Source organism: Pan paniscus, chromosome X (genome assembly GCF_029289425.2).
Source record: "Pan paniscus chromosome X, NHGRI_mPanPan1-v2.0_pri, whole genome shotgun sequence".
NCBI classification, from domain to species: Eukaryota; Metazoa; Chordata; class Mammalia; order Primates; family Hominidae; genus Pan; species Pan paniscus.
In genome coordinates, this window is record NC_073272.2 from 44,296,093 (window position 1) to 44,368,181 (window position 72,089).

Here is a 72,089-nt window from a genome sequence, read left to right on the forward strand (position 1 = left end):
GTGCAAGAAAGAGTTGTAGTGGTGATGTCATAAAAATGGTGGAGTAGGAAACTCCAAAAATTGGTTTGTTCATTGAAGCAAGCATTAAGCAAAACTAAAAGAATCATTTTTTTTTTTGGAACTCTGGAGTCTAATCAAAATCTTACAGCAACCAGGAAAGTGTTTAATGAAAACAGACACTGCTAAATTTTGGTAAGAAAATATTGTGGCATTTTCGCTTGCTCGCCTAACATCTCCCACTTTCCAGCTCGATAGTGGCTGTGGGAACAGCAGCTTGTATACCTGGCATGGTTTGCTGGTGCTGAGATGGGGGACAATATGGATCTCATTCTCAATACATTTTGGTTTTAATCAATCTAGTGTTTCCCTGAGGGACTGGCACAGAGACTGACCTTTGTTTGCCACTACCTCCCTGCCCTGGGGCTAGAGCGACGACTTTTTAGGTGACATCTATCAAAAGTGTTTCAAAACATACTCTACGTGTCTGCCTGGGACAAGGGACAGAAGATGGGGCAAGCAGCAGACAGACCCAAAAGTCTGGGAAGGAAAAGACTAAGGAGGAAATTTCTTCAGGGAATAAGGGCTCTGAAATGTTACCACGTGTACTGGGAAATCCAGGGTGCAACATGCATAGCCAGGGCCAGATGCATCCTCACAAAAAACTTGAGAGGATTTTAGGCTTGCACTTCTGGTTAATCTTTGGGCTTTGCACAAGTATGAGGTAAAAGCTGAAGCAGAGTTTTAGGTGGCCTGGCTTAGTGTTGAAGGAGTGCTCCAGCACAGAGCCAATCTTCAAAAACTGGGAGAGTAGTTTTTTTCTTTTCCTTTTTGGCTCCAAGTATTTAAAGAAATTTCTGGCAAGTCGATGACTGAATGCTGAGATAACAACACAGAGACTTCAGAGACCACATACAACAAGAACCTATTGCAAAAAATAGTTTAGAAAAGTCATTAAACCAGTGGACAATTGCAGCCCTCAGTAATCAATAGCAACAAACCCAGAGGATGGGGAGAATATGATTTACATAGTTACCATTTTATAATATTTGCATTTTCTGGTTTTCAAAAACAATTCAATGCATACAAAGAAATAGGAAAGTATGGCCCATTCAAAGTGATAAAAAAAAAAAAAGAAATAGACAGAAAGTATTCCTGGGAAAGCCCATACCTTGGACTTAATAAAGACTTTAAATTGATTGTCTTAAATATGCTAAAAGAGTTACAGGAAACCATAGACAAAGAACTAAAGGAAACAAGGAGCAAGATGTATGGACGAATAGAGAATATCAACAGAGACAAATTATAAAAAGGAACAAAATAGAAATTCTAGAGGTGAAAGGTACAATTACTGAAATTGAAATTTCACTAAACTAAATAAAAAATTTACTCTCAGAACTTCCAGAAGGAATAAGTCCTGCTGACACCTTAACTTCAGCCTAGTGAAACTGATTATGGACTTCTGACCCCCACAACTGTGAAACAATAAATTTATGTTGTTTCAAGCTACTAAATTTGTGGTAACTTGTTATAGCAGCAATAAGCAGTTAGTACAACACTTTTAAATCAATTCCAACCATTAAATTCCTCTGTCATTAAAATACCTAGAGTGGTGTCTGTTTTCCTGTCTGAGTATTGATAAGTAGGTGTTCTATCAATATTTGTGGAATAAACTAATGTATAAAATCTGTAATGTCCAAAGCTAAGGTCCAAAGTCCTCTACTCTCTTAGTTTGGGTTCCTTTAGAAGCTGACCCTGAGCTAAGAAGTTGGTTGCAATGTTTCCTGGGAAATATTGGTAAGGGAGTGGAGACATGAGACAGGGAAGGGAACACAATCCAGGTCAATGCAGGGAATGACATCAAGCAAGTTATCACGAGGGAAAATTGAAACCTAATCTTATGGGAGAACTCTGGGAGCCAGTGTTGAACACGCACCTCAGAGTTACTCTACCTGGGGGGCAAGGGAGTTGGAGAATTTCTTACCAGCTGCCATCAGTCCTTCCTTGAGGGCTACACCAACTCACCGGCACCTCTGATCTGCCACCTGTAGGGGCAGAGCAGGTTCTGGTGGTCAGAGAAAGTTCTCAGACCACGAGATGCCAATTCTGGCAGTTGGAAGGTAGGTGGGCATGCACTGAAGTGGTAAGGGCTTGGAGTTGGGGATAGAACATCCACAACTTCATCTATACTCAGAAAATCTACTTTAGCCAATCCAGTCCAGGTTTACCTCCTTCCTATTAACCAATAGACACATACTACATGCACCACTCCCTAGCAAAACAGTGCCTTGGAGGCAATAATGTGCGCATTTTGTCCCTTAGTAGGCCTGCAGGATTTCTGACAGCACGGGCCATGACTTGTTTTTCTTTTATGTTTCTCACAATGCTGGGTGCCATAGTAACATATATATTTTGGGCACTTAATATATATTGTTGAATTGAATTGATTATCATAATTGTGTGATATCTATTTCTTATATTTGAAGATGGCTCTCTGTTGAGTTTTCTATGTTTCTTCTTTTTAACCTTTTCCTTCATTGCAATATTTTAAGTACACATTAGCAAGTGATAACGAGGGAAACAACCTAAAGATTTTATTTTTAATGTAAGTATCTCCCTACCTACCAATGTGTTCAGCCTTTGATGAAATCAATGTTAATACTTACCATTAGCCTTTCACAGCCTTTTCCATTTTCTTGCAAATACACGTGAATGTGCACATGCTATGTTTTTGTTTTTACAAAACATATGATTATATTATGTACCTTCCTTTGCCAATTGTCAATTTACTTGATAATAGGTCATACACACCACCAGGTCGAAATAGATTTAGTTTATTTATTTTAACAGTTGCAGAATATTATCTTTTGTATGTACTGTAATTTATTCAACCATTATTTTATTGATGAACATGTAATTTGCTTCCAGTTTCTTTTTGCCTCCTTAAACAATGCTGCAGTAAACATCCTACTACAAATATTCATTTATATTCTTCAAAGTGCTATTACTATGTCAAAGAGTATGTGCATTTGGAATTTTCATAGATATTGCCAGATTATCTGCCTCTTCTTATCCATATTGAAAATTCTCATCTCTCTTAAACATTTCATATTTTATTTATATGTAATGGGATTTGTCTAACCAGCATTAATATATACACGGTTATGAATGATAAACTGGCATGGTACTGCCAGGAATCATTTGCATGTATCAATTGTCATGAGAATTTTCTGCTGAAGGGGAATTGTGGGGGTTTCTTTGTGTCTTGGAGTAGAGAAATGTGGCAGAATCTGAAGCAGAGGCTGTGCTTCTTTTGTCTAAGCAATAAAGTATGATGCAGCTTTGGGGAAGCAGACTTGTCCCCACTTCTAAATGGAACACAGTGTAGTTGTGGCAGCAAAGAATCTGGCACACAAAAATGCCTACTTAGCTTGGAACATCCTAGGGGATTAGCAGAGATAACTGGGTTGTACTTAGTTCAGCAGTGGGTAGCAAAAGCCAATGAGACAAGTGTTGTTGCAATTAAAGTAGCTAGCCACTTTCCTCCCCCTAGATTTGTACCCATTGGCTAGCAAGGTGTGGGAAACTTACTTTACATATAAATGGACTTGAATTCTCAAATTGGTCTAAAATCTTATACCACTTTGAATAGACTCACTTCCTGAAATAGCAAATTATTTTTCTCTGTTGATCCTTTTATTACTGTAAAAACATTTCAGAGTAGAGAAATATAGTGATGAGATGATGAAACACTTTATTAATATAGCACTGTGAACCTTTTAATTGAAGTTTGTGCTTTATATTGTGTGCAAATGAGTTTCAAAAATCATAAGGAAAACTTTCCTCCTTTCTGGAAAATTCCCACTTCAAAGCTAAAATGAAAGCATTTAAAAAAATTAATTTTCAACAACAAAACAGCATTAATGGATATACCTAAGGGCAATTCAGTGGCGAGAGAAGGCATATATGTTTCATGTACTAACCCAGCTTTGCCAAGTTTCCCACTTTGCTGCAAAGTTCGTTTTCAAAACATTGGTAATCTATCATTTGACAGCTTGTTGCTTCTGAAATTCTAAATTTCTGGTATGCAGCTAATGTATGTACATTTAAAAAACACTAGATCTGAATTCATATGTATGCAACTCTTAAATTACATGCTGCTGTCAGGTATTGACTTTTATGGTTGATAGCTTTAATATTACTATTTGTGTCTCTATAAATTATTTTATCTGAAGCCAAAAAAGATGAAAATCTGGGTTTTATTAATAGATGTACTAAGCATAACACTCAAGACATAATTGATATGAATATCAATAACATGATTTTAATAACATCAAACATTTTGGTGTCATAGGGAAATGTCTTCTAAATGCAGAGTGTGAAAGGTGCAGTGAATCAGGGGCAGGCTCGTAGGAGGAAATACCTGACTTGAATCTATGAAAAGAATGGAAGAGTCTGAAAACCATTAGAGACAGCATTTGAAATAGTCCAGAAGATTCACATTTATCATAACCTTGATTTTTACAACCATAAAAATTACAAATTTTATGAACCAAAAACAAAAAATTGGCTGCAATGAGGCCATCAAGATTTCTAGAACTATGCAAACAATAGGGATTTGTTATTCTCCTTAAATGTTGTATGGAAAATATTTGTGTGTGCGTGTGTGTGTGTGTGTTGAGAAGGGAAAATGAGGTGTTTAATTACAGAGAGAGACTCCTTTAGAGTATTTCCTAATGACAGGAATTTATAACTTTAGGGATATTTGATTTCTTTCCAAGTTTGGACCTTAGCTTTGTAGAGTGGCAGATGTATGAGGAAGGAGCTTTAACAGGGTTTCTTTGAGAGAGGACAGAGTAATGCAGATGTAACAGAGGGCAGAGAATCCCTTAATGAAACTCCTTGCTGATCAAGTTTGACAGAAGAAGACACAGAGGAAGTCCTGACACCAGAGCCCCACAAAGTGTTGAAGCCCTGACAGTTGACTCATGGAAAAAGGGCCATTGATTGACCCAAAGTGAGGTAGAGCAAAGTGGTCTTTAACACTTCCCATTCAGTCCCTTCTCTCCCTTTCTAACTTCAAGCTCTATGGCCTCAGCTTACTCTCCAGTTACTCAGAACTTGATGTGGTTTGGCTATGTCCCACTCAAATCTCATCTTGAATTCTGGTTCCCATAATCCCCATGTGTCATGGGAGGGACATGGTCGGGGGGTGGGTGAGATAATTGAATCATAGGGGAAGTGCCCCAGGCTGCTGTTCTCGTGATAGTGAGTGAATTCTCATGAGATCTAATGGTTTTATAAGGGGCTCCCCACATTTTCTCTGCACTTCTCTCCTCCCACCATGTGATGGATGTGTTTGCTTCCACTTCTGCCATGGTTTTAAGTTTCCTGAGGCCTCCCCAGCCATGCCGAACTGTGACTCAATTAAACATCTTCCCTTTATAAATTACCCAGTCTCCAGTATGTCTTTATTAGCAGGGTGAGAATGGACTAATACAGTAAATTGGTACCAGGAGTGAGATGCTGCTGTAAAGATACCCAAAAATGTGAAAGTGGGTAACAGGACTTTGGAAGTGGGTAACAGGCAGAGGTTGGAACCGTTTGGAGGGCTCAGAAGATGATATGAAAATGTGGGAAAGTTTGGAACTTCCTAGAGACTTGGAGCGCTCAGAAGACAGGAAGATGTGGGAAAGTTTGGAATTTCCTAGAGACCCGTTAAATGGCTTTGACCAAAATGTTGATAGTGATATGGACAATAAAGTCTATGCTGAGGTGGTCTCATATGGAGATAAGAAACTTTTTGGAAATGGGAGGAAAGGTCACTCTTGCTATGCAGAGACTGGTGGCATTTTGCACCTGCCCTAGAGGTCTGTAAACTTTGAAGTTGAGAGAGATGATTTAGGGTATCTGGCAGAATAAATTTCTAAGGGGCAAAGCATTCAAGAGGAAAAAGAGAGAGTTACATCATCATGGCAGACAGGAAGCTGGACTAGATTGCAGCTCTGGAAAGAGCAGTGTGTGGAGGCTCACATAGTGAATTTGAGCTCCAGATCCACTGCAAGACAAACTGACAATCCTGAGAGGACCTACACACCCTCCGAAGGAAACAGACTGCTCCTGCAGGACCCGGGAGACCCCCCATATACTCTGATTGCCCCAACTGCAGAAGTAGGAACGGGAAGCCCTCCTCTCCCAAACACACACCCCACTGGAGAAACCGAAGGTCTGTTTGCAGGAAAAGTTTCCAACCTTACCTGGAGCTGAGTTAACTTGGAGAGCCGAGTGAAATACAGGAAGCAGCAGAAAGGCCCTCGGAGCTCGCTGGGTCTCCAAGTAGCCCATTCCTGCCTGGTACCACAGAGATCCATCAGGAGGGTAGCCAGAGGAGCAGGGGGTAAAACTCCACAGGGAGAAGGAAATCTGTAGCTGAACTTTGTAACAATTTGAATGGGGCGAGAAGCCTCCTGGCCAGAACTCAGGGGAGTGCACAAATTTGGCATGCAGACTCCTCCTCAAGCAAGGGAAGAACCAAGCCCTTTTCTTTTGTAGCTGGAAGGCAGGTAGCCTGGGAAAAGTTTTCAAGCCTATCTCACCCACCACCTGCAAACAGACTCTGGGCTTTTGGAGTGGGGAACAGTGGGAGTGAGACTGGCCCTTCAGTTTGCATGGGAGCTGGGTGAGGCCTGTGACTGCTGGCTTCGCCCCACTTTCCTGACAACCTGCAAGATTCAGCAGGGGCAGCCATAATTCTCCTAGGCACACAACTCCAGTGACCTGGGAATCTCACCCCGATTCCCCACAGCAGCTGCAGCAAGACCTGCCCAAGGAGAGTCTGAGCTCAGACACACCTGGCCCTTCCCCCACCTGATGGTCCTTCCCTACCCACCCTGGTAGCAGAAGACAAAGGGCATATAATCTTGGGAGTTCTAGGGCCCTGCCCACCGCAAGTTCCTCTCCATACTACCACAGCTGATGCTCTCTGGAAAGCACCACCAACTGTCAGGAGGCCAACCAGCACAAAAAGAGAGCATTAAACCAAGAAAGTTAAGAACCATCACAGAGTCCATTGCACCCCTCTATCATCTCCACTGGAACAGGTACTCATATCCACGGCTGAGAGACCTATAGACGGTTCACATCACAGGACTCTGTGCAGGCAACCCCCAGTACCAGCCTGGAGCCAGGTAGACTTGCAGGGTGGATAGACCTAGAAGAGAGACAACAATCACAGCAGTTCAGCTCACAGGAAGCCACATCCATAGGAAAAGGGGGAGGGTACTACATCAAGGGAACAAGAGAAAGGTGAAGCCCAGTGCAAGGAAATCCAAAAAAAAAAAAAAAAAAAAAAAAAAAGATACAAGAAATGAAGCAAGAGATAGTCAAGGAAATAGACAGCTTAAAGAAAAATCAATCATCAAAAATTCAGGAAACTTTGGACACACTTTTAGAAATGTGAAGTGCTCTGGAAAGTCTCAGAAATAAAATTGAACAAGTAGAAGAAAGAAATTCCGAGCTCAAAGACAAGGTCTTTGAATTAATCCAATCCAACAAAGAAAAAGAAAAAAAAATAATAAAACATGAACAAAGCCTCCAAGAAGTCTGGGATTACATTAAATGACCAAACCTAAGAATAATCGGTGTTCCTGAGGAAGAAGGGAATTCTAAAAGCTTGGAAAACATATTTGGGGAATAAGTGAGGAAAACTTCCCTGGCTTTGCTAGAGATCTAGACATCCAAATACAAGAAACACAGAGAACACCTGGGAAATTCATTGCAAAAAGATCATCGCTTAGGCACATCATCATCAAGTTATCCAAAGTAAAGACAAAGGAAAGAATCTTGAGAGTTGTGACACAAAAGCGATGGATAACCTATAAAGGAAAACCTATCAGATTAACAGATTTCTCAGCAGAAACCCTACAAGTTATAAGGGATTGGGGCCCTATCTTCAGTCTCCTCAAACGAAACAATTATCAGCCAAGAATTTTGTATCCACCAAAACTAAGCATCATATATGAAGGAAAGATACAGTCTTTTGCAGACAAACAAATGCTTAGAGAATTCACTACTACCAAGCCACCACTACAAGAACTGCTAAAAGGAGCTCTAAATCTTGAAACAAATCCTGGAAACACATCAAAACAGAATATCTTTAAAGGATAAATTACACAGGACCTATAAAACAAAAATGCAAATTTAAAAGCAAAAACAAACAAAAAAAAAACAACAGTACACAGGCACCCAAGAGCATGGTGAACACCATGGTACCTCACATTTCAATACTAACATTAAATGTAAATGGCCTAAATGCTCCACTTAAAAGATACAGAACCACAGAATGGCAGACAACTATCTGCTGCCTTCAGGAGACTCACCTAACACATAAGGGGACTCATATAAACTTAAAGTAAAGGGGTGGGGAAAGGCATTTTATGCAAATTGACACCAAAAGCAAACAGGGGTAGCTATTCTTATATCAGACAAAACAAACATTAAAGCAGCAGCAGTTAAAAGAGACAAAGAGGGACATTATATAATGGTAAGAGGCCTTGTCCAACAGGAAAATATCATAATCCTAAACATATATGAACCTAACACTGGAGCTCCCAAATTTATAAAACAAATACGAATAGACTGAAGAAATGAGTTAGACAGCAACACAATAATAGTGGGGGACTTCAGTACTCCACTGACAGCACTAGACAGGTCAACAACACAGAAAGTCAACAAAGAAACAACTGAGGGTGGAGCCAAGGTGGCTGAATAGGAACAGCTCCATTCTACAGCTCCCAGCATGAGCGACGCAGAAGACAGGTGATTTCTGCATTTCGAATTGAGGTACTGGGTTCATCTCACTGGGGAATGTTGGACAGTGGGTGCAGTGCACTGTGTGAGCTGAAGAAGGGCGAGGCATCACTTCACCTGGGAAGCGCAAGGGGTCAGGGAGTTCCCTTTCCTAGTCAAAGAAAGGGGTGACAGATGGCACCTGGAAAATCGGGTCACTCCCACCCTAATACTGCACTTTTCCAATGGTCTTAGCAAACGGCACACCAGGAGATTATATCCCACGCTTGGCTCAGAGGGTCCTAGCCCACAGAGCCTCACTCATTGCTAGCACAGCAGTCTGAGATCAAACTGCAAGGCAGTAGCGAGGCTTGGGGAGGGGCGCCCACCATTGCTGGGGCTTGAGTAGGTAAACAAAGCGGCCAGGAAGCTCGAACTGGGTGGAGCCCACCGCAGCTCAAGGAAGCCTGCCTGCCTCTGTAGACTCCACCTCAGGGGGCAGGGCATAGACAAACAAAAGGCAGCAGAAACCTCTGCAGACTTAAATGTCCCTGTCTGACAGCTTTGAAGAGAGTAGTGGTTCTCCCAGCACGCAGCTGGAGATCTGAGAATGGACAGACTGCCTCCTCAAGTGGGTTCCTGACCCACGAGTAGCCTAACTGGGAGGCACCCCCCAGGAGGGGCAGACTGACACCTCACACGGCTGGGTACTCCTCTGAGACAAAACTTCCAGTGGAACGATCAGGCAGCAACATTTGCTGTTCACCAAAATCTGCTGTTCTGCAGCCTCTGCTGCTGATACCCAGGCAAACAGGATCTGGAGTGGACCTCCAGCAAACTCCAACAGACCTGCAGCTGAGGGTCCTGACTGTTAGAAGGAAAACTAACAAACAGAAAGGACATCCACACCAAAACCCCATCTGTATGTCACCATCATCAAAGATCAAAGGTAGACAAAACGACAAAGATGCAGAAAAAACAGAGCAGAAAACCTGGAAACTCTAAAAATCAGAGCACCTCTCCTCCTCCAAAGGAATGCAGCTGCTCACCAGCAACAGAACAAAGCTGGATGGAGAATGACTTTGACGAGTTGAGAGAAGAAGGCTTCAGATGATCAAACTACTCTGATCTAAAGGAGGAAGTAAGAACCCATGGCAAAGAGGTTACAAACCTTGAAAAAAAATTAAACGAATGGCTAACTAGAATAACCAATGCAGAGAAGTCCTTAAAGGACCTGATGGAGCTGAAAACCATGGCACGAGAACTATGAGATGAATGCACAAGCCTCAGTAGCCGATGCGATCAACTGGAAGAAAGGGTATCAGCGATGGAAGATCAAATGAATGAAATGAAGCAAGAAGAGAAGTTTAGAGAAAAAAGAATAAAAAGAAATGAACAAAGCCTCCAAGAAATATGGGACTATGTGAAAAGACCAAATCTAAGTGACGGGGAGAAGGGAACCAAGTTGGAAAACATCTGCAGGATACTATCCAGGAGAACTTCCCCAATCTAGCAAGGCAGGCCAATATTCAAATTCAGGAAATACAGAGAATGCCACAAAGATACTCCTCGAGAAGAGCAACTGCAAGACACATAATTGTCCAATTCACCAAAGTTGAAATGAAGGAAAAAATGTTAAGGGCAGCCAGAGAGAAAGGTCATGTTACCCACAAAGGGAAGCCCTTCAGAATAACAGCTGATCTCTTGGCAGAAACTCTACGAGCCAGAAGATAGTGGGGGCCAATATTCAACATTCTTAAAGAAAAGAATTTTCAACCCAGAATTTCATGTCCAGCCAAACTAAGCTTCATAAGTGAAGGAGAAATAAAATCCCTTACAGACAAGCAAATGCTGAGAGATTTTGTCACCACCAGACCTGCCTAAAAGAGCTCCTGAAGGAAGCACTAAACATGGCAAGGAAAAACCGGTACCAGCCACTGCAAAAACATGCCAAATTATAAAGACCATCAAGGCTAGGAAGAAACTGCATCAACTAACGAGTAGAATAACCAGCTAACATCATAATGACAGGATCAAATTCACACATAACAATATTAACCTTAAATGTAAATGGGCTAAATGCTCCAATTCAAAGACACAGACTGGCAAATTGGATAAAGAGTCAAGACCATCAGGGTGCTGTATTCAGGAAACCCATCTCATGTGCAGAGACACACATAGGCTCAAAACAAAGGGATGGAGGAAGATCTACCAAGCAAATGGAAAATAAAAGGCAGGGGTTGCAATCCTAGTCTCTGATAAAACAGACTTAAAACCAACGAAGATCAAAAGAGACAAAGAAGGCCATTACATAATAGTAAAGGGATCAATTCAACAAGAAGAGCTAACTATCCTGAATATATATGCACCCAATACAGGAGTGCCCAGATTCATAAAGCAAGTCCTTAGAGACCTACAAAGAGACTTAGACCCCCACACAATCATAATGGGAGACTTTAACACCCCACTGTCAACATTAGACAGATCAATGAGACAGAAAGTTAACAAGGATATCCAGGAATGGAACTCAGTTCTGCACCAAGCAGAACTAATAAACATCTACAGAACTCTCCACCCCAAATCAACAGAATATACATTCTTCTCAGCACCACATCACACCTATTCCAAAATTGACCACATAGTTGGAAGGAAAGCACTCCTCAGCAAATGTAAAAGAACAGAAATTATAACAAACTGTCTCTCAGACCACAGTGCAATCAAACTAGAACTCAAGATTAAGAAACTCACTCAAAACTGCTCAACTACATGGAAACTGAACATCCTGCTCCTGAATGAATACTGGGTACATAACGAAATGAAGGCAGGAATAAAGATATTCTTTGAAACCAATGAGAACAAAGACACAACATACCAGAATCTCTGGGACACATTCAATGCAGTGTGTAGAGGGAAATTTATAGCACTAAATGCCCATAAGAGAAAGCAGGAAAGATCCAAAATTGACACCCTAACATCACAATTAAAAGAACTAGAGAAGCAAGAGCAAACACATTCAAAAGCTAGTAGAAGGCAAGAAATAACTAAGATCAGAGCAGAACTGAAGGAGATACAGACACAAAAAGCCCTTCAAAAAATCAATGAATCCAGGAGCTGGTTTTTTGAAAAGATCAATAAAATTGATAGACCGCTAGCAAGACTAATAAAGAAGAAAAGAAAGAAGAATCAAATAGACGCAATAAAAAATGATAAAGGGGATATCACCACTGATCCCACAGAAATACAAACTACCATCAGAGAATACTATAAACACCTCTATGCAAATAAACTAGAAAATCTAGAAGAAATGGATAAATTCCTCGACACATACACCCTCCCAAGACTAAACCAGGAAGAAGTTGACTCTCTGAATAGACCAGTAACAGGCTCTGAAATTGAGGCAATAATTCATAGCTTACCAACCAAAAAAAGTCCAGGGCCAGATGGATTCACAGCCGAATTCTACCAGAGGTACAAGGAGGAACTGGTACCATTCCTTCTGAAACTATTCCAATCAATAGAAAAAGAGGGAATCCTCCCTAACTCATTTTATGAGGCCAGCATTATCCTGATACCAAAGCCTGGAAGAGACACAATAAAAAAAGAGAATTTTAGACCAATATCCCCGATGAACACCCATGCAAAAATCCTCAATAAAATACTGGGAAACCGAATCCAGCAGCACATCAAAAAGCTTATCCACCATGATCAAGTGGGGTTCATCCCTGGGATGCAAGGCTGGTTCAACATACGTAAATCAATAAACGTAATCCAGCATATAAACAGAACCAAAGACAAAAACCACATGATTATCTCAATAGATGCAGAAAAGGCCTTTGACAAAATTCAACAACACTTCATGCTAAAAACTCTCAATAAATTAGGTATTGATGGGACGTATCTCGAAATAATAAGAGCTATTTATGACAAACCCACAGCCAATATCATACTGAATGGACAAAAACTGGAAGCATTCCCTTTGAAAACTGGCACAAGACAGGGATGCCCTCTCTCACCACTCCTATTCAACACAGTGTTGGAAGTTCTGGCAGAGGCAATCAGGCAGGAGAAGGAAATAAAGGGTATTCAATCAGGAAAAGAGGAAGTCAAATTGTCCCTGTTTCCAGATGACATGATTGTATATCTAGAAAACCCCATTGTCTCAGCCCAAAATCTCCTTAAGCTGATAGGCAACTTCGGCGAAGTCTCAGGATACAAAATCAGTGTGCAAAAATCACAAGCATTCTTATACACCAATAATAGACAAACAGAGAACCAAATCATGAGTGAACTCCCATTCACAATTGCTTCAAAGAGAATAAAATACCTAGGAATCCAACTCGCAAGGGATGTGAAGGACCTCTTCAAGGAGAACTACAAACCACTGCTCAATGAAATAAAAGAGGATACAAAGAAATGGAAGAACATTCCATGCTCATAGGTAGGAAGAATCAATATCGTGAAAATGGCCATACTGCCCAAGGTAATTTATAGATTCAATGCCATCCCCATCAAGCTACCAATGACTTTCTTCACAGAATTGGAAAAAACTACTTTAAAGTTCATATGGAACCAGAAAAGAGCCCGCATCGCCAAGTCAATCCTAAGCCAAAAGAACAAAGCTGGAGGCATCATGCTACCTGACTGCAAACTGTACTACAAGGCTACAGTAACCAAAACAGCATGGTACTGGTACCAAAACAGAGATATAGACCAATGGAACAGAAAAGAGCCCTCAGAAATAATGCCACATATCTACAACTATCTGATCTTTGACAAACCTGAGAAAAACAAGAAATGGGGAAAGGATTCCCTATTTAATAAATGGCGCTGGGAAAACTGGCCAGCCATACTTAGAAAGCTGAAACTGGATCCCTTCCTTACACCTTATACAAAAATAAATTCAAGATGGATGAAAGACTTTAATGTCAGACCTAAAACCATAAAAACCCTAGAAGAAAACCTAGGCAATACCATTCAGGACATAGGCATGGGCAAGGACTTCATGTCTAAAACACCAAAAGCTATGGCAACAAAAGCCAAAATTGACAAATGCGATCTAATTAAACTGAAGAGCTTCTGCACAGCAAAAGAAACTACCATCAGAGTGAACAGGCAACCTACAGAATGGGAGAAAATTTTTGCAATCTACTTATCTGACAAAGGGCTAATATCCAGAATCTACAATGAACTCAAACAAATTTACAAGAAAAAAACAAACAACCCCATCAAAAAGTGGGCGAAGGATATGAACAGACACTTCTCAAAAGAAGGCATTTATGCAGCCAAAAGACACATGAAAAATGCTCATCATCACTGGCCATCAGAGAAATGCAAATCAAAACCACAATGAGATACCATCTCACACCAGTTAGAATGGCAATCATTAAAAAGTCAGGAAACAACAGGTGCTGGAGAGGATGTGGAGAAATAGGAACACTTTTACAGTGTTGGTGGGACTTTAAACTAGTTCAACCATTGTGGAAGTCAGTGTGGTGATTCCTCAAGGATCTAGAACTAGAAATACCATTTGACCCAGCCATCCCATTACTGGGTATATACCCAAAGGATTATAAATCATGTTACTATAAAGACACATGCACACGTATGTTTATTGCGGCATTATTCACAATAGTAAAGACTTGGAACCAACCCAAATGTCCAACAATGATAGACTGGATTAAGAAAATGTGGCACATATACACCATGGAATACTATACAGTCATAAAAAAGGATGAGTTCCTGTCCTTTGTAGGGACATGGATGAATCTGGAAACCATCATTCTCAGCAAACTATCGCAAGGACAAAAAACCAAACACCACATGTTCTCACTCATAGGTGAGAACTGAACAATGAGAACACATGGACACAGGAAGGGGAACATCACACACCGGGGCCTGTTGTGGGGTCGGGGGAGGGGGGAGGGATAGCATTAAGAGATATACCTAATGTTAAATGAAGAGCTAATGGGTGCAGCACACCAACATGGCACATGCATACATATGTAACAAACCTGCACGTTGTGCACATGTACCCTAAAACTTAAAGTATAATAAAAAAAGAAACAATGGATTTAAACTATACCTTGGAACAAATAAACTTAACAGTTATATAGAGAACATTTCATCCAACAATTGCAAAATACACATTCTATTCAACAGTGCATGTAACTTTCCTCAAGATAGACCATATGATAGGCCATAAAACAACCGTCAATAAATGTAAGAAAACTAAAATTATATCAAGCAGTCTCTCAGACCACCATGGAATAAACCTGGAAATTGACTCCAAAAGAAACCTTTGAAACCATACAAATACATGGAAATTAGATGACGTGCTCCTACATGAGCATTGGGTCAAAAACAAAATCAAGATAGAAATTAAAGAATTATTTGAACTAAATGACAATAGTGACACAACCTACTAAAACCTCTGGTGTACAACAAGGGCACTGCTAAGAGGAAAGTTCATAGCCCCGAACACCTACATCAAAAAGACTGAAAGAGCACAAATCAACATTCTAAGGTCACACCTCAAGGAACTAGAGAAACAAGAAGAAACCAAACCCAAACCCAGCAGAAGAAAGGAAATGACCAAGATCAGAGCAGAACTAAAGGAAATTGAAACAGAAAAAAAAATACAAAAGATAAATGAAACAAAAAGCTGGTTCTTTGAAAACATAAATAAAATCGATAGACAATTAGCAAGATTAACCAAGAAAAGAAGAGAGAAAATCCAAATAACCTCACTAAGAAATGAAACAGGAAATATTACAACTGACACCACTGAAATACAAAAGATCATTCAAGGCTACTATGAACACCTTTACGCACATAAACCAGAAAACCTAGAAGAGATGAATAAATTCCTGGAAAAATACAACCCTCCTGGCTTAAATCAGGAATAATTAGATTCCCCAAACAGACCAATAACAAGCAGCAAGATTGAAATGGTAATGAAAAAATTACCAACAAAAAAACGGTCCAGAACCAGATGGATTCACAGCAGAATTCTACCAGACATTCGAAGAAGAATTGGTACCAATCCTTTTGACACTATTCCACAAGATAGAGAAAGAAGAAACTCTCCCAAATTTATTTTGTGAAGCCAGCATCACCCTAATACCAAAACCAGGGAAGGACTTAACCAAAAAAGGAAACAACAGACCAATATCCTTGATGAACATAGATGCTAAAATCCTTAACAAAATACTAGCTAACTGAATCCAACAACATATCAAAAAGATAATCCACCATGATCAAGTGGGTTTCATACCAAGGATGCAGGGATGGTTTAACATATGCAGTCAATAAATGTGATACACCACATAAACAGAATTAAAAACAAAAATTACATGATCATCTTAAAAGATGCAGAAAAAGCATTAGACAAAATCCAGCATCTCTTTATGATTAAAACTCTCAGTAAAATTGACATACAAGGGATGTACCTTAATGTAATAAAAGCCATCTATGACAAACCCACAGCCAGCATAATACTGAATGGGGAAAAGTTGAAAGCATTCCCTCTGAGAACTGAATCAAGATAAGGATAGCCACTCTCACCACTCCTCTTCAACATAGCACTGGAAATTCTAGCCAAAGCAATCAGACAAGAGAAAGAAATAAAGGGCATCCAAATAGGTAAAGAGAAAGTCAAACTGTCACTGTTTGCTGACAGTATGAACATTTACCTTGAAAACCCTAAAGACTCCTCCAGAAAACTGCTATAAATGATGAAAGATTCAGCAAAGTGTCCGAATACAAGATTAATGTACACAAATCAGTAGCTCTTTTATACATCAAAAGTGACAAAGTGGAGAATCAAATCAAGAACTCAACTCCTTTTACAATAGCTGCAAAAAAAATAAAATACCTAGGCATATACCTAACCAAGAAGTCAAAAGACTTCTACAAGGAAAACTACAAAACACTGCTGAAAGAAATCACAGACGACACAAAAATTTGAAACACATCCCATGCTCATGGATGGGTAGAATCAATATTGTGAAAATGACCAGACTGTCAAAAGAAATCTACAAATTCAATGCAATCCGCATCAAAATATCACCATCATTCTTCACCGAATTAGATACAACAGATCCCGCATAGCCAAAGTAAGACTAAGCAAAAAGAATAAATCTGGAGGCATCACACTACCTGATTTCAAACTGTATTGTAAGGCCATAGTCACCAAAACAGCAAGGTACTGGTATAAAAACAGGCACATAGACCAATGGAACAAAACAGAGAACTCAGAAATAAACCCAAATACTTACAGCTAACTGATCTTCGACAAAGTAAACAAAAACATAAAGTAGGGAAAGGACACCCTATTCAACAAATGGTGCTGAGATAATTGGCTAGCCACATGTAGGAGAATGAAACTGGATCCTCATCTCTCACCTTATATAAAAATCAACTCAAGATGGATTAAGGACTTAAACCTAAGACCTGACACTATAAAAATTCTAGAAGGTAACCTTGGAAAACCCCCTCTAGACAATGGCTTAGGCAAGGATTTCATGACCAAGAACCCAAAAGCAAATGCAATTAAAAAAAAGCTAAATAGCTGGGACCTAATTAAATTAAAGAGCTTTTGCATGGCAAAAGGAATAGTCAGCAGAGTAAACAGATGACCCACAGAGTGGGATAAAATCTTCATAATCTATACAACTGACATAGGACTAATATCCAGAATCTACAATAAACTCAAACAAATCAGTAAGAAAAAAATCAAACAAACCCATCAAAAAGTAGGCTAAGGACATGAACAGACAATTCTCAAAAGAAGATATATAAATAGCCAACAAACATACAAAAAAAACTGAGCATCACTAACGATCAGGGAAATGCAAATCAAAACCACAACGCGATATCACCTTACTCCTGCAAGAATGGCCATAATAAAAAAATCAGAAAACAGTAGATGTTGGCCTGGATACGGTGATCAGGAAACACTTCTACACTGATGATGGGAACGTAAACTAGTACAGCCACTATGGAAACAGTGTGTAGACTCCTTGAAGACCTAAAAGTGGAACTAGTATTTGATCCAGCAATCTCACTCCTGTGTATCTACCCAGAGGAAAAGAAGTCATTATTTGAAAAAGACACTTGCACACGCATGTTTATAACAGCACAATTTGCAATTGCAAAAATATGGAACCAATCCAAATGCCCATCAATCAACTACTGGATATATCAATGCTGGGGCATTGCCTAGTGGAGCTGTGAGAAGGTCATCGTCCTCCAGAACCCAGAATGGAAGATCCTGTGACAGCTTGCACTGTGCGCCTGGAAAAGCTGCAGACACTCAACACCAGCACACAAAAGTAGCCAGGAGGGGAGCTGTACCCTGCAAAGCCACAGGGGCAGAGCTGCCCAAGGCCATGGGAGCCCACCTCTTGCATTAGCATGACTTGGAAGTGAGACATGAAATCAAAGGAGATCATTTTGGAACTTTAAGGTTTAGTGACTGCCCTATTAGTTTTCGGACTTGCATGGGGCCTGTAGCCCCTTTGTTTTGGCCAATTTCTTTCATTTGGAATGGGTGTATTTATGCAATGCCTGTACCTTCATTTTATGTAGGAAGTAACTAACTTGCTTTTGATTTTACAGGCTCACAGGCAGAAGGGACTTGCCTTGTCTCAGATGAGACTTTGGACTTGGACTGTTGGTTTAATGCTGGAATGAGTTAAGACTTTGGGGCACTGTTGGGAAAGCATGATTGTGTTTTGAAATGTGAGGACATGAGATTTGGGAGGGGCCAGGGGTGAGATGATATGATTTGGCTGTGTCCCTACCCAAATCTCATCACGAATTGTAGTTCCCATAATCCTCACATATCGTGGGAGGGACCTGGTGGGAGGTAATGGAATCATTATTTCCACACTGTTCTCCTGATAGTGAGTGAGTTCTCATGAAATCTGATGGTTTTATAAGGGGCTTTTCCCCCTTTTGTTCAGTACTTCTCTTTGCTGTTGCCATGTGTAAAAGGACATGTTTCCTTCCCCTTCCACCATGATTGTAAGTTTCCTGAGGCCTCTCCAGCCATACTGAACTGTGAGTCAATTACATCTCTTTCCTTTATAAATTAACCAGTCTCAGGTATGTCTTTATTAGCAGCATGAGAACAGACTTACACAGAACTCCTCTGTTAGTTGTTTTGTACCAGTATATTTCCTTCCTGGGCAGTATCAAATTTGGCTGGACATTTCACCACTAGCCTTCATTTCTTTTTACCCTAATAAAATCTTAGCCTTCCTGAAGTTTATTCCCTGAGTTTTACAATTAAAGCAATTTGGATCATCAGTCAATATGATGTTTCTTATCTAATATACTGACGTCCTAACAGAATCTCTCGGAGTTGTTCAAAGGACAGGTTTTGTTCAAATGGATAGGATAGGTTCAAATGGTGGTCTTTTAATTTGAACAGGTGGGTGGGGGAGCTTCTTTAGGGGTGGAAGATTTCTTGCCTTTCCTCAAACCACATCATGTACAGAGCTGCCTATTCTGCCTAAGCATAAGCCCATTTCTGATGCCTTGTCCACGTGTGGTGTGTAGCTCATTGTCACATACTCAAGGTGATGCCCAGCATACTGTGCTCAGCTTATGTTACTGCCCATCTACTAGGTATCCCCTGTCCCCATGGGCCTTGGCTACTTGCCTTGCTTCCCAGTAAGAGTGGTCCTAAGGAGGACTTGGGCTTTTCCTGTGCTCTTTAAAGCTCTGGCTGCCCTCCTTCCATGATCAAAGAGGCCCTCATGCTCAGTTCTGACTGATAAGGAAGTCTGTCATGCCTGCAAACTGGCTGGAGTGGGCCCACAGAGGGCCTGCTTTCTCAGTGATTTTCCAGAAGGCCACAGAAACTCAACCCAGAAGTGCACGTAAGCTAGTGTCCTGTTGACCAATCAGATACTTTTTTGTATTTACTCTCCTTCCTCCCCTTCCTCGCTTTTATTTTTTCCCTCCTTCTTGCTTCCCTGGGAGAATACTCCCCAGTAAAGGGTTATAATATAAGCTTCTACCACTGGCTCTGTTTTCTAGAGAATCAGGGCTAAAAAAAGAAGTAAAAATAGATGATTGACAATGTCAAAGAAACATCCAAGTGTATCTCTATTTTCCTAACTATAAGCCAAACTTAGTCCTGTCACAGTTGCCCAAGGATTATGGGATACAGGAAGTGGTCAAGTGTCACATGATGTAGCATGGAGTGATGGGGGTGAACATGGCAGGAATGTCTGGAGCCTGGACTCCAAAGGGCAATGACCCAAAGGCATAAGAAAGTTCATATTAATGCAAGGTGCTCGGATGTGTTTGGCTACAACAGTAAGTGTCACTTGTGCCTCAGACAGTGTAGAAAAGAAATTGAGATAAAGGAAATGGTGAGCAAACCCTGAGGGTGATTTTTTTCTTTCCAGGCACAGGCTTTGTGGACATCTTGCCTTGTTGGCCTGGCCGAGGGTCTAAGAGCTGGGTCCAGCTGGGGGTTTCTAGGGAGTCCTGAGGAGCAGCACGCTGCTCAAATTTTCCTCTGGGTCCACACGTTCTCAAGGTCAAGTAAAGCTTATGTGTGTATAGACTTGATCATTGACCTGCAAAACAAAGAGTCCACCTTTACATGTGGTTCTTAAAATACTTTCCACTTTACAACCAATTTCTACTTACCATTCTTAACAAGCAGAAGATTTGAAATGACCGTATGCATAACAGGATAAGCGTCTCCACAGGTTCATGCGTGAAGCTAGAGGCTGAGAGTGGACAGTGTCCTCTAAATGAAATGAAGGGGAAACGTAATAATGGCTTTTAACAAGGTCACATTGAAAGGGAATGACAGGATAAATTGGACCATTTGAGAACTTTGCCAAGTGTAGAAATTAAGGTTACATTACTAAAAAATCTATCTAGATAATCTTGGGCTCTGAAAAAAAGTTAATGGGAAGTGGACCTAATTATTTGAACTGAGATGCAGAAAATGTAGTTCATGTACCTATTAAGGATACATCAGATGCCCAAGGTATCTGAACAAAAATGCTGACAAAGATCAATTTAATATTGAATGATTTATTTCAGGAGACCTAGAATTTTTTTTAAATAAGAGACTTAGGGGGAAAGTCTGCTAAAATAAACAAATCCTGAGATAATATTTAATTTAGATTTGGGTCAGTAGATAAGTTTGATTTTTAAAATATGTCTAAAGTTGAGAGTTTAAAAAAGACTTGACAAAAATAGACCAAGTGCTTTTTAACTGAAACCAAAGAAGAATTTTAAAAATATAGAAATAATCAGGTGTAGCAATATGTTTGGTTTACTCCCTTAAAAGAAAAAAAATCAACATATTTTAGGAATTTAAAGCTTTCAGGTGATTTTAGATGAATTTATATTGTTTGGACAATCTTCTTAAAATATAAAAATGGTAAAAAAAAAAAAAAAGAATCTTATGAAAACTCAGTCATTTAATTTTGAGGAATTAAGAAAAACCATTCCAAGCACTTGGTTAAGTCTTTTCTGTATATGATCTTGTTGATTTTTCAGAATAACTTTTTAAGGAAATAATTTCTGTAACCTCATTATAGATAAAACAGGTTTAGGGAAGTTAGCTAATTTGCCCAAAGTCTTACCTCTTGTAAGCCAGGACTTGAACTCAAGCCTCTCAGATTAAACGGTATGGTTAGACAGTGGGACTTAGACCCTGTGCTGTCACCAATCTGCTAAGTGCACAGAGCATTTTCATGTGTGTAGTTCAGCCATGCAGACTAGCTTTTTAGCTTGTCATTCTTGGATAATTAACTGTCTTTGACAAAGTCTGACTGCTCTTGCTTCTCTAGCATTCATTTTTGGTATGACCACTTTTTCTAGCATGTGGAAGAAATGTTTGCATGTTTGGATGTGTCTTTTTGTTAATCAAGATACAAACTAATATGGCAAAGAGATGAAAAGCTTGTCTCCATTTGAGCAACTCCATAGATTTCTGACAAAGCAACAGAATTTGGCGATGCTGATGCTCTAAGAATGATTGAATGGATAAAGTTCCTAATGACAACACCCAGGGAGGTATGATTGGTTTTCTTTTGCTGCTTTCAAGGAAGCGTGTACTCTAGCCAAATTTAGGATGCCCCATAGGACACCAGGAAATGTTACAAAATTTTGTGCAGTAAAAAATCCTTTAAAATGTATAAGATTCCTTCATACTTAGCAGCCTTGGATTCCATTTTTAACAAATTTTATAATATACCAAATTTAATGAACTATTGTCTGAATATAGAGTTTGTCTATTTTAAAAAAGAAAGTAGTAAGACTGAATTTGTTGTGACCTATGGGATCATAAAATTTATAGTCATGGGCTTTGAAATTAAACTGAGTTTGAATTTTAGCTCTGCTACTTCTAGGCTGTGAGGCTGGGAGAAGTTATTTAGCCTCTGTTCCTTGTTTTTCTCATCTCATTGTAAGGATTAAATGAGATCATGTATTACAAATGCATCCATTGTGTTCATTTATTATTTTTTATAAACCATACTTGTACAGTCAGTGTAGCAAACTTGATTTTATAAGCAAATCAAGTTTCTTCAATGTATATATTTTGGATTCTTAAGTCAGTGTATTGATTTTAAGGGGTAAAGAACTTTAAAAAATAATATACAAACGTATGTTTTTCCATTTTCTCTTTTCCCCTACTTTCTTATCATCCACCCTCCACCTGTCATGAAAAGGAAAGAGAAAGAGAGAGGAATAAGAAACAGGAAGGAAGGAAGGAGGGAAGGAAGGAAGGAAGGAGGGAAGGAAGGAAGGAAGGCAGGCAGACAGGCTAGCAAAGAATGAAATAAAACAAAAATTAATTTTTTAAATTTCTTCATAATTTTTGGAAATTTAACTTCTTTAGATGCTGCTATTTAAAATACATACATAGGTCAATAAATTCAGGAAGGACACTAGGCTGAAAAATTTTCCCTTCGGTAAATCTGACACCAGCAACTCATACAGCTTGTCGGATCTAAGGTCTCACTGGGAAGCACAAAGGAAACAGGCAGCAGAAGGAGACATCAAATGGTGCAGCCTGCAGTTCCCAGCAGTGACTCTCAATGGGACTGCATGCATTAGCATGGTTCCTGCAGGAACTACTGCCCAGCTGGTTGTCAGTGGAAGTGCGGACACAGGCTACCCTCGTTTCTCCTACCCTTATCTGGTTTCCCAGCAGCAGATGGTGATGGTAGTCACATTTTTCCAGCTGTCCACACTACAGAGGAGGACCCAAGTTTGTCTCTACACTCCCTTCTCTCGTTTTGAGGAGTCTGAGGGCTGAAATGTTATGTAAGAGAAAGATCTGGTTTGATACTTTGGATCCCTCTAAAATTCTGTAATTTTTATCTTTAATGAAAATTGCTAAATAGTACAAGCTTGGATAGTGGCAAATTAATAAATTCAAGCACTCTATAAATAACTAAAGTATTAATAAGCATCTCTCTAAGAGTTTGGGCAGAAAATTATCTTAATCTTACATTATTATGGAGAGGGCATGAAAAATTACTTAATCATGAGATACATAATACTTATCAGTAAAATCAATCCAGGGGTAATGTAATAGCAAAATGTTCTATTATGATTTTAAAGCCATTATCCAAATTAGTTGCTGAAGAAAGAAACTAAATATAATAAGAACTGTAGAACCATTAGTAGTATTTTGGTCTCACTAAAAGTAAGCTGTAAGAATGCTCATCTAAAATTACAAGCATAATTAAAAAATCACAGAGGCCTTGAAACAAAACACAAAATGACAATCATGAAATCCATCAACTGCTCTAATAGCAACTTATGTTTATATGGTGACTTACACTTTGAAATGAGATTTCACAGATGTTATTGTAATACAATATCCTTTGAAGTAGATGGACATGCACCATTATTCCTGTTTACTAGATGAATATACTGAGACTCAAAGAGATTAGGTAACATGACAACATCAGACCTATAATCCAGTTTTCTTGTCTTCAGAGTAGGTCTTTTTTTTTCCATCTCTGCAGGTCATAGATGTTAATTTTTATTGTGTAGCAGCCACTGGAAACATCTCAATTTGCTCGAAGAACTCAAATACTCATCTATATTTTGTGTATATGTGTGTGGGGGGGATACTGGTGCTAATGTTGTGCTTCTCTGTTGCATTGGTGGCCCCAAATGAAACATATCTCTTGATATTCTTTTCTTTGCATGTTCTGCCCTTTGTATCTGAGCGTGACCTGTGTTTGCTTAAACCAAAAGAACACAACTGAATTGCTATTATTCCAGTTCTGGGCCTAACCCTTAAGAAGGCCTGGCATATTTTGCTTTGTACTCTTGAAAGCCCAAGATATTCGTGAAAGAAGCCTGACTAGTCTGCTGGAGAGGCCACTTGCATAGGGGGATAAAATGGAGAGGCTACTTGGAAAAACAGAGCCTCTAAGGCAACAAGGAAAGAGAGAAGCTCAGACATACCAGAACCCTGGCTGAGCCCCGTCCCCAGACAATCTGCCTGCTGAATTTAATCACACTAGTGACCCCAGGGGATGACTAACAGAAGAATCCCCAGCTGAGCACAGCCTAGGCTGCAGGACTGGGAGAAAATAAAACGAATGTTGTTTTCAGCTACTAGGTTTTATGGTGGTTTGCTACAGATAGATAACTGAAATAAATGTCAAAGCAATGGGCTTCAGGCTTCATTACTCTTTCCAAGTACACACTTACTGAATGAGCAAGCATTCCACAATCCTTCATCTCAAAATCCAGATGACAGTTCTATGAATTCTGCATTGGATGTGTTTCATCATCAGGGAAAAAGAAAGGCCTGCTGTGAAAGACCAAAACATTCACGAAACTGACTTATTTTGTATCAGAGCAATAATGCTGCTAATTGTTTAAACCAAAAACCCAGGCATGATGTGGCTGCCAAGATATGAAATGACACTCCGTAAACTTGCAATTTCATTTCACATCCATGAATGCATTTTCATCCTATGAGGACTGCTGTGTATGCGGGTGCTTTCAATTCTGGGAATGTCATCTGGGAAAAGAGAGCAGCAGCTTGGCCATGAAACTGCAGGTTTGCAAATTAGCAAATTTTCAGCACTCTGTTCATTAGTGAAATCAATGAGACTTTTAAAGGACTGAGAAAAATTGTCAAAATATGAGCATATGAAAATGATGACATGAATGGGACTTTAGAAACTCAGGGGTGAATTTGGGGGAGACACAGCACAGGAAGAATCCTTTGATAAACTCCCAAACAGGCTACAGTTGGTTACATCAACTGAAGTGACTGCTCTGCCTCTAGGTCATTTGCAACTTTGGAATTCTTGCTTGGAACTGGCTTTTTTGGGTCATCACTTGGTTTAAATTATGTTCTCTTCAGATTAAGAGCACACCAGATGTTAAGTGATTCTCTTCAACTGTGTAATTTTAAAGGAAGTTACTTTAAGATAGTTATTAACTTAACTGTATATTTAACACTTAATGCAAAAAACAATCATGGTTTTCATAATGGAAGCACATGATTCAGAGGGGGAGGGAAAGGCCTAAACTGGTATATGGTAAGATCTAGCTTTTCCAACTGTTTTATCTTGCCTGCCACTGGCTTGTGGGAATTCTTCCAGAGGCAGCTGATGCTTCTGGAAGTAAGTTAAAGATGGCCAAGAAAAGCCTAACATACAGCCCCTGCCTTCAAGGGGCTTAGAGTTTAGTTCAAAAAACAGTGATTTGGGAGGTTCTTAACCATTCTCACAGTCAGAGAGCCTCAGAGATGCTAGTGATGAAATCGGTCTTTCCATTATTTAGAAAAAATGGGTGCAAGTTAGATATACACATTGCTTTCCTCTCACTTTTTGTGTCAATAGGCAGCAGCACGATTCCCTAGTCCCCACCTCTTATTAGTCACCCCAAATACCTACAATCTTGAAATATATCAACTGCCCTATAGCGACTTACATTAAATGATGCCTTACAATTTAAAATCCAACTTCGTAGTTTTTTAAAAAACAAAATAATCCTAAAACGTAGGTGAAGCGTAAACTACTATTCTTATTTTTTTAAATAAATAAACTGATTGAGAGAGATCCACACAATATGTGTAAAAGTCAGGAGGTTATACACTCATAGATAATAAGTTGTTGACTTTTAGCAAAAATTCTCCAGAAACACAATTCTTATTCTGTCCAGTTACCCCAGTTGGAAATCAGAGGGGGTGGCTGTGAAGGGGTAGAAGACTTATATGGAAAGAAAGATGAGTATCCTATGGTGTGCTGAGGATAACTTTTCTTGTGGAAAAAGAAAAGTCATAAGCTCAGAGGCCATGGGATTGCTGGGATGCCATTAGGAAGGAGTCAGCCCCTCACCCGACTTCCCACTTTTAAGTGGGTGTCAAACTGTATGTTAATTGCAGCACTATTCATAATATCTAGGATGTGGAATCAACCTAGGTGCTCATCAAGGGTAGATTAGATAGAGAATATAAGGTACATGTACACCATGGAATACTACACAGCCATAAAAAAGAATGAAATCATGTCCTTTGCAGCAATATAGATGCAGCTGGATGCAATTATCCTAAGCAAACGAATGCAGAAACAAACAAACAAAAAAAAACAAGTACTGCATGTTCTCACTTATAAGTGAGAGCTAAACATTGGGTACACATGGACATAAAGATGGGAACAATAGACACTGGGGACTAAAATAAGGAGGACGGAGGGAGAGGGATAAGGGTTGAAAAACTTCCCTGTTGTGTACTGTGCTCACTACCTGGGTGACGGATTCAATTATACCCCAAGCCTCAGCATCATGCAATATAACTTTGTAGTAAACCTGTATGTGTACCCTCTGAATCAAAAATAAAAGTTAAATAAATACATGAATATGTAAATCATTTCCAAAAAGTACACAGAAACTACCAACTTAAAGCAGAAAAGAAATGACAGGACCAACATGGCAGAAGCCTCCTTTTTTAAAAAAAATCCAGTGCTGAAATAATGCATGTTTTCTGGTGTGTAGGAGAGTTCCAAGGCTTACCCTGTCTGAGCTGTTTTCACTATGGTGTATGCATGCACACATACATGCATACTCACATGCATATGTGTATGCACATATGTACATGCACACACATATGTTATTGCTTTAATCTGCTGTATTTAGTGGACACATAACCTGGAGAAAACACTGTGCCTTTTCTATTTTCATCTGTACGATACCTGCTGAGAAGCTTTCAGTATCATTTTGAATAGAACTAGAACGAACGGCACGATTTTGTGCAATCTCAACTGTCCTCAAGCTTGAGCTATAGAGCAGAGAACACTTTCAGTCTTCCCACACCAAACAGCATCCTTCCGAAGTGTTTGAACAGGACATATTTTCTAGAACAAAACTAAGACATGAACTGGACTGATGGAACATTTAGTTTGAATTTCTGGTCTCTAGTAAATGATTCAAACTCTCTGTGTCTCAGTTGTCTTTTTAGTAAATTGAAGAGGATTAGGATTCTTTCCTGATAGGAAATTTTAACCATGTGAGAAATTTTTTTATATTACTTCGACATGAAAGAAACAGGTTTACTGTAAATATAGGATTGTTATTTTTTCCCAATGGTTCTGTGAACTCAATTAAGAGATAATCTAGTATATACCCTGTGTGCACTGACATTTATTTTATCCTTTCTCATGAGAGCCAAAGGACAGACACAGTTAATCCAATCATGGCAAATGAATAAACTTCCTCCACAGCCCAGGCCAGACATTTCTCATGCTTTGTCTAGCTGTCTCTAATTTTCTGTTTGATTTTCTACCACTCATAAGCAAGATAGAGGGTTGCTTTGGCAGAAATTAAATGTGCAAAAATGTTTTACCATCTGCTGGAATATTCTTGGATGTTATCCTTCCAGTAGCACTCATTATTAAAAATATTGGACATGAACAATATATCAAATTCTGTTCAAAATATGGCTGCCTCACAGTTACTGCTCAAACAAGAATGAAAAAAAATCACATGATTTTAAAATAATGATTGCATTAGTTCTGTCCCTGAATTTTGCTGCTCTTGACACTATTTTTCTCGTCTGAGGAAGAGTGGTACTATTTTTCCCCTCCGAGGAAGAGGAAGTTATTTAAGGCAAGAATTGCGTTTCTCTTATTTAAAATATGAACAGCCCTTAACACAGTGCATGTTAGTAGAGGCTAAAAATGTTGATTCACTGATAAATTTGTAAAGCCTGTTTTACCACCTAAATTGCAAGTTTCTCAAGGGGCAATGACAGGATTTACTATCTCTTAGGTATGTGAACATCTGTTAGTTTTTGGTTTTGTATTTTATTTTCAATGCCCAGAATCTGACGCTCTAGTCTAGGTTTAGAAAAACACCCACTATAAAAGCTGAAACACCAGATACTTGTTTTTCCCAGCCTCCCTTGCAGCTAGGGTACTGGCAGACAACCTAGTTAGATCAATTAGGAGCTAATAATGTTAAGAATAAAGTACTGTGTAGAATTTATTTGCAGCAGAAACATTTGACATTATAGGAGTGGCAGTGGTAGCAGAGTTAATAATGAAGGCTGTAGTGGCCAGTGTTCATAGAAGTGGCAGAAATCCTTTTTCCAAATCCTTCATAGTTCTCATTGTTTTCCAAGCCTTATTTTATGACTTTGTAGGTAATTATCTAGCCCTGAGATACAGTCAGTGAATTATCTTCTGCTGAAATTAGGCAGGACAATTTCTGTGGCTTCCATGTTAAGAAACCTAGCTGACGTATTGGGCTTATTCTGAAGCCTCTTCAACATAGAGTTTTAGTCAACATCCTATAGTCCATTTACCCAACATCATTTTGTGTTCCACCCATGGAAAATTCTACATTCTGTTGTATTTTTAACTGTTTTTATGCATTAGTCTTTCCTGTCCCATGATATTATAAAGAACTTGCAAGCAGAAATCACATTATCCTTCTTTTTAACCTCAGAGTCATACAGGATTCTTTAAAAAGAGTACATGTTGAATACATACTTTACTGATTGATATCAGGTAAATAACATCAGAACAATAGTCATTAGCACTGTGGGTATATGACTCAATAAAAAGATAGATGCCATTTTTTTCTAGACCAAGATAGAGAATACATGAGTTGCTTAAAATTAAAATTCAGTGCCATATAAGAGGAACAAAAGATTTTTACTGAGTTCAAACTGCTTTGAATTTAATTTAGTCAAATCAATTTTTGTAACTAGACAGTCTTAAAATGGAGACTAATTGTAGGTGTAGCCTTCAGGCTAAAATTAGACAAAATAAGAATAAAAGGATGGATTTTCAATGTCGTTGGTCTAATGTCAGCGGTAGATTAATGATAATAGTGCATGTTCTACCCCTTTCTTTATTTCTTCTTTTCCTGCCCCAAACACAATCACATAACTAAGTCAGAGGAAATTGGTTTGAGATTGAGTGTCAAAGGGATTCAAGAAAGGATTGAGGGATAGAACTTGATGCAGGGGAAAATCTCTGAAAATGTGGCCTTGGCTATGGAAATGGGCCTGGGAACTGAGCTGTATGTTTCAGGGAGGGAACTTTGGTAGTTGGTGGTGGGAGGTGGTGTAGAGAACTGCTTGTGTCAGAGCACAAAAGATTATATCTGTATTTAAATAATTAGAATCTGATTCTACAGATTTCAGTGTTATGATGAATCAATATCAAGCAGTTCCTTCTGTTATTCATTAATTCAACAACCATTTATGGAAGATCTTTTTTCTGTCATGCATTGCTCTAGGCTCTAGACCGAGAATAGTGAGTGAGACAGATAAAATCCTGAGCCCAAGGAGCATATATTCTAGTAAGAGAGATAGATAAAAAGCCATCAAGGAGGCAGAAATATATTCTAGGTATTAGACAGTGATAAGTGCTATAAAGAAAAATAAAGTAGGATAGGGAGATAGAGGGTGATAGTGCTGCAATTTTAGGCAGGGTTGTCAGAAAAGTTTTTCTCTGAGGTGGTTACATTTGGGAAGAGACTTCAAATGAGGAAGTAGGCCGGGCATGGTGGCTCACGCCTGTAATCCCAGCACTTTGGGAGGCTGAGGCGGGCGGATCATGAGGTCAGGAGATTGAGACCATCCTGGCTAACGTGATGAAACCCTGTCTCTACTAAAAATACAAAAAATTAGCTGGGTGTGGTGGCGGGCGCCTGTAGTCCCAGCTACTCGGAAGGCTGAGGTAGGAGAATGGTGTGAACCTGGGAGGCAGAGCTTGCAGTGAGCTGAGATCGCGCCACTGCATTCCAGCCTAGGCGACAGAGCCAGACTCCGTCTCAAAAAAAAAAAAAAAAAAAAAAAAAAAAGGTAGGGGAGTAATCCAATAAAACATCTAGGAAGAGGAAAAAACAAGAGAAAAGTCCCTGAGGCATGGTTGTACTGGACTTGCTTGAAGAAAAGCAAGGAGGCTAGTTTACCTGGCACTGACTAAACCAGTGGAAGAATCATAGGAGATGAGGTAGGAGAGTGTATTGAACACTGTGATGCACTGACCAGATTCCCCTTCAACGAATAAATTGTTGCTCCAGCTGTTAAGAGTGCTATGGGCAGACAAACGTCAGCTGTCAGGCCTTCCACGGACTGCCCCAGCTGCTAAGAACCACCTCAACCAAGGTCTTGCCCCTTTTGGGGGCAACCTACACCCAATCACTTATCAGTGAGGGAGTATAAAAGGCCAACATCTTAACCTAACTCAGGACAACTCCAAAGAGCCAGTCCAGCTTCAGAGCTTGCCATGAAGTTGGCGAAAACTATTGTTGTGCCTAAATCTCAGTTTGCCCTCTCCCTCTGCCCACTCTTCCTTTGTTTTCCTCCCTTCCGCAGATGTCGATTCCAAGGGCATTCCTTAATAAAAACTCTGCCCTCTAAACTCCAGAGGGATAATTCAACCTGCTTCAACAATGAGGTAGGTGATTGGATTCCATTGAAAGTGTTATGGAAAGACTGTGGGGTTCTGAGCAGAGGAGTCATGTAATCTAATTTATATTTTACAGAAATTACTTGGCTGCTGTAAACTACAGGAGGAAAAGAGAGAAAGTTGGGAAGGTATTGAAGTAATCCAGGCAAAAGGTGATGATGACTTAGACTAGAGAAGCATTGATGGAAGTGATGAGAAATGAGTAGGTTCAACATGTTTTCCGAAAGGAGAGCTGAAAGGATCAAGCAATGTTCTTTAACTGGTCAAAGACGCTGTAAAACTCAACAATTAGCATCAGAAACAAAAGAGTCAATTAAAAACATGGCCATTTTACAAGGATTAGTGTTGTTTAAAATGGACAAAAACATTAATATAAGTCAAGTCATCTCTTATATTCATAATCTAAATGCTTTGTTTATGTCACAGAAACAAATATCGCTGGATTACCTGGTAGAGTGCCCAGTTAGTGCTGGTGGGCTATGCACTCTTTATATCAGGAGTTAGCAAATTACAGCCCACGAGATAAATCCAGCCTGCTGCATGTTTTCATGTGGCCCATATCCTAAGAATGATTTTTATATTTTTAAATGGTTAAAAAAATCAAAACAAGAACAATATTTTATAACACATAGAAATTGTATGAAATTCAAATTGCAGCATCCATATAAAAGTTTTATTGGCACATAACCAAGCTCATTTGTTTATGTACAGTCAATGGCTACTTTCATGTTATAAGAGCAGAGTTGTGTAACTATGACAGAAACCATGTGGCCCACAAAGCATAAAATATTTACTAACTGGCCTTTAGAAAAAGTTTGCTGACCTCTAATTTATCTCACAGAAGTACAGCCTGGTGAAATGCCCAGTTAATGCTGGTGGGGCTGGTGGCCTGTTCACTTACTCTAACTTTGTTCCTGCTAGATACCAGTGTGATGAGCAATCATTCAGGGTCAGTTTGTTTAGGAAGGGCCTACAAAATTCCGGCTTTTTCCATGGTTCCTTTTGTTTGTTTCAAGGTCTATTGTGATACCATGGCTGTTAGCAGTTTCTTGTGATAAAACATGGGCTTGAGACCTCTTCAACTGTCCTTGTAACTTTCAACTAATCATATCCACGGTGCAGCATGCAGTGACGAATAAAAGCAAATGACAAATATTTCAGTACCATTTTCCACAACTTTCTATGTGCTCCAATTTCTCCTTGTTCTCCTTGTTTTCCCCCTGCCCCAGCAATTTGAACTTGACATTTAAGCTTGATCTTCCAAGTATTGATCCTTAATATTCTCTAGGGATTTTGCCTCATACTTGCCTTTATGTTCTTCCGCTCGTAGCTATCCTAGAGGAAGCTCTAGACTGGCTTTGGCCCCAGGACTCAATCCTAGTACCGCCCTTCCTAAAGGACTCTCCCTTCCACCAGAGTCTGCCTTACCAGTTGGTTGTTTTTCCACTGTGCTCCCACTGTTGCTCCATGGTCATCTTCTCTCCTCTTTGCATGAACACACTCTGCACCCAGCTTCACTTTACCCCATCTCCTTCCTTTGAGCTCTTCTTTGCATCCACTCTTAATTAATGCTCTTCTGTCTTGACCAGAGCACTATATCAATGAAGAGAGGCCTCTTGGGCTTCTAAGGGTGCAGGAACCACATCTTTTGCCAGGAGACCCATCAATTTACTTACTTTAATTATAACAAGAACCGTAGTTATTACAACTTATATTTATTGAGCGTATATCTCTGTCTCTGATGGTGCTTGTATTAGGCTGGTAGAGCTGCCATAACAAAATACCACAGACTGGATGGCTTAAACAATAGAAATTTATTTTTCTCAGTTTGGGAAGCTGGAGTTCCAAGATCAAGATGCTGGTAGGGTTGGTTTCTGGTAAGGCCTCTCTTCCTGGCTTGCAAATGGCTGCTTTCTTGCTGTGGACTCACATGGCCTTTTCTCTGTGCAAGTACAATACTGGTGTCTCTTTGTCCTCTTATGAGGACTAGTCTGATTGGATTAGGGCTCCAACTTTATGACCTCATTTAACCTTAATTACCTCCCTAAAGGCCTTATGTACAAATACAGTCATATTGGGTGTTAGGGCTTCAACATATGAATTTTAGGGTACACAATTCAGGCCATAACAGTGCATTACAAACTTTACTTACAATATCTCATTTACTTTCTCAACAGTTCCATGAGGTAGGTGGGTGCTCTTATCATTCCCATTTTACATATGCAGAAACTGAGATTCGTTTTGGACAAGGTTACATTTGTGGTACCTTTGATAGATTTCATACTGAATCTCAGGTCTGATGAAACCCACAGCTCACTCCTTTAATCTTTTCTGTATATGGCCTCTCAAAGATTACCTAGCTATTTTAAAGGATTTACAAAAGTTAACTCTAATTCACCGGATAACTCTTTTTCTTTCATTGGTTATGAACAACTTAGCGACCTCTAGGACTATTTAGTCAAAAACCCTTGCTGCCCACATGATCTGCAAGGCCTGTACTGCCTTAGGCTGATTGTGGAGGAGTCCTGGAAGACAGTGGAAGTCAATTCAATGTAAGGATGTTAACACTGGGGCTGTAGCTGTATGCAGGATTCTGTGGTTCGATTTTGTAGCATTCTGGTAAAAGGACTATTTGACAAGCTTCCATGATTTTAAGTAAGAAGAAAAATGTGTGTGTGTGTTGTGAGGGAGTGAGGGTGGGTGGGTGAGTGTGTGTAAATGTGGCAGCAGGAAGGGTGGAAGGGGAATGAAAATGGAAAATAAATTAATATTTATGGAGCATCAATTATGTACTAGAAAATCTGCTTTGCTAAACTATAACATTTTGTTTCATCCTTGCTAGGCCTGCTTTTTTAATTAAAATTTTTATTGAGATAATTGTAGAGTCACATGCACTTGTAAGAAATAATAGAGAGACCCTGTATATTTATTTTGTGTTTGTGTGTGTGTATATATGCATGTGTTTGTGTTTAGTTCTATATAATTTTATTATACATGTAGGTTTATATCCACAACCACTGTTAAGACCCAGAAGAAATAGTTTCATCAAGGCAAGGACACCTTATGTTCTCCTTTTATAACATGCTTACCTCCTTTCCTGTCACAAACCCCAGCAACCATTAATCTGTCCTCCATTTCTAAAATTTTATCATTTCAAATATGTTTTATAACTGGAATCATACAGCATATAATATTTTGGAATTGACTTTTCTCGCTCAGAATAGGTCCCTGAAGAGTCATCCAAATTGCTGCATGTATCAATAATTCATTCTTTTTGTCAATGAGCAGTATTCCATGTATATACGTATCCCAGTTGGTTTAACCATTCTCTTTTTGATAGCTATCTAGGCTGATTCCAGTCTGTGCCTACTACTATTAAAGCTGCTATTGACATTCATGCACAGGATTTTGTGTGGATATAAGTTTTCGTTTCTCTGGAACAAATGCCTGAGAGTATAATTTCAGGATCCCTCTAGGTGAAGGAAGAGAGTTTGGGGCCCAGAGCGACAAAGAAACTTCTTGTATGGGGCCTATTGCTGGAGTTCCCTCTTGCTGGTTCTTTTCACCCACTGCAGCATCTCTTGGTGGGGTGAGGGAGTCTAAGGCATGACTGAAATGGAGAGCACTTCTCCTGGCTGCTTATTGTTGGTAGGGCTCCTTGTTGATCTCCCTTGTGGGAGTTGCCAGGTCAGGGGTAGGGAAACTCCAAGTCTGAGTTGCCTTCTCCTCCACTGAGTGGGGGCACATGAGACACTGTGCTGCTGGGTTGTCCCTCCAGTGTTGTAGTCTCAAAGGGGTTCATCTTCGCATCACCTTTCAGATATCTCCTTTAGTTGTCTCTTTTATAATTTCAGGGGCTTAATGAGGAGAAGCAAGGTAAAAGGGGTCTATGGAGTCTTGGCTAGACAGGAAGTCTAAGTCTAAGTAAAGAGATAGGAAATTCAGGACAGAAAAAGTCTGAGCAATTGGCAATGGGTGTGTTCACTGTCCTTTATTGTCTAGTCAGAACAATGTTATAGAGCAGTGACCCTTACTGGTTTTAGCCTTTTGCATGTGACAGTTTTCCTAGTTTTCATATATCTAGATCACCATTCTCACACCTTTGATTATGGGGTGGACGTGGAGTGGGTAGGCAGACAATAGAAGGTTAATCTTCACACTGGGCATCTGTTTCAAAGCCAAGATTCATGCCCCTTTTATAATTTCTTCGAGAACAGAAATGATTGGGTATGATAAGACCCAACCATAACTCTGTGGCCTTATTGAGGTGGATCAGTGGGCAGGTCATCCTTCCCTGTTCTTTAGAACCAACACTGAACATCAAGCTGGCACAAGCTTTGGACAAAAAAACCTGTCAGAGGCTTTTCAAGCATTACATGTTCCATTTGTTGCGAGAGCATGAAAGTTTACCTTTCTGAGAAAGGAGCACTCAGAATTTTGTTGGACTAATTTAATAAGTTACACGATTTTGTATGTCCGTCTTTTTCTTGAGAGACAGAAGACTAATAAATCTATGATAGAGGTCAGGGCACTTTCAGGTTCTATAGTAGAATTCGTGTAAGAATCTTGGGAACAATGATCATAAGAATATTATAAGGTAAGTATTATTTTCTCTGTTTTACAGATGATGGAGCTCTATCTCAGCAAACATAAGTGACTTAACCTCTGGTTAATAAGGGACAAGAGAATCCACCTACTTTGAATCCTAGTGATGATTCAAAAGCCCATGCTGTTCCTTCAATTTAGTTAAACTTTTATTCAGTGTAATGTCTTGTGTTAAGATCCGAGGAAAAAATAAGGAGTCAGACATGGTCGCTACTTTCCAGGGAATCACAATCTAGTGGGTACCATGGACTCTTTGCTTTAACTTTATTCACACCCCATCCCCAGCCTTTCTTGTTTTGTCCATCCAATAGTAATTAAAGCTAACCCCTTTACCTATCATATGCTGGCCTTAGCCAAGAAATGTCCCATTGTAAATTTTCAAATTCTGTGATTTTTTTTCTGTTTCTCTCTTCAATTTTCCTTTAGGTGAAAGTTACATTGATACAGACACAAGCTAAAAATTTGATGGCCAATAGGGGACATGATCCATTTTCCAGTGTAAGGAATCTATTACTATCTTTTATATCTGATGTCTTAAAAACGATAGCAATGATTGTGTTTCCGTTAAAAAAATCGTTTTTACATGATTTCCTTAATAAGTGACATAAATAGCGCTTATTTAAATGGGAGCTTAATGGGAAGCTTTCATAACAGATTAAATATTTCAATGTTCAAAAATGTAAATTTTATCCATAATAAGAAAAAAGTATTTCTTACTTTTTGCATCATCACTCTCTTACCCTGCTATGGTAAATATTTTGTCTCTTTTAACTTCATTTAGATGTGGCAGCAGGTAGAGAAGGAAGACTCCAACTATAAAACTTTTATAGTCAAGGACATCTAGTTAGAATCTTAACTCTGCCATTCACTTGCTATATGACCTTAGGCAAGTGACATAGCCTTGCCGAACATTAGTGTCTTTATTAAGAAAAGGCATGGGAGAATATACCAACCAACAGTAATGTATTCTCTCACAGTTTTGGAGGCCAGATGTCCAAAGTCAAAGTGTCAGCAGGACTCCCTCTGGAGGCTCTAGGGGAGAATTCATTCCTTGCCTCTTCTAGCTTCGGGTGGCTGCCAGCATTCCTTGGTGTTCTTTGGCTGGTGGCCACATCATTCTAATCTCTGCCTCTGTCATCACATTGCCTTCTTCTGTAATCTCCTTCTGCGGGTCTCTTATAAAGACAGTAACATTGGCCGGGCATGGTGGCTCCGCCTGTAATCCCAGCACTTTGGGAGGCTGAGGCAGGCAAATCACCTGAGGTCGGGTGTTCGAGACCAGCCTGACCAACATGGAGGAACCCCATCTCTACTAAAAGTACAAAATTATCTGGGCGTGGTGGTGCATGCCTGTAATCCCAGATACTTGGGAGGCTGAGGCAGGAGAATTGCTTGAACCCGGGAGGTGGAAGTTGTGGTGAGCCGAGATCACACCATTGCACTCCAGCCTGGGCAACAAAAGCGAAACTCCATCTCAAAAAAAAAAAAAAAAAAAGACACTAAAATGGTATTTATGGTTCACCAGGATAATCGAAGATAATCTCCTTATCTCAAAAGCCTTAACTACAACTTCAAGACCTTTTTGCTTATAAGGTAACATTTACCTGTTCCAGGGATTAAGACTTGATATCTTCAAGTGGCCATTATTCAGCCTACTACAGGATCCATTTAGGTAAAGCTTAGTGGGGTATGTCTATGTATTTTCACAGTCATTTTCTTGTGCAGTTGTTACTAGCCATCCTGGTAGAATAATATAATCCTACTTCCCATGATGCTAATTTATCTCTCACTGTAACATGAAGGTTCAGGATCATATTGTGATATGAACTTGTCCTTTGGAACTTGGAAGCACGAGTATAAAGGTAGGTAGTGGAGGACAAGCAAATATAGGGAGCCAGAAACTGATCTGTGAAAAATAATTATAAATATCACAGTGTATCTATGAAAGAAATTCGATAGAGATTTTTGTAAATTTGGCAATCCTAGTAATGCACCTGTCATTGTCAATAACAGGTTGTAAAGTGGAAAGAAACTTCCTAAACTATGGATTTTTAACAAATTTCCATCATTCGCGCTAGAAAAAAGGCTGAATTATCTTTGTTTTCCATATAGAAAATATTATAAAAGATTAAGGAATATGCAGTCAAAATGTAGAAAATAATGTACAATACAGGTGTATCAGGCAGTTAATTCATTAAAAATATTAGTTAATTTTTAGAAATGTTCATGGTATCTGCCAGGTTTTAAAGATTTTGTAATTTGTTGTGTTTTCTCATTCTAAATAAAAATTAACTTTTGCAGTTGATTTTGTATGTATCTTCTAAAATGGCTCCCCAGAATTGTTCAAATTTTAGGTACAATAAAACCTAGAAGAGCTCAAGCCCTCTCCCGAATGCTCTGTGGTTCATGCATGCTCTTTTGGGAGTGAGTGAAAGGACAGTTTCTCATATGCATAAAGGGGAGCTGCCTCAGGAGACAGAGCTCTTCAACAATGACAAGAAGTCAGTTTTATTTACAGCTCGGCAGAGCTGGCAACACAGAGCAGTTGCACTTGTCTGGGGTATCTTCCTGAACTTGGTGCTTCTCCCAAGTGTGGCCAAAAAACCAAATACTTATGGTGATTTGTTGAATGAGGGATGTGCAGTGCATTCATCCATTCTTTGCACATGCTCATCTCTTTCCCTGGACCAAGGTAGACCATCAGAGATGTGTGTGGATGTCCCTGGCAAATTGCTCTTCCTGGGTTATATTTATATGGTGGCACCAAGGGGAGTGTAAGAAACTTCCCTTTGAACCTGTTTCTGTATTTACTGTAGGGATGCTGTTGAGGAAGTTGTCCATTATATTCCTGTTTATGAGAACCCAGGGGAGACATTTCTCTCTGGCTCTTTTGAGTATCAAGTCTGATTTTTATTGTATGGATGTTGTAAGACATGTGCCTGGTTTTGTCTCTCACATCTCACATCTCTAGTGAAACAATGAGGACTTAGAACACGCATTTGGGGTATCAATATAACCCCTGGCTCTATCTCAACTACTTTTATTTTCTCCTTTACCCTGCTTTTCTTCTTTGCTTCTTATTAGTTTTTATCTTATATAATTAAATGTATTTATGTAAGCCACCCTAAAATCAGTATGCAACAATGTGGCCAGAAATAAATAATCATTTAAAAACCGTGTTAAGTGATTAAAAAAACAATAAAACATCTAAAGCACATTTCCCCTCAAGGCATTATTAATTACCTGATATTTCTGCACAGGCCTTTTGCGAACAGGTCAGAACCATATTTAGTGAAAAAGGATCCAGGTTTTATTAATGAAACTTTAGATATTTTCAGCAGAAAAGAAAAAAATATTTTTTTCCCCATTCACTTTTTTCTTTTCCCCTTTGCATTATATTGTTCATTTAAGGGTACAGAGGTTCTCTGAAGCCCCCAGTTCTTTTTTATTTAAGTAGATTTAGTCAAATTACACATAACAAAGACGACAAAGGCCTTTCTAATCTTCAATGCTTTCTGCTCCTGGGAAAACTCAGGCCTCGTGTTCTTGTTTCCCTTTCCTGAGTCAGCACTTGGCTAGTCCAAGGCTATGGGGCTCCAGGTCAGACAGTTAGAAATAAGCATAGAGAGATAGAAAAAACAACAGCCCATAGTTTAAATTTGAAAAGGAGCCTTGCTCTTTAGGTGGCAGCATAACTTTGTTGTTAACACAGTTCTGGAAAGAAGGACTAGGGCTATGGGGTGTCAAGAACATGAAAAACATGGTGTTTCTTTAACCCCGCTTAAATTAATTGTGATGCTAAACTACAGAGTGGGATAATACCCCTCTGGCTGAAGAGATACCGAAAATATATAGGTAAGATCATAAAGTACTAAGGTTATTTTATGTACCTGAGTCTGAATCCCTTTTTCTTATTCTCCAAGGAAAAGTTTTCTAGTCTTTTGCTGATAGTGACATAAGCTTTATAAGTCTTTTAATTCTGATAGTCTTTTTTTTTTCCATGTTTTTTTTAGCCCTGGTGAAAATAGTCTCTAGTTAATGGTTAATATAGTTTTTAGATTACTTCCGACTAAGATATAATTTGATTATTTTTTTCCTTTGTAGGAGAGGAAAAGGTGCAGTAACCTTTCTTACCCATCATAAAAATCACAGCCAACACTCTTGTAACAAAAGATAGGTTAACAAGAGAAAAGCAGAACAAATGTATTTAATCAAAATTTTACATAACAAGGAAGCCTTCAGAAATGAAGACACAAAGACTCAGGGAAAATTGTCTACTTTTATTCTTAGTTTTCATGAAGAATGGACAGCCATGTAGAAATATGATTCCACACAAAAAATGTATGATCTAATGGCAATAGACGGAGTGGGAAACCCATTAAGTCCTGCTTGTTTGGCTTCTCCTTGACCTCTGTGTAGCATTCCTTTCTCCCAGGTATGGGGCAGGACCCCTCTGGAATAAGGATCTTATGACTTACTATCAGACAAGGTAGGTCAGAGAATTTCTTTATGGCCAGCTCCTACTGTTGTGCCAGACCTACTGACTCCAATAGGGATAGCACCATGTCCTAGAAGCGGAAGAAGAGAGGAGACCCAGAACCAGCAGATGACACATAGGGTTTATTGAGGACTTACATATGGGGCAGTCCAGTGGTGGTGGGCTGGACCGAAAACCTGCTACCACCCTCCACCTAACAACCTCCATATAACCCAAAACAAAGGACCTTAATCCCCTATATGGCCTGCATTCCAAGGCATGGGCCAGGGGGTCATATGTCCTTCATAGACAAGGAGCGAATCTCTAGGTTTGCCACTCCTGGATTTCTTAGCTCAGAGCTCCAAACACACATTCTTCTTAGACTTGAGGGTCTTTCTCAGGGTATGCTTCAGTTATTGCTGTCAGATGCATCTGCTATACACCTACACAGAAAGGTGGGGGATAGAGTGGCTTTGTTTCTGAGGCATTCCAATCTCCTTTAGTTCAAAGTACTCAGCACACTAAAGTGCCATAATTTGGCATGTCATTTTCTGAGCCCTGACACCTTCATTACTGTTATTGCCAAAATTTCTTGCCCCATCAACATGGCCAATTTTTAATTACATAGCTACATTAGGTTCACCTTGTAATTTATTTTTGACCTGGTGGCCATCTGATTTAGAGTTTAGGTAGTAATATTTTATTTCAGGATTTATGAATCAGTTTTCTATTTGTCATCTCCCTGACTGTCGAAGTTCTTATGACCTTGACATGGCATTATTTTATGTACTTCCCCAGGCTGAAACTCCATCTTATACACCATTCTCCACTTTATGATTTCCTGTCTGTTTCTGTATCCTGTCTACTGGCCATTCACAGGAACACTTCAAATCAATGTTCGCTTTGTGGACCTATGCAAATTACCATCCCGTTTTCTTGACAATCTCTGCTCATGCAGCACCCATTCATGATGGTTTCTTGTCTGCCTTTTCCTGGGCTGCCTTAGAGCTTTTCCAAGTTCACATCCTATATTAAATAAAAGGAACATAAAATTAAAGTCCCAATACAAATCATCCAAACTAAACATCTATCAATGAACTTGCAGGACTGTTTTACTTAGAGTATCATTTCTGCTTCAGGATCGCTCCATCTTTGATTCATTAAATGTGTTTAAGCAATAATTGCTATATTAGAATCTTTTCCTTTTGGTTGCTCTGTTGTAAGGCTCTAGAAGTTATGTACACTATGTGTAAATCATGCTGCACATGCATTCTCTTTCTTTACCCCAATCCTCATAATCTCAGTGTACCACATTAACAAAAGCATCCTAAAAAGGAATCCAAGAAAAATGTTACACATCATTTGATCAGTAAAGACCATATTATACAGTCAAAGGGACATTAAAACAAACAACAGCAATGCTTAACATGCTGAGCACTTACAAGGTGCTAGGCATGTACAAAGCAATTTGCATATAGTTTAACTAATCTAATAACAACCTTAAAAGTGTGTAATTATACAAATACAGAAACATATGGTTCTTGTTCTCCACTCTAGAGGGGAAAAGGCCAGCTGGCTGGCTCCTAGAGGAATTCACTACCTTTGTGAATTTCTTGAGAACCAGGACCTGGCTCTCAGTCTCATAGGCCTAAACACCTGATCAGCTTAGTGAATGTGGATTCATTTCTCAGGGGTGAATCATAAGCCAAGAAGGAATCACCATCAGACAAACCCAGTACTCAAACCCACATGCTCAGCATATGCATCAGTCAGGGGCTGAACAGGAGACAGATGGCATGCTGAAATTAGGATATTTGAGGGAGGGCTTAATAAAGGGAGTTATTTATTAATAATACAAAAGTGTGGGCAGGATTAGAAAAACCATACAGGATAGTATGGAACTGAAAGCTAGTAAAAATGTCTCTGTTTCCACCTAGGCTTAAGAATGGTAGCCCATTCTCTAGGCCTAAAGGAAAGAGGAGAGGAAGTGGTTTCAATGAGAGAGTCTTGGGGTGAGAGGGCCACCTTGACAAGAGCCGCAATCTTTAGTCAAAGAATTCAGCCAGCCCAAAGCCACCTTACAGGGAGGGAATTGTGAGAATTAATGGCCTGAAATCACTTTTCCTCTCCAGCCTCGAGGTAGGGCTTTCTATTGGTGAAGTCCAACAAGAAGCCACAAGGCAAGACTTTTTTTAAGGCAGTCTATACAGGTCAGCTTCCTGGAGTAAAGGGCAGGGTAGAAAGGGTAGAGGGTAAATATGGACAGGCAAAGGGAAGTCTTTCAGCATTGAATATCTTCTCCTTAAGCCAAACCTGGGTCAGAACCCACTTCACAAATTCATCATGAATAATTACCACACTAGGGGCTAGGAATCCTTAAAGTTAATGTAGTCGGCCCATTGCCCACTGTAGGCAGACTATGTGAGAGGCCAGATCATGATTAGAAATTTATTGGCAAGCATGGACTCAAGGGAAACTAGGAGAATGGAGTGATTTATGATGTCAACCCCTGGGGACTGGAATGCTAAAAGCTATAAAGCCCTGTGGTGTCTATTGCCACATAACAAACTACTATAAAACTTAGTGACTTAAAACAATAAACAAGTATTTTTAATAATTCCGTGGGCTATCTGGGTGGTTTTTTTTGGGTCTGGCAACTTCTTTGAGGCTGGATGGTCTGGGATGGCCTCACTTACGGGGCCTCAGGTAGGATGGTTGGACAGCTGAGGACTCTCTACATGTAGGTTCTCATTCTCCAGGAGATTGGCCCAGGCCTGTTCGTGTGATGTAGGAATAATTCGCAGAAGCAGAGAAGGTAACCCCACTATGTGAGCACTGTTCAAACCTCTGCTTATTTATATTTGCTAATATCCCATTGGCCAAAGCAAATCACATGGCCAAACCCAGATACAAGGGTGGAGGAACAGACTCCACCTCTTGATGAGAGGACCTTCAAAATATTGTGGCTTTTTTTTTTTTTTAATTTACCACACCTGTAATTCCACGTTAGCAATGGTCTATCCTGTTGAACAGGAAATACTCAAAGTTTCTTCGCTTATACTCTTTCTCCCTAACCCAGTGCTTAGGCAATTGTATTTTGTGATGTTCTGCTATGTTTCTATGGTTGATTACAACCCCTATTGTGATTGCAGTTGCTACCAGTTCTTACAGCCATTCTGTGTTTTGAGAGCTATTGGGCCATGAGTCATTGTGTTGATGCTTAAGCTTAATTCTCAAAAGTAATTTTATTTTCCTTGTTTCTGATTTTTAGGAGACTCTTACATTTAGTCCCCAAGTATTAATAATATGCATTATTATTCTCATTCTACATATTGTGGGATTAGGAACACAGACCGTAGAGGTTGGATCAGAATCCTAGTCTAATAGAATCCACAGCCTGCTCTCTCTCTCTCTCTCTCTCTCTCTATATATATATATATATATATATTTATATACAGTTGCTTCTTAAAATTTACGTGAAAACACTTTCTAAATATAAAGGAGCATTGTCATCATCATCACTCTTATTAGGATTGTCAGTATTATTGAGAGTAGAGCCCCCCCCAGTCCACAGTGAGGTAACAGCATTACAGCAGACAATTTCATCCTTCTTTTTTTTTTTTTTCTCCTGAGCCAGCAATAAGCACTTCATAAGACTTACATAAAAATCAGTCTTGATTAGAAGGTTCTGAGTTAATGGTTTTCCATTCTATTAAATTGCCACTTATTCTTTTAAATTAGCTGTCATTTCAATAGGGAAGCCAATTGGTTGAGCAACCAGGCTATAGGGTGTACAGATTAAGCCATCTGTAGAGCAAGCATGTTTCATGTTCCCATTATATTCCATATAAAGGACAAGAACAGGCCCATAGGTTGCTGAACACTTAGTCCCTGCGTTCCAGAGAATTACTGTCCAGTTTAGGGCCATCAAATTAAATTTAATTATGAGTTACCTGAGTCAATATTCCTCTATATTCAAATAAATTGTAGGTCTCTTAGTAGCCGGAATTGAGATGTATACTTCTTTTGTGTAGCACCTAACACATAAGGCACATATTAAGTGTCTGAGAATATTGTTGATTGATGTATTGACTGAAGGCTGAAAGAAGTTATGAGTAGGGGTTGATGGGGGAATAGTGGCTCCTTCTATAAAATACTATTGGGTAAACATTAATCCTTTGGATCAGGAAAGAATTAGGTTTGCCTGCACTAATGGATGCCCAAATCAGAGTAGCTTGCAAAATATAAGGAGTTTACTTTTATTTCACATACCATTAAATTTAGCAGTAGACAATAAAGAGGTGTGGAGGCTTTGTGGATGACATCAGTGACACCATCTCCTTGGGTTTTTCTGCTGCATCATCTCAAGCACAAGTATTTACAACATGCATTATCAATTTATCAGCATCTTACAACGCATATTTTGGGAAATGTTAATCTAAATGAAATCTTTCATTTTGCAAAATCAACAGAATTTAATTCAGCAAATATTTATTGAACAAACACTATATGTCAAAAAACTGTTTTTGAAGCCCAGGAAAAGGATAGAGAAGGAAATCAAGATCCTAAGAGGTGAAGCAACTTAAAAGTTGACACATCAAATGAATGGACTGAGACAAGGCTAGAGTCTGAAGCATGTTCCCTTCTTTTAACAAACATGACCAAGCCTCAAAGAATTACATAGGGCAGGCTTTCAGGCATTATTATAATAATTCTCCCTTTTCAGGTTAGTAAATGTGGCTCAGAGATAGTGAGTAACTTGCCCTAGGTCACCCAACTATCCAGATATTGAACAAAAACTTTTTCCTGACTCATGTGACCCCAGATTTCTTAATTTTTTACTATAGCATGCTTGTTGTTTTCCTATTTTATCTTTGACACAGCAAAATATAGAACCTGCTTCAGGTATGGGAGGTGGCAGGCTCAAAGGAGTTCAGTTCTTAAGTTTCAGGTTAGTTCCTTGTCCTAGCAGGGAGCTCATGCAGGAACATGGAAACAGAGGCTTAGACATTCATGAGGTCAGTGAGCTGGCCATCTTTGATGGCAGTTGGCCCACACATTAGGCTGTACCCTGCCCATCTGAGGTTACTGCAGAAGCCAGATGTGTTAGTGTCAGACTATTTCAACATTCCTATTGTCGAGACAGAGAGAGAAAGAAAGAGAGAGAGAGAGAGAGTCTTCAATGCAAGATCCAGACATCATTTCCTTAAGCCCTGGGCAGGGCTGAACTTGTCAGATGTATACAGCAGTGGCTTCCATGAGTTTTCCGACACTTCTTTCATCATCCTTTCATTCCTTACTATATACTGTCTTTGTTGTACATGCCTTTTACATCCCATCCACCACCAAATACTTTCTAAGATTTCTTCTTTAGATACGTATTTTGAAGTGTTTCCTTTTTCTTTTCCATTACCAGTCTTCAATGATGCATTCTAACATTACCATCATGGAGAGATCAAACAGGAGACTGTCACCAGACTCTCACATTCCAGTCTCTTTCTCTGTCCTTCCGGAAAAATCTTTAAACCTTATGCTATTTCTATGTTCAAAATGTCATATATAATACCTAGCCTATATTAACATCCTTTACCAAATGTGGCAAAGACTCTTAGTGTCTTACACATAATTCTTCTCCTCTTATTTTTTCATTTAAAAAGCCCTAGTTTTGTTCAGGTTAGCAAGGTACCTGGTTAAAACAATAGCAACAACAAAAATATTACATTTGTAATACTTCCTTGAAAATATGGATTGCCTACCCATTACAGTAAGAAGAAAACACGGGATGAGCTCCTAGAAAAATCTATTTAAATAGGGCTAACTTAGCTAGGAAAGCTAGACTGTGGACTTGACTGATATTCCAGCAACCATCTTGTAATTATGAGAAGAATGGAATTCATGCACTAAGGAGCAGAAAGATAGAAGGCACTTGTCTCTGAGGACTTCATGGAGCTGCCATGACATCTCTGAATTCTAGAATTATTTTTGCTAGAGAAATAAGTCTAAGCCAAATATAGGCATTTTCTGACTAACCTCAATAATCCATCATAGAAAATAAGACATGATACATGAAAATGCTAATGATGTCTAGTTCCCATTATTTTAAATGAGAAAAATCATGGGTTTAAAGGTCAACAAAAACCATCTGACCAATTTCTTAAAACAAAACTAAAACACAGTAAATTGCCAATATGCAAATAACAATTGTGTTGATTTGTAAAATACTCAAAATATCACTTTCTAATATACAAACAACCAATACAGTTGTTAACAAACAATTGGACCTTCCACTTGCAGCCAAAATTGAGTAAGGAGTACCAGATTCACTGAACCAACCAAAACAACCAAAAAAGTACACAAAAATATATGAAACAACAGTTTTTAAGACATTAGACATCATGTAAAAAAGGACAGTGATTCCTGAGATCTGAGAAACAAATGAGGTAAACCCTACCATTGGCCCAGCTTACTAACTTCAAATAAATTCCAGGCTGAAGTACAGAGAAGAGGAACTGAGGCAGAGCCAGAAAAATTCCCTGAGTTGAGGAGATGTGGCTGAAGATCTGGCAAGAATCAATGACCTCAGCTTCAACCTTAAGAAACTGGAAAAATACGAGCATTATCAAAAGTAAACATAAGAAAGGAAATAATAAAGTTCAGACAAAAAAATGGACTAGAAAAGAGAAAAACAATAGAAAAATAATCATAAAACTATTAGTTGGTTTTTGGAGAAAATCAATAAAATTGATAAAACTCTTGCCAGGTTGATCAGGAAAAAGAGCTAGAGCTAGAGGTGGAGGTAGAGAGAGACAGAAAGAAAGAGAAGGCAAATTATCAACATCAGGAATGAGAGAAATGATAGCACTATAGATTCTATAGATAACGTTATGAACTACTTTATGCAAATAAATTTGATAAATTAGAATAGACACATTTTTTGAAAGGAACAAACTACCAAAACTCACAAAGAAATAGATAATTTAAATAGCCATATATCTATTTTAAATATGTAGTAAAAACTCTTCTCACAAAAAATCCTCAGACATAGATGCCTTCATTGGAGAGTTCTACCAAACATGTAAGTAAGAAATAACAATTCTTCACAAACTCTTTCATAAAATGGGTGACCATAAACAAGTATATAAGAAAATGCTCAACCTGATTAGTCATTAGGGAAATAAAAATTAGAACCGCAATGAGAAGTATCTCATACTCCATAATATGCTCCATACATATTAGCATAGACCAAATTAAAAGATAGACCAGGCCGGGCATGATGGCTCATGCCTGTAATGCCAGCACTTTGGAAGTCCTGAGACGCGAGGATCACCTGAGCCCAGTAGTTTGAGACCAGCCTGGGCAACATAATGAGAAACCCTGTCTCTACAAACAAAACAAAACGAAAAAACAACCATTAGCCAGGTGTGGTGGCACATGCCTGTATTCCCAGCTATTTGGGAGGCTGAGGTGGGAAGATCACTTAAAATCAGTAGTCTGAGGCTACAGCGAGCTATGATCACACTACTGCACTCCAGCCCAGGTGACAGAGTGAGTGAGACCCCCCCGCCGGCCCCCTCCTCTCTCTCTCTCTCTCTCCTCTCTCTCTCTATATACATATATAAAATATACGTATACATATACATATATATGTATATATACATATACGTATATATACACATATATACACACATATATATTATATGTATATAATATATTATATATAATTTATATAATATATACATTATATATAATATATATATAATATATATTATATATATATATTACTTCTGGTGGGAATGTAAAATGGTACAACCACATTGGAAAACATTTTTTGTTGTTGCTGTTATTTGAATAGCTTTAAAGGTACTAGTAGTTTTTGGCTACATGGATGAATTGTATAGCAGTGAAATCTCAGCTTTTAGTGTACCCATCACCCCATTGGTGTACGTTGGACTCAACAGGTGATTTTTCATCTCTCGACCCCCCCCCCCACTTCTGAGCCTCCAATATCCATTACACTATTCTGTATGCCTTTGCATACCCATAGCTTACCTCCCACTTATAAGTGAGAATATGCGGTATTTTGTTTTCCATTCCCGAGTTACTTTAATTAGGATAATGGCCTCTAGCTCCACCCAAGTTGCTGCAAAATACATGATTTTATTCTTTTTTATAGCTGAGTAGTATTCCATGGTGTGTGTGTGTGTATATATATATATATATATATATATGTATATCACATTTTCTTTAGCCACTCATCTGTTGATGGGCACTTAGGTTGATTTCATATCTCTGAAATTGTGAAATGTGCTATGATAAACATATGTGTGTAGGTATCTTTTTGATATAATGACTTATTTTCCTTTGCGTGGATACCCAGTAGTGGGATTGATGAATTGAATGGTAGATCTACTTTAGTTCTTTGAGAAATTTCTATTCTGTTTTCCATAGAGGTTATACTACTAATTTACATTCCTACAAGCAGTGTATAAATACTGCCTTTTCACCACAGCTGCACCAATATCTATTGTTTTTTGACTTTTTAATAATGGCCATTCTGGCTGGGATAAGGTGGTATCTCATTGTGGTTTTAATTTGCAATGGAAAACATTTTTGATGGGTTTTTAAAAAAAGTTAAATATACACCTAGCCATATGACCCAGCATTTTACAATAGGTATTTACCCAAGGGAAAAATAAGAGTATATGATTATGCAAATACTTGTATAGGTAGATCATAGGAGCTTTTTTTTTTCATAATAGCCAGAAACCAGATATAACCCAGATGCCCATCAGCTGGTGAGTTAAATAATCAGTTATGAAGTATTTATATAATGGAATACTACTCAGCAGTAAAATGGAATGAACTATTGATATAGAGTGAATCTCAAAATAAATATGCTGAGTGACAGAAGCTGGACAAAAAAGTGTATATTAGTATATATCGTATGATTCTATTTACATAACATTCTACAAAAGGCAATTTAATTTATAGTGATAGATAACAGATCAACGCTTTTCCAGGTAGGGAGGTTTGGAGCTGTGAGGGAAATGAGGGAGTTATTCTAAAGGAACACAAGGAGACTTTCAAAGTGATGAACATTTTTATTATTTTGATTGTGGTTTTGGTTTCATGTATGTCAAAATTACCAAATAGTATACTTTAAATAGTTGCAGGTTATCATATGCCAACTATATCTCAATAGAGTTGTTTTTTAGAAAGCAATTGTTTTATTTTCAGTTTCTCAGCTTTTCCTAGCATCAGTAGCATTATAGCTTTACATCCCCTTTGTCATCTCTTTTCAAAATGTCTGCTTCACATATTATGACATTTTACCAATTGTATTTGGAATGTTTCTTGAAACTTCCCTGACACATTATTTTGTTTTAAAATGTTACAAATGTTTAGATGTTAAAAATTGTCTTGATATAATTTTTACTATAGAAATATAAGGCAAAAAATGATCTACAAATGCAAGGTATAATACTTACATTTATAACTTGGGTTCAGCAGAAAGCAGAGCTGAGGCTTCTGGAGCTATTTGCTTGCACTTTATTAGGGATACAATTCTGGGGAGCAGGAGAGAAACAAAGAGAGTGGAGCAGCTAAAGGAGGACAAATACACAATTGTGCTGTTGAACTTACTGTTGCTAAGTGCAGCAGAATGCTAGATTTGTGAAACTCGGCCTCCAAGAAGCTATCTCTATAAAGTACATTCAAGGACTCTACTGGGGGCAATATGTGGACAAAAAGGAAGGATTTATCCACTGGTTCCTGTTTCTCACTGGCCAAAGGTTTACTCCACAGGATATTAATTTGCCTATACTTCTGGATTATGTAGGCCAGGGTGAGGGCACAGGGCAGTGAACCAAAAAGAGAGGCTTTAGGAGCAGGCAGGAGGCGATGACACTCTCTGCTTGGGACTGTGTAAAGAAAAGCCCTCATTGAGCTGCCTGCCACCACAAAAGCTGAAAAAAAAAAGAAAGAAAGAAGAAAAAAAGAAAAAGAAAAAGAAAAAAGGGAAAAAAGCGTGAAGCTAAGAGGATCTGAAATGATGCAGCAGAGATATCTGAAACATGTATGTTCTATAGCTATTAAGAACAGCAGTAAGCCTAAAACAAAGTTTTTTTTCTATGTCCTAGGTATCATATGCAACCTATAGCTCATCCTATTTGACATATGTATCCTACTAATTTGTTTTACATGAGTACACTCTTAATCATGCTTGTGGCACTCATCTCTGAGGTACACTAAATTTACTTGGATCACTTTTATAAACCATTGACTTCTGTGCTCCATCACACAGCAATCAAAACAGAACACCTGAGACGGGCTGAGTATCACTATTTGTAAAGACTTCCAAGTGATCCTAATGTGTAGCCAGGGTAGAGAATCATTGAATCACTTCAGTCTCCCAGGTGTCCACTGTATGTTTCATGTTTTTACCAATTCCAAATACTATTCACACCTTCACTACTTAATAGAATGCTATTTTCTTTCTCTAAGTTCTACCCATTATTCAGAGTTCATTTTAAATCTTATCTCACCTACATATCTTTTCCTAACCATTTTATCCTTCATGGTTTTTCCCTTATTTGACTCCATCATCTGTATTAGCAAAGCATCTTCTATATCCACCTTAGCAGTCTGTAGTAAAACCCTTTTTTATTTCTTTCCAAACTTAATTGCTTTCCTCTTTCCTTCAACTTTTGGAATCCTCAATGTTAACCTACACATGTTCTCAACACAAAGATTTCAGGATAAGATTCCCCTGAAAATTGTGTTAGTTCTGTTTATTTTGAACAAGTTCAATGGGGCCAACAGATTTTAAGATGGTCCAATAATCTCCGCTTTTGTAAGTCCATGCCCTTGTATAATCCTTTCCCCTTGAATGTAGGTGAAATCTGTGACTTGCTTCTGACCAAAAAAATATGGCAAAGGTGATAAGATGTCATTCCCATGATTATGTTTCATTATATAAGGCTCCATCTTATTAACAGTCTCCTTCAATTACTGGTTTTGAAGAAGTTTCCATGAATTCTACAGTCACAAAGAATACACCCTGGGAGAACTTGGAAGTAAATAATTCCTCACTTAAGCCTCTGATGAGAACCCGGTCTGGCTGGTACTTTGATTCCAGCCTCGTGAAACCCTAAACAGAGGACCAAGTTAAGCAGTGCTCTGACTTTGGACTTACTAAAACCAGGATATTACATGTGTGCTGCTTTAAGCCATTAAGTTTGTAGTAATTTGGGACATAGCAATAAAAAATTAATACATACTTTGGTACTAGAAATGGGATGCTTTTTATCTGAAGTGGAATTCTGTTGTAAAATACCTAAAAATGTAAGAGTAGCTTTAGAATTGGGTGGGTGCACACTGGAAGAATTTGGAGAATAGAGAAAGTATAAATTGCCTTGAGTGGACTGTTAGTAGAAATCTAAAATTGAAGCATGCTCCTGGTAAGGGTGAGAGCTCAGAAGAAGTGAGGAATAAGCCATTTGAAAACTGGAGGAAAGAGATACTCTTGCTAAGTAGAAGAAAACTCAGAAGAATTGTCTCCTGCATTTATATGTAAAGCAGAACGTGTAAGTGATGAACCTGTTTATCTAGTTAAGGAAATTTACAAGAGAAGTATTGAAGGTGCTATCTCGTTTCTTCTTGTTGCTTACAATAAAATGTGAGAAGAGAGAAATAAATCAAAAGAAGAACAAAAATGAACAAGAACTTGATGATTTTGAAAATCCAGTCTCTTCAAATGGCAAAAAGTTAATGGCAGAAATTAAGATGGCTTGGTCTAGAGAAAAATTTGACCATATGACTCTACAACTTTTCACTAAAAGTTCAGAAAAATCAAAATATGAGAATATTCAGCCACACAAAGGACCCTTTCAAGAGATTAAGGGTGTGGCTCACAAATCTTAATCTGTAGGGCTTTCGTGCTCTGGTATAATCCCTTCCCCTTGAATGTTGGTGGAATCCGTGATTTGCTTCTAACCAGTAGAATATTGGAAAGGTGATAGATTACCACTCCTATGATTGTGTTCTGTTATATAAGACTCCATTTTGCTAGTAGTCTCATTTTCTTCATTGCTGGCTTTGAAGAAGAAAGCTTTCATGAATCCTACACATACAAGGAAATGAATTCTGCCAACCTGAGGGAGCTTGAAAGTAGCTCCTTCTCCAGTCAAGCTTCTGATGAGAACTCAGTCCTGATAAACATCTTGATTGGAGCTTTGAGAGACACTAAGCAGAGGCCCCTGCTAAGTCGTGCCCAGACTCCTGACCCACAGGAACTGTGAGATAATAAGCATTAATTAAGTTATTAAAGTTGTGGTAATTTGTTATGCAGAACTAGAAAACTAATACAGTGTGACTATTTATTGCTATATTTTAGTCACCATTTCTAGTCACTAAGTGACAGGTAAATTATGAGATTATAGTTGCCTTCCACTTTTAGACATTTATTTTCATTTCTGTCTTATCCGCAATCTGCACATGTGGACATTGAGAGTTGAGGCCAAATTTCCTGACCCTTAGAGCACTGGTTCTTAAATTTTAGTGTGCATCAAAATCACCTGAAAAGCTTGTGAAGACACAGATTGCTGGGCCCCAGCCCTACAGTTTTTGATTCAGTAGATCTAGAGTGGGGCCCAAGAATCTGCACATTTAGTAAGTTCTCAGGTGATGCTACTGCTGCTAGTCCAGGACCAATACTTTGAGAACCACTTCTATGGACCATCTTTACCATAGTTCTTTCTGTGGCCTCCATGATATTCATTTTTGCAATTTACTCTGCCTCTCTTCTCATGATGATTAATATTGTAAGCTGCTGGAATTTCTAGGTTCTGGCTGGCAGTTGCCATGGCAACACACACAGCGTTGCCCAGTGCCTGAGGCCCTGAGTGAGAATGGTACCAGATGAATCACTGGAATAAGTGACTTGCAAGGGGCACAGACATTTTTCCCTGAGCTGTCCATTTCCTTCTGTGACCCTTATTCTTGGTCTTTTCTTTTTTTGGTAATGTCTTTTCTGAGACCCCCCTCCAGATTCTTCTCTATGTAATGTAATAATAACAAAACCTTAGATTCATGTCATTCTTTACATTTATAAAACAAGCAATACCCTTTCCAGCACAAAATCAAATTTTATTTGCATAACAACCTTGTGAGGTGTGCTGTATAGGTCTTATTATTCCCATTTACAAATAGTTAATGTAAGGCTCAAAAACATTCAGAAATAACTGATATCCAAAGTTACATAAGGTAGAGAGTGGCAGAGCCAAGTCTGGAGGCCAGAACTCCTGATTTCTAGCTCAGAGCTTATATCACCCAGGGCCCTAGCAAGAAACAAATTTCACAGTCAAAAGGATAACTGAAGAGAGATTAACGAAGGGAACCCATGAGTGATGGTGACATACCCCAGCCTAGCAAGTAGCCTGGAGGGTCAATAGGATAGAGTGGTTAGTAAAACCTGGAAAGAGATATAGCTACAGGTGTAGCTGTAGGAGGACACCCAACAAAAAAGCTGTGTCCTTTAGTGGAGGAATGCAGTCACTGCCAACCCAAAGCCTATAAGGAAGGGTGCCAGAGCAGTAAACAACACAACTTCTCTCCCCAGGTTATGAGGGAGGCTTAAGATGAAGTAGAGACATTTTGACTTACCACTGTCTGATTAGGTCATTGCAGGTTTCTGAACAGGGAGCAATACATGAAAATGAGGCCCTAGGAAAATTGGACTGGCAGCACCATGCAGGGCTGGTTGGAGGGAGAAGCTGGAGCTATGGAGATCAGTCAAAAGGATGCTACAGAGCTTAGAACATTTCCATTTCTGTCCACACTGAAGTGGGTCTGAACAAAACGGGCAAAGGCAGACATGAATGTTATGGAAGGGTGTTATGCCCCCATCCCTAGGGCATCTTTGTTTGAAGGAAATATCCCACTATACATGCATACTCAATATTGATCTTAAAGCCTTTTCAGGATTTAACTGGGGTATGACTGGTCTTTTGGCCTTGGTTTGGGTTCTGGAAAAGCAGACTCAGAGATAGGGATTCAAGTATAAGTAGCTTATTAAGGAGGTGCAGGGAACACCAGCAGGGAAATAATAAGTGAGGGAGGGAAACCAAGAAAGGGGTATTACTAAATCAGCTATCACAGTGAGTGACTGCCACTTAAGACCAAGAGTAAATTCCAGGAACTAGTGTAAAATGCATACCTCAGAATCATTCCACTTGAGCGGTGAAGAAGTTGAAACATTTGTATACCAACTCCTAAGCATCATTGGTTGAGGCACGCTCCCGGGAAGCAATAATTCCTGACACTTCCAGCCTGCCACAAACAAAGGCAGAATTACCTTCTGTGGTTCTGGAAACAGCTTCCTGATGCAGAAATGCAGACACTGGCAGTTGGAAGTCATTTTGAACACAACGAACTGGACATGGGTGGAGCATTGACAATACCTGCCACATTTTCATTTGCAGGATTGTGTTCATCAGCACTACAGTCTCTACCCACCTGATACAGTACCTACCCTGCCATGTCCACATGGAATTCAACTTGCTCATGCACAAAATCAAGCCAGCACGATCGTTTTGAAAGTTATAGCATTGTTGGATAAATACCATAATGGGCAGTGGAATTTGTAGTAAAACACAGGAGGTAAATTTTGGTAATTTTTAAAGGTTTCAGAGGAGAGAAAAGACATATTACCAAATGGCCAGGGGATCAAGGTAGCTAACATATCTGTTTGTGGCTAACCGGTGATCTGTCCCTGGGATTCAGGTGTCAATCCAAAAGAAAAACACAGTAAGGAAATGCAAGTACCCATGAAAAAGAACTCATCCTGCATTGCACAGCATATCTGTTTATCGTCTTGACCTGGCTGCAAAAGATACCTAATTGCTCTTACTTCACTCAAAAATAAAAGCTTCAAAGTGCTGTCATTTTCCACTGAGTTTCAGAACAGCTGATCATCTCATGCACTCGCTCTGTACTTAGACCACACTAAGTTTGCATCTCTCAATTCAGCCAGGACATCTGTCCTGCTCTGCATCAGAGCCCTCAGCATGATCTTGAATCTACACAGACACAAGGCAAAAAAAAAAAAAAAAAAAAAAAAAAAATGAGGCAGAGAGAAGCATTTTCTGTGCCACACTGTGCTGAATTATTTACTCCCAGCTCTGGGATTCAGAGAGCTAGTGCTTTCTCAGCCTTGAATTTTATTGCAATACAAAGAAATAAAATAAGTAAATAAGGAGAGAGAGGAAGTAAATCCCTTGGAGACCTACTGGCATATGAAATATCTTTTGAAATGGAGGCTGATGCTGAAATAATTGTGTCATTTAGAGTGCAATACTAATATGCTCACAACTATGGCTAAATGCTGGAGCAAAGAACAATTTTGCAGCAATAAATGTGTGGCCATTTGTTTAAGCAGAAAAAAAAATGAACCTAAAATTTGAATGGATTTATTTAATTAAGCATTGGCAAATTTAGACATTGACTACAAAATAATGCCTTCAAGCATTATGTGCAAAACAATAAGTACAGGTAATGGAAATTAGGGTATGTTTATTTCATCTGAGATCGGAATGAGAAAAAGGAATACAGTATGGTCGGGAGGTATTTGTATAGCCATAAAAGGGAGAAATCCGCCTCCTTTCACGATATGTGTTACAGACAGGGACTGTGAACATTCTCAATGTATTCTAAAGGGGCTATAATCATGTCATCACATAAATATAAAGTAACTTTATTTTTGTCTCCCACTACTCCTTTACATATTTCAGAAGGATAATTTCTTCCCAGCCTCTAGGCAAAATCCTGCCCCACCGCCCCCACCCCCTCCATTTCTTTCCTGGGGTGCTTAAGTATTAAAAAATTCCTATGGTCACTTTAAGTCCAAAGTACATTCTCTTTTTAGTGATTATCAGTAGCTACAATCTCCAGGTTCGTGTAATGCTCAAAACTTTGAACATTACTTGCTACTCTGATAGGAAGCCTGGAGAAGGGGAAGGGCAGGAGAGACACGGTCAGCTTTTCCTCTGGAGGAGAAGAAATAGTGCTTCTTTGTCTTCCTCCTCCAGCTGCTCACCTTGTTCCTCACTCCTCCTGCACCAGTGTGCAGGGAGAGAGAAATATACAGAGAAAGAAAGCATGTTGTAACTGGAATGCTTATGAACACCATCCATTTAGTGGCCTGGTTGGCATACAATTCTGACTCTTCCTCATGGATGCAGTTGTGATGTTTTTGGAGATCCTTTTCCACACCAAATATTGGGGACCTCTCACTTCCAGATGTCTTGCCCTTGAGTGATGGACTCTCTCCTGTTTCACCTTTGCACTGTTTTCTTAGTCTCTAGCTGTCCCCTTGGGTTCACTGTTAGCTCTTTTCTCTGGAGATCTTTTCACTTGTCCAAGTGAGCCCTCCTGGCTAGTCCCTAAATTGATTTTATGCTCGTTTATTCTGTTTCTGTCCCTCGCTGTCTCTGGCTCTCTCTCTCTCTCTCTTCTCTTTTTCTCTCTTTCTTTTACACACATACATACACACTTGTCCAATTCTGTTTCACAGGAAACACTTAAACATTTATGCATTATTTTCTCCAATAAATTTCAGGATGTTGGTCAATCCCAATGCAGCCACCCATCAGAGCAGCCAGTCTATCCATTTCAGTTATGACGTAGACGTTAATCCACTGCGTCTGCCCCTCAAATCTTGGGTAACAAATATTACCTTAAAGCCCCTCTCTTTTGACTTGAGGTAAAAAGAGAGGCACCTTCCGACCTTCTAAACAGAGCTTGCTCAAATACATTACATCTAAAAAATCTTTCTCCAAACCCCGACCCTCAACCATTTTTGCTCATGTGTTGGGTGAGAGTCATAAAACTCATAAAATTCATAAAATTGGTGTTTGGTCATTTCTTTCTGGAAATCCTATAGGAGAGCCTATCTCACAAGTCACTTTGGTATCTGGTATCTATTAGTGTCTCAGCAGAAATTTCTATTTTAACATCCAATTATGAAATAAAAAGTGTGAGGAGGCTAATTTTCTCTCAGTCAACCCTTGGAAGTGCCCACAGACTTAGCAATAAGGAAATCCTTGGCTGCTATTTTTAGGTCTGCAGAGGGCTTCAGAACCATGTTTTACTGAAGGGTAGTGCGTTAACACTATTTATTAGAAAACCACCATGTGCCCCCAAGATAGTTATAATGTGTAAAATGCTATTTTCCTTTTTTTTCCCCAGAAAAAGAACTGGAGGTACAGACAAATAAAGTGACTGGTCTAGAGACATTAATGAGCTGTTAGAACTTGAGAAACAACTCCATTATTGTATGGTCAGCTAACTGGTTAAGTCTGTTAACAGACATGTGGCATAATTTAATCTAATAATTTTTTTCTATTCCTCAGGCCTATAGGTTGAGGTTGATCTGAAAGATAGGACTATTTGTGATCCAGAATCAAAAGAGTCAAGAAAAGTCTGAGAATTTCATCCTTGGAGCAGAAAGTGAAAGTGTTCTGGAGCCAAAAGTAGTAACAAAGATGGAGGGCAAGAGATCATTGGATTAAATCATATTGGCAGACCAAATTTCAGAAGAATCAACACACCAGAGACAAGAAGAACTTGAAGTTAAAGCAAAGTTCCCTTATACTGGAGAATTCTTCTGCATTCTCTGCTCAAATATGATGCCCCCCACCATGAAGAAGAGATTCACCTTGGATATAACCACAATTTACCCCCCTCAACAGATCCCAGGAGGCTGCTGCTTACGTACTAGGGAGCCCACCTGCCTCGCTTTCTGCTTCCCCAGTCCTATCCATCTTGCTCCATATGAACTTTCCCAGGCCCAAGCTGCAGATATGAGAATGATAGCTACTCATCAAACCTTTTTCCTTGTCTTGTTGAGCACACAGCTGGACCCCATTTCAAAGCCTCTGTTGAGGTTAGATATGGTCATGTGCCTGAGTCCTAGCCAATAGAATGTAACTGGGAACTGTTGTGTGTCTCTTTGAAATCTGGCTGATGAATACCCACCCCCATGCTACCCTCCATGTTGTTTCCCTTTGTACTGACTTGATGCAATTGAGCCCAGGAAGCTTCAAAGCTATATGCTGAGGATGGATTTGATATCACAGAGGAAGCCTGGGTCCCTACATCACTGCTTTGAGAACTGCTGCCCACCTTTTGGACCACCCATTTTGGACTTAACATGAGCAAGAAATAAACTTTTCTGTTTGAACCAATATATATGTTTGGATTTGTATGTTGTAGCAGCTACAATTACCTTAACCAATATGGACCCCCTGAGAAAAGTTGTTGGACCAATATGCATTTAAGCTCAGGTTTCAATTTTTCACACATGAAAAATTATAAATACATATAACTTTAAGCTTCTTTAGGAAAGAACGAATACCCTAACTGGCTTGGTATTCTCCCAGTAAATAGTTCTTGAAAGGGTATTTCATATAGTAGAAATTCAATGACTACCTGTTCAAAATGTTTAAATGTTCAAGTCTTAAGAAAAAAATGTCAACTACGAGAAGATTAAGGATTCATTTACATACTAAGAGCTAAATGAAGTCTTACTGAATAAATAAATGAATGAGTGAATAAATGGTATATTTGATGAAAATAAGTCTCACCTTAAGATTCACAGAGAAATTTGCTTATCTGTAAGATAAGGATTGTGATACCTTGCGCTTTCTACCTCACACGAAATGTGTTAGTATCAAATCAGAGAATTTACTTTCAAGCATTTACTTTCTAAATTACCAAGTGCTAGACACATGTGAGTTCTTCAATATAATTTAGATAGATTACTTATGTTTTGTCAGTATGTTGACAGTTTATTGATAATGGAGTTGAAACTCAAGGAAGGAGAATAATCTGTGAAGCACTTCTGAACATCTTGGAGATTTTTTTAAAAGTTATATTGGTGACCTGAAGATTTTAGACCTCTTAAAATTCTGAATTACTATTAACTTGCAGATAAAATAATGCCATTATTTACCACTGGACTCAAGAGAACATCTTTGTGTATTATTGGTGCCCTGAAATTATAACTAATCATATCCCCTCTGTATCTCCCTAAGATGTATCTGCCACTTCTTAGGTTCCTACTTAGTGATTAGAGTCAGAAAAGCATTAATCAACACTGCTGTGCCAAATACTATGGAAATTCATTTAACCATATTACATAATTGAAATGTCAGAATGTTTAAACACTTTCTGTCATATGAAAATATATTGGAAATGTCTAGAACCAAGCTGGCAGAGAACAAACACCAGGAATGTTCTTATAAAACAAATGAGATCTAGCTGGGCATGGTGGCATGTGCCTGTAGTTCCAGCTGCTCAGGAGGCTGAGGTGGGAGGACTGCTTGAGCCCAGGAGTTTGAGGCCAGCCTGGACAACATAATGAGATCTCCATCACTAAAAATAAATTTTAAAATAATGGATAAGAAAGATTTAATGATCCATGGAATGGTTGTTTGTGGGCTTTTGGTCAGAAGCCTGAGAGTGGGGATTAGACAAAAGTGGCTGTCCAATGTGTCAGTGGTGATGCCAATCTCTTGCCAGCTGAAATTGAGAAGTATATGCAGCAGGCTTCAATGACTGCCCTCATTGCTGAAAGAATATATCTTGTATTGCCTGGGCAGGTGACCTTCACCAGGGGTTAAGAGAATTCCTGTGAGTTCATTGTGAGATTACCTCTCTTTCATTTCCCAGTCCTTCATCAGAAAATTCAAGAGACTCCTATCACATCCTAGAATAAAGATTTCCTTTATGCAGGCTCCATCCTCCATCAGTAGGAGTCAAGTGGTAACCCCAAATTCTGCATATTTCTCTCACTCCTTTCAAACTGTCCAATACTTACTAGCACTTTCTTCTTTGGAACATCATGTCCTATATTTCTGTCATTTCAGTCACAAGAAGTGTAGGGCTCTAGATCGTCCCCTATCCCTTGGCCTTTAATCTCCTTATGGCTCCAAAAATTGCCTTTTCTGCCACCATCTCCCTTCTGCCCCATCTCCTGAAAGTACTGGAACTTTCTGTCAAGCATCTATCAATTATCAACCAAATTCCCTACATCCCCTCACATTTCCTTGACTACACTATTTCTTTATTTTATTTGCTGTAACTAAAACTCACCTCTCCTCAAAGGACCCTGCTTGCCTTGCAGCCTCCTCAAGGGGTGGCTGTTTTCTCTCCCAGACCCCTCAAAGCACTGAGTCTGGATGTGGGGTAGTGTCCTCCTCCCTCCTCATTGCTTCTTCCAGATCATTATTCCTCATTTCTCCCTAAGACTACACAGTTTGAATGACTTCAATATTGCCAAACCTCAAAGTGTATTTGAGTCTTCATTTTACTTGATAGATCAGCAGCATTTTACACAGTTGATCACTCTCTTTCTGCTGAGACAGTTTCTTCACTTGACTTCCAGGACACCACACTCTCCGGCTTGCTTCCTGCTTCACTAGTTGCTCCTTCTCTGTTCCTTTGCTACTTCCTTCTCATCCCACTTATCTCTAAATGAGAGCCCCTGCACTTAATCTTTGAACCTTGCCTCTTCTCTGGATACACTTGCTGCCTTAACAATCTCATTTAATCTCGTGATTTTCTATGCTTTCTATATGTTGATGACTCTACAAGTTATAGCTTTATTCCAGAACTTTCTCCTGAACTTGAGATGTATGTATCCAAGGGCTCACCTGACATCTTCATCTGGATATTAATAGGTATTTCAAAATTAACACATGAAAAACTGAGCTCCTGATTTTTTCTTCAGATCTTCTTCTCTTGAAGCCCCTCCAACCCACACCAATCTCAGCAAATGACAATCCCAATCTTTCAGTCATTCAGGCCAAAAACTTTGAAGGCATCCTTGACTCCTTTCTTTCTCTCACACTGCACATCAAATTTATCAGAAAACCCTAATGGATCCTCTTCCAAAATATATGTATGGTATCTGACCAGTTCTTACTGGCTTTACAACTACAACCCTGGCAACTGTTATCTATTACTTGGATTGCTGCAATAACTTCCTAACTGATCCTTCTACTTCTGTCCTTGCCTCCTTCATTTCTATTCTAAAAAAAAGCAGCCAAAGTAATTCTGTTAAACATAAGCAGAATATATCACTCGTTTGATTATAACCCTACAATGGCTTCCTAGCTCACACTGTGTAAAAGTTAAAGTCCTACAATAACCCTTCAAAGTTTTTGGCTAAGTATGTAAGATATCTAGTGTGATAGCATTAAGTGCTGAGGTGGAAAATTAAAGCAGGGAATGGAAATAGAGAGCATCAAAGATAGAGTGATGATTGCATTTTAAATAGACCTGAAGGAGATAATAGAGTATGCCATACAGATATTTAGGGAAATAATATTCTATGCAGAGAAAAGAGCAGGTGCAAAGGCCCTAAGGCAGAAGCATGCTGGAATATACAAAGAACAGCAAGAAAGCTTTGCGCACTGGAGTGGCAGGAGATGAGGTGAGACAGGCCTATTGATAATGTCTCTTTCACTAAAATATAACATGCATGTGGATAGAAATTTTTGGCCTATTTTATCTACTGTTTTATAACTAGAACTCAACTCTCAGCTAGCATTCTACTCACACTGACCATGTGTTCTGAGTTACAGTGGCATTTTATGTTACAGAATTTTTTTTTGAGACCAGGTCTGGCCCTGTTGCCCAGGCTGAAGTGCAGTGGCGTGATCTTGGCTCACTGCAACCTCTGCCTCCCAGGCTCAAGCCATCCTCCCACCTCAGCCTCCCGAGTAGCTGGGACTACGCGCACACCACCATGCCTGGCTAGTTTTTATATTATTTGTAGAGACAGGGTTTCGCCATGTTGGCTAGGCTGGTCTTAAACTTCTGAGCTCAAGTGATCCACCTGCCTCGGCCTCTCAAAGTGCTGGGATTATGGGGTGTGAACCACCACACACAGCCTATGTTACATAATTTTGGTTTTTAGTGTCCATAATTATGGTCTGAAATAGGTCAAGGGGACCCCATGATGGTCCTGGGAGATGAGCATTGAGACTACAATGATAGAATGGATCAGACCATGCTTGAAGGACCTCAGAAGGTCTAGTCAAACTGTCAACTAACCCTCATAGTTTGCAGAGCTGCTGGGAGACAAAATCATGTCCAGAACTCTGGAGCCACAGGATTCCTTTGGGTCCCCAGAACTTCTTTGGAAAAGATTACAATGGCTTTAACATCATTAACGTTTATTGGGTTTTTACAATGTAACAGGCATGGTTCTATGCACTTTACACAACTAATTCATTGAATTCTCTCAACAACCTAATGAGGTCAGAACTATTATCCTCATTTTTGATGTGAGAAAACTGAAGTACAGAGAGGTTATGTGGCTTCCAAAGTCACATAGTTTAAAAGTGGCAGAGACTGGATTCAAATGTAAACAATAACCACTGCCGGGGTACCATGGGAAGTTGTGGTCCAGACACTAAATCAAGCTGCACCCAAGGTGTCCTAATCCTACTCCTTCTTTCTCCACTGGATGAGAGAAAAGGAGCAGGACCTAAGTCTCCTGATTTTGTGGGAATTTGCTTTTCTGTTCCATGTTTCTCCCTCCGCTGCCCTTCTATGCATTGAAATGATGGGCAGGGGAACATTTTCCGCCTCTGGAGGCAGGCGAGCAAAGACTCGATGCACTTCCCCACCTCTTGCACTGGCTCATACTTTAATGGCTGGAAGTTTAAAATCACATCCCAAGCTTCTTGGAACTCAAAATTCAGTTATCTGACTCAGTAAAATGTAGCTTTCTCACTTAAAAGGATTTGCCCAAGGGGCCTCTGGGATTTCAAATATACTTAAAAGCAACAACTGTGTTGAATCATAGAATCATAAGGGATTGCATTTCCGCTGGAGAACAGACAGGATGTTTTAAACAGAGGGGGAAATGTTTGAAGTTCGCCAAGCTTTGAGTTTCATCCCACCCACCACATCTGAAAACTATCTGAGTCATTTGATGAAGACAAAATACAGCTGGGCTCCCTTATTCTTAGTGTTATTGTGGCCTACCATCTTGACATTGTGATGCTATCTGTGCAAGAACATTTCACCTACATCTACCAACCCTTTTCTAAACTGGAATCAGGAAGAGTCTGTTCTCCAAAGTCTATCTGGAGTGGAGTGGGCTGAGGGTGGTGTGGAGTAAATATTCTTATAGACAGAAGGCAAATACAGCTCTAGACAAAACAGTGAAGAGAAACAGGTTTGTCCATGGCCCTGAGCTGCTGTCAAGGAGGTTACAGGGCCTTTATCTCTTTCATGGTGCTGCAGTATTGTGTAATGTGTTTATGAACGTAGATTTGGGAGTCAAAAAGATACACGTTTAATCTTGACCCTACCCACTTATTTACTCACTGTGAGTCCTTGGGCAGATTACTTAACCTTTCTAATTTGATGTTACTTTCCTTATGTAAAATGGGGAGAGTTATTGTGAGGATCCAATGAGAAAGTATTTGTAAGGTGATGGCAACAGTACTGGACCGATAATAAATATTTAATAAATGTAAATTATTAGTGTTGTTCTTATTGTTACTGCCTGTCCCTCAAAGGCCCATTGCTTTTTACCCTTTATTTTATTATTAAAATCTGCTTTCAGATGTTATATTCAACCAAGGGATAAATGAAAACAATTCAAAGTCTTACTTTACATTCTAAATTCTTGATCCCAGATTACCACCTAACATAAAGCTCAGAGGGCAAGGAATAATAGAAATGCAGAGAGAAATTTACCTCCGAAGAAGTAAATTTGTTCCAGGCCTGCCTAGACCTCTACAATGAAGCAGTTAAAGAGCACTAGCTTTGGAGCCAGATTTGCAGGTCAAATCCAAGGAAATCCATATAACTTTGAATGTTGGACAAGTTACTTCAACTCCTTGGGTCTCTTTGTAACTGATGAAAAGATCTAGGGGGTCTTAGATCAATGTTTTTCAAATTTATTTATTTATTTTTTTGCCATGGAACTATTAATTTGAATAAACTCTCACAGGGAAATACAATGTATAGATAAAATGTATTGGATACAGGAGGTAAGTTTCCTGAGCCGCTCTCCTTAGGCATTGGGAATATTTTGTGAACCCTCAAGCAATGCAGTAGCACTGCATACTACCCAACTGTGTGATCGCCAAAATTCCCACTGTGTCTAATGCACTAGGTATGCTGCCTTTTTACCTTAAACACCAGGCTACGGTCCCATCATCCTCTCAACCTGTTCTGCTTACATCTACCTGTCATCTTGGGTTTCCTCATACTTGAAACATATTCTGGTTTCTCTTCCCCATAGGATCCATATCAGTAGTCATAGCCTCTCACCCTTAGACAATTATAAATAGCATACATCTTTCATTTGATCAGCACAGTGTTAAAAAATGTATTGCAATCTCTTTAGGCAAACATGCATTCTCCAGCTAGGCTCCATTACTCCCTACTACTTTCTCTTATCCAAGTCAAACATTTATATTACTTGACTGGCCCCAGAAGGCATCTGAATTCACAATGTCAGATCTTCTGTGTCATTCAAGGCCCTCATCAAATCTAGCTTTTGGACTCCTCTAGTTAGTTGCTCTCATCTCAATGATTCTATTGTACTTACAATACTGTTATATAAATAAAAATAACAAAAATATTAAAAAGATAATAAAGGTTTAATTTCAGAGAACTAATTTCAAAAAGAGAGCAGCCAGTTGACTTCTTTTGGATCTCTTATAACAACTTATAACAAGCACACAATCTTCTCTTGATTGAGTAGTCAAATATGTAATCATGGAAAAAAATTAATTTGAAAAGATGCTGCTTAATAATAATGATCAGTAGTATATTAGGGTAACACTAATTTCAGTTAAGAAAAACCCTCAAAATTTCAAAAGCTTAACACAATGGAACTTAATTTCTTACATACCAGTCCAGTGTGGGTGTACTTAGCATATGAATAACTTAAAAAACTCTTTTATTGGCCGAGCACAGTGGCTCACATCACATCACTTTGGGAGGCCGAGGTGGGCAGATCACGAGGTCAGGAGATCGAGACCATCCTGGCTAACATGGTAAAACCCCATCTCTACTAAAAATACAAAAAAAAAAAAATTAGCCAGGCATGGTGGTGGGCGCCTGTAGTCCCAGCTACTTGGGAGGCTGAGGCTGGAGAATGGTGTGAACCCGGGAGGTGGAGCTTGCAGTGAGCCAAGATTGTGCCACTGCACTCCAGCCTGGGCGACAGAGCGAGACTCCATCTCAAAACAAACAAACAAAGCTTTTATTTTAAAATGATTTTAGGTTTACAGAAGAACTGCAAATATAGTACAAAGAGTTCTCAGATACTCTTTCCTCACCTTCCCCTAATGCTAAGATCTTATACAACCACGGTACATCTATTTAAACTATAAAATTAACATTGATACAACACTACTAACTAAACTACAGACTTTAATCAGATTTCACCAGTTTTTCCTTTAATGTCCTTTTTCTCTTCCAGTGTCCAATCCAGGATATAACATGTCTCTTTAGTCTCCTCCAATCTGCTACAGTTTCTCAGTCTTTATTTGTTTTTCATGACTTTGGCATCTCTGAGGAATAGTGGACAGGTGTTTTGTAGAATGCTCCAAAATTTAGGTTTGTCCAATGTATTCTTATCATTAGACCAGGGCTATGGATTTTTGGGAAGAATATCATAGAGGTAAAGTGCCCTTCTCATCGCATCATATTAAGGGGTGCGTGTTATCCATAGACCTTTCACTGCTTATTAGACTTGATCCCCTTGATTAGGGAAACATCTGCCAGATTTTTTCATTGCAAAGTTGCTATTTTTTTTCTATCCTACACTCTATTGTTTGGAAGCAAGTCACCAAGTGCAGCCCACACTCAAGAGAAGAAAAATTAAGTTCCACTTTCTGGAGAAAGGAGTAGAAAGAAATTTGGGGACATATGTTAAAACCACCACAATAATGAATAAATATTGGGTTCTGTCTGCAGCAATTATTATTGCTGTGTTCTGACACTGATTTTTTATTCCTCTAATTTCTTCAGTATATATTGTCTGGAATTGTAACAAGTTTTTCCTCTCTTCGATTTATTTATTTATTCAATGATTATATAAGTATGAAATCATGGCTATTTATTTTCCAGGTTATAATCCAAAATTAATATTTACTTTGTTGCTCAAATTGTTCTAGCTTCGGTCATTAGAACACTCTCAGGTGAGCTCCTGTGCCCTTTTTGACATACCCACATTTAAAAAATTTATTTTCTATTTACTTTTATTTTTATTTATTCACTAGAATTTCCTTACTTTCTATCACTACAGATATGCTAAGGTCATTCCCTGCCCTATCATTGCAATCAGTATATTCCAGTTAGAGTTGTGAATTTCTCTTTGTCCTCTCAGATCTAATCTTTTTTCCTTTTTTTTTTTCCCCCCCCACAGCTCTACTGTTAGGTGCATAAACATTTGGGATTATTGGGAGTGTTAAAAGATAAACTGAGATACATTAAAATATTAAAGAGTTTATTTGAGCAGATAGTGATTTGTGGATCAGGCAGTGGTCTGGGGCTCCAGTAAAAGGACACAGGGAGGAAACTTTTATAAAGTGTTCATGGAAGAAAGACAAAGAAAACATTTGATCAGTTAAAGTGAGGCAATAGCCTTATTTGGGTCATTCCAGTGGAAAAGTCCCTAGTTAGAAGTTAGATGATGGTTTCTGATTGGTCGATCTTAAAGTTTGTTTTACCATTTACACTGAGTTGGGTTTTAGTTTGCTTACATAGGAACACAAATTGCTGGAACCATCTCAGCCTAATGGCCTCCCAAGTAATTTTTTTTTTCTCAGAAGCAGTGATCCCTTTATCATTATGTGATCCATCTTTATCCCTGATAATATTTCTTTTTTTTTCTCTTTTATTTTTTTTTTGTTTGTTTTTTTTTGTTTTTTTTTGAGATGGAGTTTCACTCTTGTTGCCCAGGCTGGAGTGCAATGGTGCAATCTCGGCTCACTGCAACCTCCACCTCCCAGGTTCTCTCAAGCCATTCTCCTGCCTCAGCCTCCCAAGTAGCTGGAATTACAGGAGCCCACCACCATGCCCAGCTAACTTTTGTATTTTTAGTAGAGATGGGGTTTCGCCATGTTGACGAGGCTGGTCTCGAACTCCTGACCTCAGGTGATCCACCCGCCTCGGCCTCCCAAAATGCTGGGATTACATGTGTGAGCCACCATGTCCAGCCAGTGTTTCTTGTTCTAACCTTTATTTTGGTCATAATTGATATAGCTACTCTAGCTTTCTTTTGTTAGTGTTTGTACAGTGTATATTTCTTTATCATTTTACTTTTAATCTACCTATGTCTTCATATGTAAAATGGGTTTCTTGTAGAAAGTACATGTTTAAGTCTTAATTTTTAAATTCAATATGAAAATCTCTGTCTTTTGTGTTTTTAGACCATTCAAATTGAGCCAAATTATATATGGTTAGACTAAAATCTATCATCTTGTTCACTGTTTTCTATTTGTTTCATTTGTTCTTTTCTATTTCCTCATTTCTGCCTTCTCTAAGTGTAATTGAACATTTTGTAACTTTATTTTTTCTCATCGATCGAATTATTGTTTATACCTCTTTAAAAAACATGTTTAGTGGTTTAAAATATACATTTTAAAATAATCTTAGTCTACCTTCAAAGACTATCATACTGCTTCATGTGTAGTATAAGACCCACATAGTAGTATACTTCCAATTCATTTTCCTATCTTTTATGCATTTGACCCACATACAGAGGAAAAGGCGGTGTGAAGACAGAACAGAGATATTTAAAGATGCTGGCCTTAAAGATTGGATTGATTCAGCCCCAAGCCAAAGAATCCTGGAAACCACCAGAAGTTGAAAGAGCCAAGGACAAAATTCTCCCCTACAGCTTCAAGAAGGAGAATGGTCCTTCTTTGATTCTGGCCTGTGATCCTGATTCAGCCTTCTGCCTTCCAGAACTGTGAAAGACTAAATCTGTTGTTTTAAATCACCACATTTTTGGTGATTTGTTACAGCAGCCAGAGGGTAATAATAACATCTACGTTTCTTTTTCCTGTTGGTGTTTTCTGAAATTCTTGGAACTGTGATTTGGCGTCTGTCACTAATTTTGGAAAATGCTCAGCCATTATTTAATTATTTCTTCAAATATTTTCTTCTGCTCTGTTCTCTCTTCCCTTCTGGAATTTCATTACAAATGTGTTAGACCATTTGATATTGTCTCATAGCTCTTGGATCTTCTGTTTTTGTCCTCTCTTTTATCTCTTTGTGTTTCAGTTGAGGTAATTTCTGTTGACATGTTATGAAGATCACTGATTATATCTTTGTGTGTTGAGTCTACTGATGACCCCTTTGAAGGCATTCTTCACCCTTGTCACTGTGTTTTTCATTTGTAGCATTTCTATTTTGTTTTTTCTTATAGTCACCATCTTCCTGCTATAATTAACTACCTATTCTTTCATGTTATCTATCTTTTCATTTAGAGCCTTTAATATATTACTCATCGTAAATTGCCTACTAGTTTCAACATCTGTGTCATAATTGAGACTGCTTCTGATGGTTGCTTTGACTCCTCAGACTGTTTTTTCTTTCCTTGTTGTATTCCTCTAAATTTTTTGTTGAAACATAGACATACAAGACAATAGGCACTAAGATTTTTTTTATGACTGGAGATGAGCATGCCTTTCCTTCTGCTATGCCTTTAATGTGAGAGTTTGTAATAATATAATAAGAAAATGGGCTGAGTTTGAGGTTTGCTTTCCACTTGGCTTTGGGTCTTCTCTTTGTCATGCTCCCCAAAGAGAATTTTTCTTCTGCAGCCTCCCCACTGCTAGTTTTACTTGACACCTGCTAGTGTGGCAGTGGAGGTATGGGGGATGGAAACGTTATCTAATGTTCTGACTAAGCCTCAGTCTTAGGCAAATTCTATGAAACTAGGTCAAAGCTTGTGTTTCTTTTCACAAGTATTCCTTTCCCCCCTCCAGACATAATGCTAGGCCGAGCATGCGTTCCCTTCTCACCCCAGGAGCAGAAGTATTTTGTTTTTTTCCTGGCTTCCTCAGGGTTCTCCCCATCTCCCCTGTGTCCATCTATGAGGTTTCTGTAGGAAAATCTTGAAAGAAGGTGTGAACTTTTCTGTGTCTGCTTTCCCCAAGGGCTTTATACTCTTACACTAGCTGACACCAGGCATTTAACAATTTGACTTTTTAAAATTCTAGTTAAATTCTCTTTCTGGCTTAATTGGCTTTTGGCAGCCTCTGTGCCAGGTAAACAAAGGCTAGTATCCCATTTCTCCCTGCAGACACCAGTTTCTCTCTAGGGTTCAGGTTGGTTGTTTGCCCTGTGACTTCGGTTTTCTCATGTGTTCAAAAGAAGTCATTAATTTTATTCCTTTTTTTGTTCTTGTTGTTTAAAGGGCAGTAGCAATGTCTTTTCCAACTTTCTACATCTCCAAGCTGAAACTAGTGGTTGAAATTTTTCATACCTTGATTCAGGGACCTAGACTTCTTTCTCTTGTAGCTTTCCTATCCACTAGGGCTTGCATATGATTATTTATACTCATAGTTGACTTTTACTTAGAATAAACTAGTAGATGTTAAATTGCTGGGTGTTGCTGTGTGCATTCTCCAGGAAACAGACTCTAAGACAGAGATTAGTATTCAGCAAGTTTTTTTTAAGGACATACTCTTAGGATTAAAACCGCTGGAAAGGAAGGGAAGAAGGCAGGATTGGACAAGACAGAAGTTCAGCTGAGATAGAATCTCAACAAAGGGTCGGTTGATCCCATGGAAAGCTCTGGAGCAGAGAGAGCTCTGAAGAGTTGTCCTGTATGCAGTGAGGAAGCTGAACTTTTATGTCTTCTCATCAGTCAGTCATTGAATGAGGGTGTATCCAAAGGAATACCTTGTCAAGGCAAGAGTCTCCAGCTGAGGACAATTTCTTAAGAGGACTGAGAGCTGAGGACTATTATCTGGTAGCACTGGAGGAATAAGTCTTGAAGGGGATCTGGGCAATGCATCACAGCTTCCACTACATCGAGTCAAAGAATATGAATATTTTAAGGCTCTTGATAGGTATTGTGAAATTATTCTTCACAAAAGTTGCTCTAGAAAAGGTGTACTTAAGTACCCTTGTACTTAGTTTTCTCATTGGTAATGTAGAAATAATTTTAACAATTTGCCTCACAGAGTTATTGTGAGAATTAAATGAGTCAATATTTATGGTATGCTTAGAACAGTGCCTAGCATATATTAAACACCAAATGCTTCTTAGCTATCATAATTATTGCTATCATTTTGCACTGATACCAGAAGTACATAAAATTGCCTATTTATTTGCACTATAGCCACCTATGGGTATTTTCATTAAAACTAGAAATTTCCAATTTGAAATATGTCATGATGTTTTATTGACCACTTATATTTCTTCTTTTGTAGATTATTTTCTGATCCCCTTTGCCTATTTTCTATTAGAATGTAATTTTTTCTTACTAATTTGTGAGAGTTAAAAAAAGTCTTTAAGATATTTATTATTTAGCATTATGTGTCATAGAAGTTAGAAATATATTGCTAATCTGTATATCTTTTAGCTTAATTAAGCTAGATTATTATATTTTTACATACTTTCTGTAGGAGGCCTAGTTAGTGGATCAATGTCAGAATAACATTAATGATGATGATAAAAATATTGTTTAATGACAACTAATATCTATTATTTACTACCCTAATATGGTAAGAAACACTCATTCTTTCATGCATTATCTTATTAATTCTCAGCATACATCTCTATGCATTAAAATATTCTATTATGCCCATTTAATAAATATGAAAACTAAGGATTAGAAAGATTAAACAACTTGCCCCAAAGTCATAAATGGTGGAGATGGTATTGAAACTCAGGTCTGTTAGATTCTAAAGCCATCATTTCCTAAGGTGTGTGTTTTGTGAAATACCATCCCATGAGACATTATGTATACATGTGCATAAATATGTACACGCCACATCAAATTGATCTAGTAGAGTTTTGAATATCTGATTCCAGAAATAGTCTATATAGATACCAGCATATGAAAAACTCAAAGGGACACTTTAGGAAAGAAACTTGTCTAACTTGTTTAACCCAGGATTTCCCCCAAATTATTTAATTATAGATCTTTTATTTCCCATTATATCACTAACAGACTGTAGAAACAGTGCTCTATTTCACACACCTGGTAAAATGCTGCACTACACTACTCAGTCCTTCAACGACTGAGGGCAGTGCCCAGCTGTCTGGGATTCTGTTCACTTATCATTGATACAGATGAAAACAAAGACAATGCCCTAATCAAATTAGCGGGTGACTCAAAGTGAGGAGGAAAAGCTGCTACACTAGGTAACAAAATAAGGATTTAATAATCTGGAACAATGAACAGAAGTAAATAAGATACAATCTGACGGGGATAAATGTAAAATCCCGCAGTTAGCTTAAAACAAAAATCAATGACATGAGTGCAATTTAGAAGGAAGTTAGATTTCACAGTAGTTTGTGTGAGGAAGCCTGGGGGATTTAATTGATCATAAACCCAATAAAAAAGCAATTTAAATGTATTCAGTAAGCAAGGGAACCACAGTTTTAAACCTACATTAATACATGATAGTGTTTAGATTGTCAAAGATTGGTATCCACTCCCCTGGTTGTTGTGCTAGTCAGAGAGTGTCTGGAACATTGTGATATATCTGGCAGCACGCTTTAAGACAAATAATGAATGGCAATCCAGAACCTATCCAAGTGGTGTTGACTTAGATAATGAGGAGTCCAGCAGCCATCACCTTTTGAGCAGTAGTAGAAACAGCTCAAGCTGTCTACTGTGGTAAGAGTAGGTTCAGGGTGGCCACTGGGAGTGGATGATTGTACTGAATATGTTTTGTTTGTTTCTATTTATTTTCCATTGTGCTTTGTACCCTAGGAGGCTCTCTGACCTCTATCTGCCAGTGGGAGGCACCAGGAGGAGATCAGAGATAGGAGGGGAATGAAGTAGGTATTTATTCTCTTGGCTGCCTCCCTGATGGATCACTGGGTGACTCTGTCCTCCAGCTTCAGCTACCTCTCAGCCTATCCTTCCCCTTGACACTTCAGGCTTAGGACTCTGTTCTTGCTGGCTCTAGAGTGGTCCTAAGTTTTGCTTAACCCTGCTCACATCTTTATAAATAACCCTTTTATCTTGCTCTCCTCAATTACTGCCTGAGCGTGTGATCCGT